We start from the raw sequence: 72089 nt of genomic DNA, 5'->3' as shown, positions 1-72089 counted from the left end.
CTTCTCTACCTACTGAGCCTAAAGGTTTAGCTCTGAAAAAGTTACGTGTAACCTTGGAAAATAATCCAGCAGGTAAACATAAATAATTTGACATCTGAAGGTTTGACAACTGAAGGATGGACATCTGAAGGCTCGACAACTGAAAGATAGACATCTGAAGGCTCGACAACTGAAGGCTCGACAGCTGAAGGTTCGACAGCTGAAGGCACGACAACTGAAAGTTCGACATATGAAGGCTCGACGTCTGAAGGCTTGACAACTGAAAGTTCGACATCTGAAGGCTTGACGTCTGAAGGCTCGACGTCTGAAGGCTCGACAACTGAAGGGTCGACAACTGAAGGGTCGACATCTGAAGGCTTGACAACTGAAGGCTTGACAACTGAAGGCTCGACAACTGAAGGCTCGACACCTGAAGGCTTGACATCTGAAGGCTCGACAACTGAAGGCTCGACAACTGAAGGCTCAAAAATTTAAGGATTTATATCTGAAGGTTTGACAACTGAAGGCTCGACAACTGAAGGATAGACGTCTGAAGGCTCGACGTCTGAAGGCTCAAAGTCTGAAGGCTCAACATCTGAAGGTTCGACAACTGAAGGCTCAGCAACTGAAGGATGGACATCTGAAGGTTCGACAACTGAAGGCTCGACGTCTGAAGGCTCGACGTCTGAAGGCTCGACAACTGAAGGGTCGACAACTGAAGGGTCGACAACTGAAGGGTCGACATCTGAAGGTTCGACAACTGAAGGCTCAAAAATTGAAGGATTTACATCTGAAGGTTTGACAACTGAAGGCTCGACATCTGAAGGCTCGACAACTGAAGGACAGACATCTGAAGGTTCGATGTCTGAAGGCTCGACGTCTGAAGGCTGGACAACTGAAGGCTCAGCATCTGAAGGATGGACATCTGAAGGCTTGACAACTGAAGGTTCGACGTCTGAAGGCTCGACGTCTGAAGGCTCGACAACTGAAGGTTCGACGTCTGATGCTCGACAACTGAAGGTTCGACGTCTGAAGGCTCGACAACTGAAGGTTTGACGTCTGAAGGCTCGACAACTGAGGAACAGACATCTGAAGGCTTGACAACTGAAGGCTCGACATCTGAAGGACAGACATCTGAAGGTTCGATGTCTGAAGGCTCGACGTCTGAAGGCTGGACAACTGAAGGCTCAGCATCTGAAGGATGGACATCTGAAGGCTTGACAACTGAAGGTTCGATGTCTGAAGGTTCGATGTCTGAAGGCTCGACGTCTGAAGGCTCGACGTCTGAAGGCTCAACGTCTGAAGGCTTGACAACTGAAGGCTCGACATCTGAAGGCTCGACAACTGAAGGACAGACATCTGAAGGTTCGATGTCTGAAGGCTCGACGTCTGAAGGCTCGATGTCTGAAGGCTCGACGTCTGAAGGCTCGACAACTGAAGGACAGACATCTGAAGGTTCGATGTCTGAAGGTTCGATGTCTGAAGGCTCGACGTCTGAAGGCTCGATGTCTGAAGGCTCGACAACTGAAGGTTCGACGTCTGAAGGCTCGACAACTGAAGGTTCGACGTCTGAAGGCTCGACAACTGAAGGACAGACATCTGAAGGTTCGATGTCTGAAGGCTCGACGTCTGAAGGCTCGACGTCTGAAGGCTCGACAACTGAAGGGTCGACATCTGAAGGTTCGACAACTGAAGGCTCAAAATTTGAAGGATTTACATCTGAAGGTTTGACATCTGAAGGCTCGACATCTGAAGGCTCGACAACTGAAGGACAGACATCTGAAGGTTCGATGTCTGAAGGCTCGACGTCTGAAGGCTCGACGTCTGAAGGCTCAATGTCTGAAGGCTCGACAACTGAAGGCTCAGCAACTGAAGGATGGACATATGAAGGCTTGACAACTGAAGGTTCGACGTCTGAAGGCTCGACGTCTGAAGGCTCGACAACTGAAGGTTCGACGTCTGAAGGCTCGACAACTGAAGGTTCGACGTCTGAAGGCTCGACAACTGAAGGACAGACATCTGAAGGTTCGATGTCTGAAGGCTCGACGTCTGAAGGCTCGACAACTGAAGGCTCAACAACTGAAGGATGGACAACTGAAGGATGGACAGCTGAAGGATGGACAGCTGAAAGCTCGACAACTTAAGGTTCGACATCTGAAGGCTCGACATCTGAAGGCTCGACAACTGAAGGCTCGACAACTGAAGGATGGACATCTGAAGGCTCGACAACTGAAGGTTCGACAACTGAAGGTTCGACAACTGAAGGCTCGACATCTGAAGGATCTTCAACTGATGGCTTGACAACTGAAACCTCGACAACTGAAGGCTCGACATCTGAAGGCTCGACATCTGAAGGCTCGACAGCTGGAGACTCTGGCTCACTGGAACGGCACAAGCTGGAAGCCCTGGGACAAGCGGAGGGCTACGAGATCCTTGTCGCTGGAATCGGATGTGGCATGGGGAGGCTTCTTGGGTCCGGAATCAACATAAGCACAGAAAAGCATCATCGGTCCATTTTTGACGGAGGCACAGAGAGACAAGACACTATTGGCCCTAACTGAGAGAAATGGCATCTCACGGCATTAACAGCACCAGAAAAAAACCTTGAAACAAAGCTGGCTCTCTTTTTCTGGTTCTTTTTTAGGTGACTTTCTAGACACCACACGATCGCATCGTCGACCTCCTCTTTCTTTATGAAGGACAGCACCCATCCAGCAGACCCGCAGCGTTTAGTGATATCCCTAAAAACCTTTTTACTTAGGGCAGGAATCCATTTCTGCTGGATTTTGTATTGCCGTCCCTCAAATTCAGCCCAGATTTGGTCGACAATGCGATCATGTGTCTCTCTCAGGTAGCTAAGACTCCAATGTTTCTTTGACTTCTTGATTCCTTGAGATATCAACAACTGTACAAAAAGGTGTACCGCGTCTTTTCGCTCTTCCTCGAGTGATTTCCTCATTGCTCTCAGTTCCTGGACGAACCAGATGACAGGATTCACCAGAGATCTAAATTCTAACCCCACCTTGAGCCACTCGTTGGGGTCCTGGTCATCTGAGGGAGATGTCACCATCGATATGATATGCTTTATAAAAAGCATGTTTAATATCTCTGTACACTCATCTTTTATATTCTTCTCAATACCCATGGCCTGGGCGAAGGCCTGAGAAACAATATTATCAAATGTGGCTTTCAAGTCCTGATATGTAAATCCCTGGTTCTCAACCAGGTCTAAAACCACATCTGAAAAGACATCTGTCAGATAATTCAAAAGATGTTTGGTGTTCTCTCTGATGTCCTCATATTCCAAAGTCAAATCGTCCCAATCTTCCTCTGGGATTTGTTGGTAATATTCCTCAATCGCGGGAATTGCAAGGTCATCCACTAAGACATGGAGATCTGCTCTTATTGAATTCATCAGCGCCATTTTCCTAGATTAAACGAGATCCTCTTCTCCTCGAACTGACTTGTAATGAGGTAGAATTTTACCAACAGGAGTTATATATGTGTTACATAACAAAGCGCTTGTGACATCACAAACTATGACGCATCAGCACAGAAATACATGCAGAGCAATGACGTAATCGGCATGCAAGTGTTCTGACGATCTGTGCTACCTCGTCACTTTGTCTTATCTGACCACTTCTTTTTCAGTAATGAGTAATCTAAGGCGTTACTATTCCAAATCCAGCAATCAGATAAAAGTTACTTATCCAAATCATGCGCGTTACTATTTTCTTTAGTAATGTCATTATATTTTCTGTGCGCGTCTTGGGGAGCGACCGCCGTTTCTACGCTACATTTATCAGCTGATCAGTTGATGAGAAACATGAACAATGGAGGGAGGAGGGAGATGCACATTTTGTTGCTGGAAAATCAAGAACTATTTTGAGTTTCTGTCAAGTCCGATTATTATAAGTTACTTTGGGCTTGTTTTTTTTTAACGTCGCTAGCAAACGTAATGAGTCGCGGGTGGCGGTTTTTTGGGCTCGTTCTTGAACATGAAGTTCCTCATTTGGGCTTGGAAACAGTGGCGGAGCTAGACTTTTAAAGTTGGGGGGGCCAAGGGGAGGCCAGGACTACCTCTGGGGGGGCAAAATTTATAATGTGTGCGCGCACATCTATCTAGTCGAGATATATATTATATATATATATATATGATTTTTTTTCTTTGACGGACAACAAAAAAACTGTAGCGCAACCTCTGCTCCAAACTACGAATATTGTCGGCCCGTCTTCGGTTTTTCCTTTTTTTTTTTTTTTCAGAGGATCAGTAAATACTGTAACTTATTGGTGTTTTACCATCACCACCAGGTATGAAGTGCTTTAGCCTTTGAGTTGCCCCACAGCCCAGCACAACTGAAACAACCGGTGTGAAGTAGCGAAGTACTTGTACTTCGTTACTTCACACCACTGCCTACCAGATTGTCAACAGGAATGGCATCCCGGACGGACAGATTGTGGTCTTGATGTACGATGACTTGACACAAAACGAGGCATGAGTTTGCTTTTCTTACTGTTTCTGTACTTCTCCTTTCTTCTAAAGAGTTCAGAAACTGTATGCCTATTATTCATTTCTTAATAAGTTATAAGACTACAAATGAACTTACACTAGGGATTGCTAACTGTTTACATTCGTGGTTCTCAAGCTGTGGTGCATGTACCACTGGTGGTACTTGGGATGGCTGTAGTTGCACTCAGGAGAAATATTATGTGCAATGCAAGAAATTAGCAGTACTGCAGTGAAAGAACAGATTCCAGCAGCTATTTATGTCATGTTCAGATTAATTTTGAAGTTGCAATGTGAATACGATTTCACCATGTTCCAGTTCCATGTCTGCAAAGAGGTGGACTTACTGCTTGACGTGCTCAGTTATTAACGATATGTGCCAATTACAATGCATTTTTCCACATTTTTGCATAGAGCCGTGTGTGTGAAGCATTTAAAGAAATGCAAACGATCACAAGTGCAAATAAAAAGTTGTATTTTTATGACATGTAAGGATTTTATGCATGTCACAATTTTTCCCAGTCAAAATCCCAACTTCGATGGACTTTTTAGTAAATATTTTGAACTTCAAACTCCCAACTACAGTCATATATTTGATGAATTAATATTTAATTTCAAGGCAATAAGAAGCTTCTGATCAAACAAGCAATTCATTTTTCTAAGTATAATTTCAAGGACATAAAATCTGAGGGCGGCGGATGTAGATCCACCTCTGCATAGCAAAAACCACCAACACTTCTCTACCTACTGAGCCTAAAGGTTTAGCTCTGAAAAAGTTACGTGTAACCTTGGAAAATAATCCAGCAGGTAAACATAAATAATGTAGTTGGTGAAATCACTGGGAATCTGAGGTGTGAAAGACCTTGAAGCGGGCTGAGAACACTTTCTGCTTCTACTGCTGGGTTTCCTCAGGCCTGGCGCCCAGGATGAGACGAAACTCCATCTTAACTGTTTAATATTATGATAAATGGAGAGAAAATGTGAAATCAGTGTGACTGGAGCAGGGAGTGAGGAAGTGGGATGTGAAATTAGATGGTGAATGTGTCGCCGGTGACAAACCCAAAGTGAGATGGAGAAAGCTTAATGGGAAAAGTGATATTCCTCCTGGGGGAGTTTTGCTGATGGCAGTGGCGCAACTACACATTATTCAGGTGGATGCGAAAACATAGATCGGCGCCCCCCACCACCCAACCTCCCGAGGGAAGGATCGTCAGGGTGAAGGAGCGACGCTCTCCCCCCCCCCCCCCCCCCGAGGCGACGATACGTGAAGGGTAAAACTCGCTACATTTACCTCGTTATGTGCGCGAGGTGAAGGAGCGTTACACGCGCCGAAGTGTATGGGAAAACAATCATCGGCGCGCCGCCCCCTCCAGACGGGGTTTTGGCGCCCCCTCTGGTGCTGCGCCCCTATGCGTTGCATACCCTGCATACCCACTTTTTGCGCCACTGGATATGGCGACATGTAAAATCAGCAGCGCTTCGCTTTCACAGACGGTGGGGACTTCATCCAACTTTTAGCGTCACTTCGAAGGAAAGCTTAAAGAAAGGTAAGATCTGTGGACGTGAATTATTGTGTGGAGGTGTTGACTGAGGTGTCGCAAATATGGAACAATGCTGTGACCAAAGTCTGCATTGATATGACGATCCGATTCTTCTGGACGGATCTTTACTGATTACATTTATTTCAGCTCTAAGTATTTAATATCTAGGTGTTTTTATGGGAATGTGGATCTTTCAAATCAATTTGAGAAGCAATACTTAATTTTTTTTGTGTCACGTAGTGTGGGGTGCTGGTCTTGGTCTTGGGTAGGTGGTCTTGACTACAACTCTATGTGGCTCCTCGGTTGCCTGTCCTCCCCCACCCACCTTCTTTTCATTCCCTTTCAGTTGGATTTCTTTCAAAATAAAAAGTGAAGTTCATGCTATGTTAGGACAGGAGAAAAGATGTTTCCATCCCTGAAATTATGATGAATAGAATCACATATCTAAGTCTAAACTATGTTACAGAGAGTAAACATAATAAAAACATGCTTTATCTGTGGCATTGTTCATTAAAATGGCACATTACTGATGTATTAAAATTAAGTATGATCAGTTCACTTAATGATATTGTATTATGGATTAGGCATTATTCAGCAAGTACTTTTACTTTTAATACTTAAGTATCTTTAAAAACCAGTACTTTTTTACTTTTACTTAAGTACAAATGTTAATTTGGTAGTTTTACTTTTACTTGAGTACATTTTTGTCTGTGTATTTGTACTTTTACTTAAGTACATTTTTTGAGTACTTTCTCCACCACTGGCCATGTCACAAGAGCGGGTTCGTTCTCTGAATAGTCGAACTTCCCATCTTAAGTAGAACTGATGACACATAAGTAGAACTTTTTGGGAAAATAGGCCTCGTGTTTAGGCCTGTCACGATAAACGATAAATAAGTTAATCACACGATAAGTTAAACCTATCGACCTCGTTTTAATTATCGGCTTTATCATCTCCTGCCTTTTTTCTTTCTGTTGATGACACTGAATGAAAAAAGGCCCAGCTCCGGTGCTCTCCACTGACCCTCCCTTCCTCATTTCCTCGGTGTAATGTCCAGCTGACACTACACCAGTTGTCGGCCGACTGTCGCCCATTTTCAAAACCTGAGAGACACTTTAGCCAACAGAAATCCTAGGTATAACGGTTCATTCGGGTTCGATTGTGCCGTGTGATGTCCAGCCACATGGGCACAAAATAATGGCTACAAGTCCAGTTAACTAATTTCAGAATCAGGTATTAATCAATGCTGTACTAGAATCTACCTGTGATACATGTAGCTAGAGTCAGCATAAGGTTCTGACAGAATGAAAATCATTATAACCTATTTATGTCACGTTAACGAAGAACAGCTGAAAAGTTACCCGGTTTATCAACTGCGGTAGCAATTTGACTCCAACTCCTCTCCTTGTCATTTCTATATTCTTTGCACAAAACGTTGAATAAATATTTATGTTGTTTGCACACATCATCTCCGATGTCCGCTGGACTTCAGGTTGCACCGTGTCAGTTGTTTGGGATTCCCCTCCGTAATTTCCCCTCAGAAAGCGCGGAGGAGAATCTGCGCTTTCTGATTGGCTACCTGACACATTCAACAGGCTGCGTTAAGCTCCCAGTCGGGGAAAACCCCTGATTTAGATCTGAGCGGCCACGACGATCTACCGTAACCCACCATACACTACAGGATGATCTGTTACGAAATCACCAGCGAGAATCTTAGATCGGCCAACGATCTAAGATTGTCATAAGGAGAAAATGGGAGCAAAAAATCGTGTAGTGTGAACTACTGCATTAGGTAGTCGGATGTGCCCATCTTTGTCTATTTAAATCTAGTGATTACTGAAGGGGAATATTGTATACAGACTTCATAATCTGCACTCTTTTGGTTGAATGCAATATTTATTTCCACTTTGGCTTTATGTTATTTAGTTTTTATTCAAGTACGTTTTTTGTTAATGGAGACTGAGAATCCATTTTATTTTTGTTTTTGGTTGTTTTTATTTAGTTTATCAGTTCCAGTGCTATGTGTTCTTTTGAAAATAAAGTGTATCTATCTATGGCAGGAAATTGCATGCATTATTAGTCATTTCCATTAAATCGGTGTCAAAAGTTCTTGAAACAATATAGTCCAGCAAAATTTGTTATCGTGACAGGCCTAATTGTGTTTCTAATTGTTAGGTTGATGGGGCAATTAACTATTCAGATAGGGTTGGTTGGGATAGTTTTACTTTATCTTAAATTAAGTGAATGATTAACAGCATTCCCCACGTCACTTTAGCTTAAAGCCTGAAAGAATAAGCTTCTTGATTACAAGTGAATCTTTCAAGATCTCCAGTCCCCTCTGAACACACTGGCATCACTCCTGAGTCTATGCTGTTAACACAAAGAGCGAAGACAAGGCAGTATTCACTTTGCATCGAGGTAACAAAAGTCAAAATATCTTGACGGCCGGTTATGGCTGAGGGTTGCAGTAGATTAGACTATTTGGGTTAGGCCAGTAATTTAGCAGCAGTTAGTGTTTGTGATTAAGGTGGGCAAGCTGTTCTTTCCAGTTAAAATCGGCTTGTATGAATTGTCATTCTGCAGAGGCTGCAGGCTACAGCTGTGGCAAATATGTAATAATCACATTTTCCCAAATAAGATCCAGCTGCTATGCTGGGAGAAAATTAGGTTAAAATTTATTATCTGAAAAAGAAGGAAAAAAAGCCAGTGAGAATGGCTACTTGTTATTCCATCTCAGCCCAAGTGGACGACCTTCCTGGGAATGTCAGCAGGCGGACGAATGCCAAAATAACTACACGGACGTATGTGACACCCATTCCCAGCTTTGATAGCTGTATTCGTCGTCTTCCTTCTTAAGTGACTGTATTCGTGTCCTGGCCGATCCTTGTGACTTGCGTTAAGAGCGGTTTGCAGAATTGGCTGTAAAGTGGTGCAGAACAGTTGCCAAATTGGATGTTGTGAGATAAAAAGTTGCCAGATTTTAATAAAATAAGCCTGCCGAGGACGTGGAAGAGTTGCAGATGCTTGCATGCGAACTCGGGGGGGGGTAGATGGTATCTTCGTGGGTTTGTGTGCTCTAGTAAAATCTGTAGACTGCGGTGTTAATAAAGAAGGAGCTTCTGTTATTTGTTAAACATCCGTGAGAATGATGACCAAAGACCTTTCTCAAGACATATTTTGCAGATTCGTATCCTAATGATGATGATGAGTATTAATCGGGACGAAGAAACTGGCCAGACGCTGGAAAATGGAAACAGTCAAACAACCAATCGAACAACCAGGAAAGAGCAAGTGCAGTTTACGATCTAAAGCTCCTCAAACAGAAGTTCAGCCTGTTCTGAACTTGCATCTCTCAACGATCGGTAAATGACAATTTGTGAATCTTAAATAAATTAGACTTGGGGATGCGCAGGAAGTATCGGAAGCTCATTCAACAACTGGACTTCATACTGAGGTCATGACAGGATCAGCAGGTGATTTTCCTCTGTTATCGTTGAATTTTCTCTCCTACAACAAGTGCGTTCGTATTTTTTTTTTATGCTATACTGATTAATAATTAACACACGTTTTTGTCAGAAAATCATCATAGTTAAGAAAGTACCAACATTTCCAGCTTTCACTGCTCTTTTTTATATAATTTTAATACTTTAATCCAGTGTGCAGGACTTTTAGAGTGTTAACTATTGAAGTCTGGAGTTTAGTTCTCTCATAGAGAGGAGACGGTTCACAAAAATTACAAGTCATGGTAATGTTCCTTCTTTTTTCTGCAGTCCAGAGATTCCCCTAAAATACCAAAACATACTTTGACAGCTGTCATTTGTAATTCACTTGCTGGACGTTCTGCAACCCTTCAGCCTGTCCTTTATTGTTTTGTTGTTTTTTTTTTTTTGCTTGAAGTGAAGAAGTGAAGTAGCTTCTTCTGATTGCAAAGCAATTGCCTAAAAAACTTTGCATTTGTGGCCAGAGGATTCTGCAGCACAGTCGGTACGAGTTTTGGAGATTTTGTGATTTTAGCTGTGCTATCTCCCAACTTCACCTGCAGGTGGAACCAGATATTTACATACAGTCGAGAAAAATACATTATACCTTATTTTTTGTGTCTTACCTCAAATCTGGCAAAGTTTTTCCTGTCAGACAGTAAGGAGAAAAGCAAAATGTTAGATTTCTTTTTATACAATGCAAGTAAGTAACTCAACTGTATGATTTTGATATGACCTGAATCATTACATAAAGAAACATCTTTTTTTTCTTACAAAATAGACATTTCAACTTTTTTTTTTTTAGAGAAAAGCTTTTTGTATAGAAGTAATTTGTTTCTGAGGGCAACATAATTTTGTTTATTTTTGTCTGGGGCAACATAAAATTTTTTTTTTAAAAAAGAGGGTGAATCATGACCATAAAACATTTTATTTCTTTTTCAAACACTAATATCAAAATAACACATTAAAGGAATTAATGGAATTGAATAATAACTACAGGGTGTACCTTTAAAGTGTGGAAAGCAATTTTGGTCATTAATCACGTGCTGTCCGGTGCCACCTGGTGTTTATTTAGCGTCACTACGCTTTTTTTTTTTTTTTTTTAAGAAAAATGCCAGCAGTTGCTGCCTGCTGAGCAATAATTAAAAAACTTGCACATTTTGGTTGTTTTACAACATTTGCACAGGCCTCACACATAATCCGACATGCACCCACTCCATAGTTAAACACCATTCTGAAAACAAAGCTGTAACTTTCCATTTCCATCAAACTTTCCGGAGGCACACCTATGGATATATTTTAACGCCACATTTGGAAAACTGCTTTCTTGTTTGACACAATTGTAAAGTCAAAAGAAATGAGTCAATATATCAGGAAGAGAACTGTGGAGCTGCACAAGTCTGGTTCTTCCTTGTGAACAATTTCAAGATGCTCAAAGGTGACGCCTTCATCTTTTCCAACAATAATTGACGCTACAGGAATATAAACCTCTCAGGTTTTGTTCTGAAATGTGCAAATTCAGCCCAGAACATCAGCCTAAGAGCTTGTGAAGATGCTGACTAAATCTGGTAAGTCCGTGCCATTATTCCAACTGTAACATTAGAAATAAATACAAAAAAATTTTCCGCACTTTCCCACGCTATTAAAAGGAGCTTACTGATCTCATTCTATGTTGGAAACTGAACCAATTTTGAAACATTTATTCTTGTAGGCAATAAAAAGCTAGAGGGGGGAAATTACTGAAGTAAAACGTGACTTATAGACAAACCCTCGAGTTATAACTTGTCATGGATCTTTTAACCACATCTCACCAATCTGTCAGTAAAACCAGCCTAGTTGTCCAACACGTCAAGTGGAGAGACACGACCAAATGGATTTTTGCATATCTGTCATAACAAAAAAAAAGCTCCAGTGAATTTAGCGAAAGTGTTTGATTTGGTTCCCCCCTTGGCCCGGCTTTGGTTCTGGATCACAGTCTGATCCAGAGAGTCGATGGGCTTTTTTGCGGACTCCATTGATGTCGACTGACATGTATAAAGCAAAGCAAGATATTTCCCTCTGTGTATCGTAATAACTGCTGTCAAGATGTGCACGTTCCATGCTGCCCCTTCCCAGCACTCTAAAACGTTTGCTGCTTAACAATTATTCCACTGTTTATCCCAGTGGGGCTCGAGTGATGAAGAACACGAAACCTTCCTTTTTCCAATAAACATATCCATATTTACTACCATCTTCAGACTCTGGGAATCACGTCTCTGCTTCTCTCTGTGTGCTACGTTCCGAGATCATCTGCATTAGTTGAGACAAATCTAAATAATCTCAATTAGCTCAATTAAAATATTTTTTTACTTTATAGTGTACTTTACTGAGGATGGACCAAGAGATTGCTAAGCTGTTACCATCTTTATTGACATATCAAGAATGCGGAGAGGTCACCAAATCACTCGGCAGACCCTCCCTTTAAAGACCTAGAGGTTCTTTAATCATCTTCCACTGGGGGAGATCAAATTCACTTTGCTTTTATTAAATTAGAGCACAGGCAGCATGCACTGCATGTGAATAAGGCAGGGAGAAACTGACACGAATATGCTGCAAAAAATTATTTCAACATTCCAACATGAAATGTGGCTGAATTTTCCTAATATTTTAGTTAATAACCGCGGTACATAAGTAAGACAAAATTCTCAATAGAGATCAGAGGGGTTTAGTCAAATCAGCTTCTGAAATATTACAAATGATGTTTAATTATAAAATGATAAGTTTAAGTTATGATGTTGGAGAACAACTTTTTGGTAAGTTTTTGTCTCCGTACAATTAACTATAACTAAGTTGAAATATGTTATGATTATAAGTGAAAATGTCCAAAAATCCCATTAAAAGCTGAGAAGAAAGATGTTTTAGGTAGCTGAGAGAATCAGGACAAAGCATCAGATGGAAACATCCTGTGAAGGAGCTTAACGCATCTCTGTGTCAAGCCAGAGTCATCTTTAGAAACAAAAAGGTGAAAGGTTATCAGAACGTTATGTAAGCTAACACATTGATGAGGAAACTCCAGTTGGAGCAAAAATACTGCCCGTGTCAAAAAAAAAAAGAGAAAGTTTCCTGTTCAGTATCCTGAACATCATCTGTTTGTTAGTACTACAGAATTGTAGTACTGATGTAGACCAACCGTGGTCTAATCCATACCTCACAGTCCTCCTAAATTTATTCATCTCTACCGATCCACAAGTTTTCTACGTATTTTCATGTGCGGTCCAGATTTTTGTGGCGATGTTGGCTGTTCCCTTCAGTTGGTAAGACAATACTGCCACCCACAGGGTGGTGCCACACACATATATGGCTGAGTGGGGTAAAATGAGCCATTTTTCCAATTTAGGATCGCTACGTGAAGGCAGTCTTAGTTTGGTCGCTAACTTATATATCTGCAAGATGTTGTACATCTCTTCAAACAATCAGAACGTGCGCAAACATAACTATTTTGATACTATAGCATTTCCATAAAAAAACGTCTCATGACTCAGCTTACCACATGAGGGGGGGGGGGGGGGGGTAGTTTCACTCGAGCCCACAGCAAAATTTATTAGCTGTGGGCACAAATAAATTTAGACTTTATTTGCGCCCACAGCTAAATTGCTCCATTCTTATCTTCGGTTTATGACATAGTGTTGTAATTCATTAATAGTACAATTGGTATCTAAAGCAAATTTTTAAAAAATATCTACTGTGGTCTGAACATACATAGAGATGGTGACAGTGATGGGTCAGCTCATGAACAGAAGAAAAATATATATACGGTATATATATATATATATATATATATATATATATATATATATATACTATAGTTGGTTTAGTTTTGCCAATGAGCATCAGGATGACTGAACCCATATGGTACGCTGATAATCTCAAAACAAAAAAGCATGACATCAACATCCAGCTTGGCTAACAAACATAATTGTCTTTTCATGCCACTCACATATGGACTTTATGACCATGTGCATTCTCACATAGAAAAAATAAACAATACATTTTATATTTATACACGCATGTGACCTGCTTTGTTTATGTTGGATTTTGGAGGAATAAAAGAAACATACTCACGGCTCCATCTGGCACCGGTTAGCTTCTTCTGATTTCACTCCTGACGCCGCTGATGGGAACATGAAGGTTTGCCAACAGTTTGTTCAAAAATACTCAGGTGGACGTTGTGGTTCTGCAACTTAAATCTACCGCATAAGTTCAGAGACTCTTTCCGTCTAAAATGATGAGTTAAAGACGCTGGATGTTGCAACAAAAGCACGCCATGTTAAATTAGTAGGCTTCCTCAAGCCTGGGTGGCCCATGAGCTACCCTTCAGGCAGCAGACGTCGGGACTCTACCAATGTCACTCATTCAAGTTTCTCACAAAAAAAACTAATTTTAATGGGAATCAATAAAACTGGGAACTTTTAGGATTGGATATAAGCATTTAAGTTTGTTTTGTTTTCCCCAAAAGAGGAGAATTTGGGGGGTGGAGGGGCTAACTTTTTGCTGTTTGCATGAGAACAGATGGGTTTTTTAAAAATAACAATTAACCCTTTTGAATGCAGGCCATTATGTGGTTAGAGAGTTCAGAAGAGAGGAAAAGGAAGAGAAAGGTAAGACGGAGTGGGCTGGAAAGGGTGGCAGAAAGGAAGGGGGGGGGAGGTGTTTGGTGAAAGATGTGGGTGAGAAAACAGGGCCAAAGAGGGGGTCATGTTGCAGGAAAAGCAGGAGTGTTGGGACTGGGATAGGAAGTAGAGGGTCCACTTAGGTTTTGTAAATTATAGTTCCTTTAACCTCTAAACACGGTGAGAAACCCCATGGGGCAGCCATGTCTGGGACACATCACGCTGGGAGAAATGCTCCACCCTGATATGTGAGTTTGCCCAGACCCCTTGACCCCCAGCATCAGATATCAAACGCAGATCTCAAACCCACTGAGAGAATTGTGTTTTAAAGATCCCAAACAGATAAGGATTTTACAACAAATAACATTAATGAATGTGCACCATTTGTAAATAACGAAAACCAGGAAGTAGTCTTTGCCGATACGCACCCCCCATTTAAAACCAAAGAGCTGCTGCTTTTCTTCCGTTTGCGTCGCAGATATTTATTGCCAAGCATCTCGAGTAATAACAGAGATGAAAAGTGAATAATGTTTAAAATCTAATTGCATATTGTTTTGTAATAACTGTTGTGTTACACCATATTTCCATTTATTTTCATGTAGGTCCATGTTAGAGCCAATCGAGTCTTGGGAAATATGACAGATCAAAGCAAAACTAACCAAAGTCTCTTCCACAAAGCAGTTAGGCCATAAATTGACAAAGATGAGCCTCTGGTGATCCGTAAATCACATCACTAATATATTGCAGACATGAACTTTTGAAAATCAAACTGGCATCACAGGACCAGGGGAGGCATAAAATGAAACTCAACAGGGTCACTATAGCATGTTAATCATGAAAAAAGTGTCAGAAAACCCCTAAAGGTTTAAGGGCATTTTCTGAAGCAGTTTCTTCAGTATGCTTGAACTATCCAACCATGAAGTCTGTTGAGCTTTCTCGTTGATTTTTTTTGCAAAACTCAGTGTGCTCATGACAAGAAATGATGTGAATTAAATATGTACTGCACAGAGGTACTCTGTGTCTTCTTGCCTTACATCCCCAGCCAGCTGGGTGCACTGGACATCTATAATTGGTACATAACCCACTCGAGTTGTTCACTATTTAAACCAGTGTTTCTCAACCTTTTTCAGCCCAGCGCCCCCCTAGCCTTTATCCAGGTCCCTCACTGCCCCCCACCAAAGAATTTGCAGGCTACTTTGCACTGACCATTATTTTATCATTAATATTAATATCACTATTGGAGATGTTTTGATTTTTATGCTTGTTTCTGTATTTATCAAAAATAAATTCCCAGAGAACAAAAAAGTAATGGGAATAAAAATTATTTTCACAGGCGTCTACGAAAAATTTAATGAACATTCAAGTTAAAATCAGTCGGCCTAACAGCATCCAATCAGAGTGGAAAAAATATTCTTATTCTGTGCCATTTTCTAGTTGTTAAATCTTGCACCAAATGACCAAATAAATGATGAACAACATACCAGTTTAAACTTTGAGCTATTTGCAAATGACTGAGCTCTGCAACATTAAAACATGGATAGAACTGTAACTACATTAATCATAGCTCCTCTTCTCTTCAGTGTTTCTGTCGGTTTCTGGTGGTGCAGCTCTGTGCTGCCTTCAGGAGAATGGGACATCAGAGTATCATCCATAAAATTTCACCCACATGGCATTTAATGTGCAAACCAGAGCTTTCAGTGGAAAAACTAAAGTTCTAGATCCTTTTAATGCCATACAAATATGAGACAGAAACATGGATTATATCTTTATATAGACCTGTATATTGATTATAGATTAATAGTTTTACTGGACAGAAATTACAAAGAACAAATCTGGTTCTTAATCAAATTCTAATGAGTCAAATTGAAAGTGTCATGGAGTCATCAGCCTCATGACATTAATATTGACATGAAACATAATATTGAAGAAATAAATATACCAAATCTAATTAAAAACAAATAAGTGACAAGTTATTTACTGTTATGGTCTGTAATATATATTTATTCTCAGTACTAGATGTGGTCTCAGCAAACCCATGGCACTTCAACAATATTATTTTACCTTTTATCTGGGAATAGTGTCTGTTCTTGCCATACCAGTTTATTCCTCTGTATTTACTTTAGTTTCTTAGTTTATTCTTGCATTTTGTTCTTCATTCATTTCCATTTCCATTCAAATTTCATTTGATTAGTATTATCCTCTCTTGGTTTATTGCTATGTCCACTTTAGTTTCTTTCCTGTTGCTAGATTTATTTTATCGTTTATTGACCATCAGTAATCTTCACTCATCACCTGCTGCACCTCCTAATCGTCATGTGTTTCACATCATGTGTTGATTTTTTCACTGTTCAGCGTCGGATTCTCTGTTTTTATGCCATAATTCACATCTAGTTCTTCGCTCCGTTTTATGTCCCGCTTCTCCTGTTTCAGAGTTTTGCGCAATGTGCTCGTCGTTTTTTTAAGCCCCTAAGGTGCAGGGCGGTCGGGAATCGTATCAATGGGGAAAAGGCAGACTGACATAAACCTTTTAAAACAACGGAAACAATTTCTGCATTCTGATTATTGAAATTTAAAAGTGCTGTGTTGTTCTATCACACCCGTTTCATACCAGACCACTTGCAGCTCCGGTGTTAACGCTATAAAATGAACGCTCTCTATCGTGGTATCACCCATGGAGGGATTTCTTTATTTAAATAGGTTCATTTTTCAGAGGGATACACAGTGAGGGTATCGTGATTTTAGCTACCAGTAGCAGGAGAACGGAGCTGCGCCAAGAAGCTAACAGAAGCTAACAAACACTGAATAGAAGAAGAGCTGCCATCGATACAGTTGCAGCCAAACATGATTTAATGTTACACAATACAGTTTTACCAAGTTGCTCAAAGTCTAAACTGGTATTGTTGTGCATATGAGGTGTAAAGTTTACCTTCGACCAAACGCCTCCCAAAGGCATCCCAGCGCCCCCCTTTTGTAAAAATGTCCGCCAACGCCCCCTGGGGAAGGTATCGCCCATGTTGAGAACCGCTAATTTACGCTGTCAAAAGTCAGCTGATTCAAGACAGGAATCGCCTCAATTTGAAAAGAAGTGTCCTGGCAGGGGAGCCCATCAGCGCTGTCATAGAACATGTGGAAATGAAGAAAAAAAAAACATCTTACTACTGTTTTTTAAAAATTGTTTTTAGCAACTTCCTCCTAGTAGATAATACCTCGTCTAGGTGTACACCTGATTTACTTACAGTAAACTGTGTAAAATATAAAAGCGACACATGTCAATGGTCATAAAATTTACAAAGGGGATGTAAAAAGTCCCAAATCTGAGCACTAATGATCAAACTGAGGAAGGCGTGAATCAAGCGGCACCCGTTGCAGCTGCAGCAGGATTTCATCACCTTCCTCACCTGGAGATCTAGCAAAGCCTTGAGAACCTATCAGATCATGCTTTTAATCAACAAGGATTATTTAGCCCTGCCACCATCTGAAGTCATGATGGTTTGCCTCTGATCCACCTTTAGAGGTGGCCATAAACCTGTGCCAGTTATTACCTGCGAGGTTAGGAAAGGATTGCAGAACGACTTTGACATCATACTACTAAAGTAAAGACAGCAGCAACAGCAGCACAGTCCAAAGGATTAAACAGACACACTAAGTGCATTTGGACAGTCTGTGTGAGGAAATATGAGGGAAATCTACAGGAAATGCCTTATGCTTATTCTCAAGTGAATGTTGCTGAATGCTGTACAGCATGTGCCCTCCCATAATCCTGATCTCTAGAAAGCAATAATCTGATATAAGCTATCGAGGTATTTTCATGTGCTCTCCAGCAACATCTGTCTTCTTAAGCTGCAAGATACATACTTGTTAGTTCAGAGTTTAATGGCCTCACATGAGAGTTTAAGGTTAACCAAAATCAAGTCTTCTCTGGAGATTTCCACTGATCCCAGTGTATTCGCAGCTGATTCAAGCTCGGCTCCAATAGGAAGTGGAGTGCTTCGAGGGAGCTGGAGACAGCAGAAGTTGTCACTAAGCCACAGCGCTGTTGTGGAAACAGTGGCAAAAGGGATCTCTGGCAAGCCGTCTGGTGCCTCAAAATAGAAAGTCCCAGGATAAGAAGAGTTGACGGCTTGTCCAGCATGACGTGAAGGAAACAGTGGATGAGGAGACGACCAACATAAAGAAACATGCAGCAGGGATGAGGTGAGAGAGTACAAAGGTGGCCCAAATGGAGTAACATCTGGTAAGCAGAGTCCCAATGCACTAAGGTCTTTGTCCATGGAGTATCTGGTACCTTAGTAACCCTTTCAACCACACATTTGTGGGGTAAGACTATTTCACCACCCACTGGGTGAGGGACTCTCAAACAAGATTTTCAACTCCTGCTCAAAAAAAGGGGAAAGTCAAATAATGATGGTGCCATCATTAGGTAATGAAAGTGGTTGCTGGGAGTGTCTTTGCAACCATAACAGCAAGAAAGGCCCACTGGCCCCTTAAGAAGCATCCATCCATCTACAGTCCATACTCAGTTGTCCTTGCTGGGTTGTCTCATTGTAACTGGGGTTTTTGTCCAGTGAACATTGGTTGAGAGATAGGACTGGGTACACCCTGGACTGGTTGCCAGTCCATCAAAAGGCATTGCTGAAGAGAGAGAGACTAAAACATCAATGTGGAAATGCCTCAGACCTTCTTAAGGTACACATCTCTTTAAAATATTTGCCTATCAATATTGTCATTCTATCAAAGGCATAATAAAAGCTTGACCTAACAAAATGACTACTTAGAGGAGGCATTCAAGATAAAGCTTGACAAGTACCAAGGTGTTGTTGCCAAGCAAACCAGGGAATCACGCCGGTACCATGTAGGTACTATTGGGTTTCAGTGGCCACTCCTGTCTACAGAGCCTACACCAGGGGTGGGCAATCCTGGTCCTCGAGGGCCAGTGTCCTGCAACTCTTAGATGTCTCCCTGGTCCAACACGTTTGAATGTAACAGCTGAATCACCTCCTAAGTGCAGTGGAGTTCTCCAGAGTCCTGCTAACGACCTCATTATTTGACTCAGGTGTGTTCAAGTTGAGACACATCTAAAAGTTGCAGGAGACTGGCTCTCGAGGCCTGGAGTTGCCCACCCCTGGCCTACACCTTCTTAGGCCTTAGTGGGTCAGTTAGAAGAGCTGTAAGGGCTGCAGTAGAAAGAGCAGAAAGAAGAGACCTCTATCTCTCTCCTCTCTTAGCCCGCAACAACACTTGTGGACAAAGAAAAGTGAACCAGGGCCTGATACTGCTAGGATACGATGCAGGCCTTGATGCTTCAAAGATGCAGCATTTCAGTGCACATGATGCATCTTTCACCATTTACAGCTTTTTGTTTATGCATTACTGCAAAAACCACAAGGCTATAGCTGGATTTTTTTTCCCACAGATCATCATTAGTTTGGCTCAACTGAGAAGTCTTTCTAGCGATTCTGGGTTAAGTCTTTCCACATGTCCGTGGCATCATTTATAGCTCTCCCTCTGCTTATATTGGTTGCGCCATTGAGACAACAAACACAATACAAAACATTCAAGGATTCATCCATGTTTCCAGACACACTTTGTCTAAATTCACAACGACTCTGGAGCTCATCTCGACAGAGAAGAAGAGCACACTGGGCAGGTCTTCAGTCCAAAACAGATGATGCAAACGTAAAACTAAAAATGCTTTTTTTGCAAATTTTACCAGTTATTTGCACTGTGCGTATATCAAATAATCCTCTCTCCTGCAGCTTATGTTCCACAATTTTCTTTTGGCAAATCTCCGTTGTGCAACTCTGTTTTTGGCAATCGGTCTAAAAACTCAGCCTTCTCAATCAGCATGCCAGTAAACAATTTCATGCAGTTGTCCCAGCAGACCGAGAAGAACAATACATTTCTTCGATAAACCTTCAGACGATCACACGGCGTGTCCGTACTGTCTGTCTGTTGAGCTGGATGTAGGGTTGCTCCCCAAAATAAGACCTTTGGCTCGCCAGAAGCTGAAAATAATCAAAGTTTGATTAGCTGTTAAACAGGAGCCTTTCCAAGTAGACCAACTTTTTACATCAAATCATCACAAGAAAAAGTTTTATGAGTCGTTATTTAGAATCACAACATGTTTATGCTGTTAGCCAAGAGATGAGTTTCATGTCCCCATTGTACAAAGACATGTATTACACACAACTTCATCTTTTAATCCTACAAGACAGAACCACTTTTGCTAAGCCTGCTTCTACATAGTCATTTAACATCATTACGTCTCTCTGGGACTGTTCAGGGCAAGGAAACCTTAAATGGATCATTTGGATTATATTAAAGCAATGGGTTTTTGGAGCTGTTATCGGCAGTGAAATGGCAATTGGTGTTTAAGCAATTAAACATTGCTGCTTAAACACCAAAGTCTGCTTAACTACCAGCTACTGACCACATCAACCCCTTTATAACCACAGCGTACCCGTCTTCTGGTGGTTACGTCTCTCAGGATAACGACTTGCTTTAAATCGAGGCAAGTCAGCTACAAAACACATCTGACTCGCTATAAACTTCCAAACACGCCAAGCTTATTTGATCTTTTTTAGAAAATGTCATTTATAACATTGACCTGGATAGCATTTAAATGAGAACCCGTGTAAACACAGTTTGAATAAAAAAACAAAAGATTGCACCTTTTTTTTTTGCTTCCACAGCTTAGTGAATTGCTACGAAAATAATTTCACAAAACCTTATGTCAAAACAGCCAAACTAACTGCGTGAGCATATCCAGGAAGAGTGACTTTCAAATGCAAAAGTAGTTTAAAACGTTCACAATTTAAAGTAGTAAATAATTTCTTTATGTATGTAAATATAGCCTCCAATCAAATTTCTCCATAAATATTTTTAAAAAACTGTATGTCCTTAAACAACACATGTCTCTGAACTTTCTGGGCAGATTTTCACCAGACACATTGCCCAACCTCTTCTATTGAGAAGCAGAAAGAAAACAGACAGTATTTGTTGTTATAATTAAAATCAAGTTGTATTTTTTTTAGTGTCATATACCACCATTGTGAAAATCTGTTTTGTTTCTCCACTTTGCTTTACGATTGCACCTCTCCAACGGTTAGCATGACTCATTGTTGAGACTTTCTCTCTGTTTCGCCATAATGAGTTTGTTCAGAAAATTGCCTCCTGTGATTGCTGCTTATTACTTATTCGTTGCATTTTGCGCAATATTTAGAGATGGGAAACATTTTGTTTTGTACTTTTTTGTGTTATTTACTTATTGATCTACTTTTTAATTACCTTACATCACATAGATCTCCAATAGAACACGAACTATCGCTGCTTTTAAAGTGCAGACTTAAAGTGATTACATTTGAGTGAAAAAAAAAAAAATTCTGAGAAAATAAATGTCCAAAATTAACGTTTTATCTTCAGAGCTAAAACTTTCCAGTGCTTGTGTTCCATCTCATGAAAAAAGATTTGTCCCTGGTGGAGAACTGTGAAGCGAACTGAACTGTATGTCATCCAACTTGTGCAAACATCAGGACTGAGTTCTTCTTCGAAATTGTAATTTTTTAGGTTTGAGTTATAGGTGGATGCTTTAGGTGCAGCTTCTGTAATCTCTGGGGGGGAAAAAGAAAAGAAAAAGTGGCATCCAGCTGAGAGGCAGCAGCATGGTAAGAGTTACTCAGCTGCTGGAGACAGTTTGCCTGTAGGGAGTCATTAGCCTGCTAGCAGCAACGCTGAGCAATGCCGTAATGCGTTTGGCAGAGTCGGCCCAGCGATGGGGCCGAATGCTGACGCACCAAGAAGAAAGTCTGGTCGTTTCTGTCGGGTTGCAGCTCAGCAACGATTTGGTACTCTTTGTTGCATGCATGACAAACAGTTATTTCCGAGAAACACACTCGACCATCGAGGACAAACAATGCAAAACTGCTGTGAACAGTTAACTCTTTAGAGATTATCCAATTTTCCATTTGACTCTTGCCATTTCTCTAATTCTGTAACTGATTCCAGTTTTTTGTCCTCTTTCTGCCCCTGCTTTCTAAATCACCTTTGCTGTTAGCCGTAATGATCCCATTCGATCATTACAGCTAACACAAACATTGAGCAAAAAGTTTGGGTTTTTCAGTGCAGGAGTATATTAGTAATTAAATTTATTTCAACACTTTAAAAAGACACAGGGGTTCACAATAGGAGATGGGAACACTGCAAAAAAAAAATCCTGCACAAAATGAAAGTTAGCAAAACTTTCATTTTAGTATACCATGATTAGTTATGCAAGACAGAAACATGTTTTTTAAATGTCAATATCTTTTATTACACCTTTAAATAATACCAAACCTCGTTTGTTTAATATATAATTTCTCCATAAGGCATTTTCAGACAAAGAATAAAGTATTTAGCAGAAAAAATGAAGACGAAACTGATCAGTCTGTTTCACCTTTATTAATTATTGTAGGCTCCATTGATTTTTATTTATTGACGTAGAAAGACCAAGAATTATTTTGCTGTGTGATAAATGTAACAAAACTGAACATCTCCATTTTAGTTTTGCAGTGTAGAAATGTAATCTGATGATTTGATATGTACTTGACAATATTTTAGAGATTTGTTTTGTAATAAAGCACAGGATCATCTTAAATAAATATGATGCTTGTCTATTCAAATACAAATAATAATAATAAAAAACAATAACTTATTCCAACAAATTGCATTTTTACCGTTGTTATTGCAGAAAAAAACTCACTCTCCCAGCTCAAAAATTTCACATTGTTTGGTCAGATATACAAGTATCTGTGGAAACAGTTCAAAGTACAGCAAATACTTTCCTTTTCTTACAAAAATATGAATGAAAACAAAAACTAAATTCTTTGGTATGTAAGCAAAAAAAAAAAAATAAAATAGGGCAAAAATGTCTACATACAAAAAGGCATTGAAATACAAAGTAAAAATACTGCTACAGCAAAGAAATGACACACGGCAGAAAAAAAAAATTAAAATCCAGCTCTTCCAGTTCTCTTGAGTTCTTTATGTGGAACTCTGTAGAAAAACATGGACAGTTTTATACTTATTATCACAAACATAAATTCCTAGAATCCATCCTATTGCATCAGTTTTTGGACAGCATCGTGACACCTTGACGCAACGCAGAGAGGTATTTTCTTTTTTTATCTTGGTTATGTCAAGCATCACACTGGAGGACAGGAGAGACGCAAAAAAAAGTGCATAAAATTTAAACTCCTATCAGCTCCTAATCCACAGCAAACAGTGGACTTGTTTCGTCCCGAAACGATGTTCCCTTCCATCAAGTGCCCTTATTTACATTCCTATGATCAGGTAGTTCTTTCCCCGACATTAACAACTTCTTCTTTCACCTACACTCCATTTCTTGCACAGAGTCCAGCGGCGCAAGCAGGCGTGGCCACGTTCTGTTTAGCTCAACATGGAAAGGGAGCAAAAGTCGGTGGAAAGCAAAAAAAAAAAAAAATCACAGTCCTCGGATTGGAACCGGTCCTCTCATCATCTTGGTGGTCATCAGTCAACTAGGTTGTAATAAATATATTATCAGTAGGACTGCTACGAACCATTTTCTTTTTGTAACGCACAGTCCTAATTTATACTTTTAAAGAACATTTGCAAACAACAGACATTGTTTTAGCAAAAAAAAAAAAAAAAAAGTCACAGCAGCAGCAATACAAAGTTTTTCGCTTGTGGTCATATGTTCATCTGATCAAGTTAAAAATATATCATACAATGATTCATCTTGTAAACACTGAGAAGTCCTGCAGTCATGTCATATGGGATCATTTCCAAACATTACTCAGTACACCGATTTACATTCAACATCCATGCTAATTCTAAAGTCACTAAAAACGAGTCATCGGTCATTGCTAAATTTAGGCGTACTGATGAAAGAGGGATGTTTGCAGTAACTGTGATGGATGATATGTCTTACTTCAGAGTACATTCAAATGCAAAAACAGCAAGTACTCTGTTTCTCTTGGCACCAAAATAAAGGCACGTTACCTTAGTCTGTTGTCGCTTTCTGATGTTTATGGTGTCTGCTAAAATTAGCAAGTGAAGAGTGTTTCATGGGCCGCTGCATGATACACGGAATCCCTCCACTATTCCTGCAGCACAGTGCTATGAGCAGCATTGATACTTCACAGTACGATAGTTGTGGATTGATCCTTGCAGGTTGGCTGGTACCTCTCAGAGTTTAATGCACTTCAGACAGTCCCTGACCCCTTAAAAGCAGGTGCAGTTCACAGGTTTGGCTCTGGATGCGTCCCATATGACATGAGTGCAGCTGAAAAGCAGCTCTCCATTTTAAAGCCCTTTGTGCTCTGTAAACTGGTACTGTAACTGTTAAAAAAAACACTGAGAAGGCACACCAGTACATCACCCTGAAAGCAACCAATACACTGAAACAAAACCGAACCAGTGCAGTGGTTCGTTTTAGGAAAACTAATTCATTTTGTGTGTACAGGTTGGGGGGAAATAGGTATGCAACATAGAAACAAATTCTCTGTAAGACGGCAATTAAAAACATGAGAACAGAAGCTGCAAAAGAAAAAAAATGAGAGAAAAAGTAACCAATCAGTTTTCACTTTTCAGATTTCTACGCCCAACCACTGCACAAGACTCCACTGCTGAAGGAAAAAGCCTGTTGAGATTTATGACTCTGCAGCAGAACACTTGGACGTGTCAATAAAACACTGGGAGTGTATACTAGCAGCGAGGTTTGGAGGTAGGATCATCACGGTAGGAGATCCAGTGCAGGTGGCACTGGAGTTCCTGATAAGAATCTAAAGATGATGATGAAAGGATGGATTTCTCATGAAGACCAGCATTCACACAGCCAAGGAAACTCTCATCTGCTTCCCAAGAAAGACGATAAAAATGCTTTAATGGTCCAGTTAATCTCTTGACTTGAATCCAATTGAAACAGAACCGCCTAATAAATACTGAATGCATTTCAGTAAATTAGTTAATTGCTTCCCTGTGTCATTTCAATAGGCCCCAGTAAAATATATATTTGGTGAGAAAAACATTTTCATGTTAAATGCCTATTCCCCCACTGCGTGTTGATGTGGTAAAAAGAAAGAGAGAAAAAAACAAGAACAACGACTTGAGTGCATTAGTAACACTAGTTTCTCAGAGGTGGTGCCTCTTGCAATAGTCTTTGTGCAGTCGCTTGATAGTGGAGGCAAACTGGCAGTTGCATGGCTCCCTTTCAACACAGAAACACACGGAACATTCTCAATTTGTGGGGTGCAGATATTTCTTGGTGACAGTGACTCTCTGGGAGAAAAGTCTTCTTCCTGGTCAAGTTTAAACCCCAAGAGAAAAGCTACGAATCCACAGTTTCTCTGGCTAAGTTACTTACATTAGACAGATGCCCAGTGGATACGACAAAAGTAAGAGGTAGCTAATATTACAAAGCCTAGCACTCTTTTAAGCCAACTTTGATAACAACGGCAAACTTTGCCACTCTTGGTTCTCGAAGATGCCCAGTTAGCCTTCACTACTCCAAGGTTAGGGATTTAATGGTTACAGATAATCCCCCCCCTTTTTTTTTGTCCATTGTGGTAGAACTCAATTTTGCCACCGGAGTTGTTCTGCATAGACAATCTTTGTAAACAGGGATATAAAAAAAAAACTGAAGATATTTCAGTGATTAGTGGTGTGTTTTTGTCTTTGGGTCATACGTCCAGCACCATGTCATAATGAGTTTCCTTCTTCCTCTTTCCACATTTGTTTATAAGAACGGTGTATAGTGTGAGCAGTATCACCCAGTAGCTGGCATAGACTACTGCCCCGACGATGAGCACAATCTCCTCAGATTGAGGGAAGGGTTTTTTGGTCTGTTGGACTATTGTGTAAATAAGCCCAATAAAAAGGATGGTGAACCAGATAGTTATTGGAACTAGACCAATAAAGTTCACCACTATTGTTTTCCTCCCAGAGGTCCCCCAGCCTGACTTGTTAATAGTAGCGATTGCAAACATTTTGGCTGGCAACAGGCTTGACATATACAGTACTGAATAAAAAGACATGAACACCATGACAATGTTGCCTCTGAGGCAGCTCGCGAATGATGACTTGATCAATGCCACCGCCTGCACGATGAGCAGGAACAACAAAATATTCCAGAGTCGTCCTTGGAAGAAGAGCTGGATTGCAGTGGCGATGAGGAAAAACGGGAAGAATCCTGTGATCACCGCCTCGTACGTCATCCACAGGTGATGCTTGTGGAACCACATGGAGTTGTAAAGCCATTCCCTAAAGTAAGACTTACTCCATCGAGTCTGTTGATTTAGCCAGCGCAAATACGTAATGGGTGTCTCCGTAAGGCACTTCGACCGTGCAGTGTATTTGGTCGCATACCCAAGGCTGAGTACTCGGTTCGTAAGGTGGCGATCATCCCCAAAGCTGCAGTGGGATCCCATGAAGGTCTGATTGTACCAATCTTCAAGAAACTCATGCAGCAAAGAATTCCTGTACATCCCCAGAGGTCCGCTGATGCACTGAACACAGCCGAAGTATGACTGGCAAGCCCGCTCAATGTTGAAGGCCATCCAGTAGCGAACGCTGCTCAGGAAGGAGATCCACGATTCGTATTTATTCAAGATCTACAGAAAAGATTAGAGGGCAGAGGGAGAGATATTAAGCTTAAACATAGCATTTGCTTAGTTTTGTTGGTGTCAAACACTGAAGTTCAAGAGAACATAGTTTTGTTACCCTACCTGTACGTCTCCTCCAACACCTCCGACCATTGGGTCCTCCTCTAAAACCTTCACCATCTCCACTGACGACGCTGGGTCCAGCATGGTGTCCGAGTCGCACACCTGAGAAAAAAAACAAAGTGGGTCAGCTGTGTTTATACATCAAAGATAAGACACCATCTTCATTACCTTACTTAAGAGAAATAGTACAGCCAAAGGTTTTACAACGACCACCAGAGATCTGCTTTCAACTATAATTGCCTCTCCTGTTCAGTCTTTTACAGATGCTCACTCCATTTTCTTCTATAAAAGGTTGCTTTCCTGATAAAGAAAATCAGTTGATGGGGGAAAAAAAGAGGAAAGAAACCTGCCGCCAAATCCCCATTAACAAAGGAATCTGTTACAGACCGATCTTGATGGTAGTGGGAGTGCAGGGATTTCTTACTAATTCCTAAACGCTGGAGAGTACCGACATGATCCTTTAAGATCTCTGTTTAACAAGTGTTGTTTGTAAGGCACAAGTCTGTTGCAGGTGTCGGGTTTGTTTACTTCCAAATGCCACATTTTTTTTGTATCTAGTAATTGATTTGCATATGTATTTTACCTCAATTTCTACTCACAATATTGACAGATGTGAAAACACTCAGCTGAGACTCACTACAAGATTTACAAATGTGTTTCTTTTATAATAATTAAGTTTTAATCAAGCTAAACTTGCTAGTGAGTCACAGAATAGCCATGCCAATCACTTGTCTTACCCAGGTTCAGGGTGTGATTTAGAACATCGGCGATGTGATGTAACCCTGAACCCCATGAAACCGATCTGGTATTACACTTAAGCATCAGCTGCTGCTGCCCTTTTTTATGCCTCACTTCACAACACGATGCATCCAGTCACAGTCTGGCTAAAAGAAACACAAAAGGCTCTTTGTGGAGCTCGTGTTTGGCTTTTTGCAGCCCCCCCCCTTTTCTCCCTTCTCCTGCCACATGTCTTTCTGCTCTCTTTCCTCCTCGTGCTCAATGTATGCTTCTGTCAACTGCATATCCCTGGTCTAATTTACACCTCTCCCCTCTTCATTTGCCACCTAATGTTTGGTATAGTGGAGTTAATCTGCTGAACTGCTACCTGTTATCCTGCTTAAATGGCTAAGCATTACCTGTACGTAGTCCACGCTCCTTCCCAGTGCCTTGAAGGCTGTGTACATGACCTCTCTTTTGCCTCCCCACTTCTGCATGATGCAGACACATTTATTGCCAAGCACAGTCCTGGAGACTTGCTGGAGGCTCTCGGCGTAGCTCTCGTCAGTCTCCTCCGGACCTTTGACGTGGTAATTGCTCCGCCACACATACGACACTGACTTGTCCCATCCCATGACTTCCTTGAAGATCTCCATCATGTACATGTCGTCGTCAGAGTTCCCATCGATCACCATGATAACTTTGATCCCCGGGTACGTCAGCCTCTTCACAGACACCAGGCACTTTCTAAGGTAGTTTGGATCCTCCTGATAAGCAGCAATGCACAACGCCAAGGACTTGCTCAGTTTGATCGGTGTCTCCAAGGAGCGCCGCATGTTCCTGTGCTCCAGGAGTGCAAAGAGGCTCTGGATGATCAGGTGGATGACCAAAATAGCACCATACAAGCCAAAGGACAAATAGTTGTGGGCTGTGGTGAAGAACTGATAGCCCATGATGTAGGCTGTGGAGATTCCCACCAGGAGGGACACGCCGAACATGGTGGTCCCAAATATCCTCAGGTAGCTCAGGACTCTCTGACACTTCATCTGCGGGCAAGAAGACAGGAAGGTGTTTATTTAGGGTGACGGGAGGGATGATGAATGAAAAGAGGACAAAAAAAATCAACGTTAAAATTACAACAGCTGCTTTTTCAGTAAAATACATCCTATGTAAGCGAATAAAAATGTTGAAGCTGTGAATGTGGGTCAGAATGTTTAGATGGTGAAGAATGAAAACGAGTTAGTTCATTTTAACCTGGGCGAGTGGAAGTTAGAACTGGTTCTTGTTAAGGGAGAACAAGCACAGCTACACACTGGATAAAACACAAGAATTCAGTAAATACAATTCATAATGCTCACCATAAACGGTTTGTTGCAGGTTAGTTCACTTGTGTGGTCGCTTTTTAAGGTTTTGACAAGAACAAGCAGCTAATACCTGGTTGTTTTGTTGATTTATGCTCAAATATTTCAGACTATCTGTAACTCCATATGCCCTCCACCTTTCTATAAAACATACAAACTCAGGTAAAGGGGGGAGTCGTTTTTCTTTTTCCCTCTACTCTCTCCGGCTTGCTGCCCCTCCCCACAATCCTTGCCTAAATGTCACACAGTCGAGAGTGGGTAATTGTTCCATGTCTGTTTTAATGTGGGTGGGTGCACATTACAAGTTTTCTTGACCTAATTGACCAGCAAACTGGATGCTGCATCTGTAACGTTTAAAGAGAAAATTGTCGAGTTAGACTTTGAATACAGAAAGGGCTCAAAGCAGTATGCAGGATAACTGTTTGTTTTTATGAATGTTTGTCCTGCTTTTTTTCCCCCTGTCCAATCCTTTTGCAGAAGAAAAAAAAACAAACAAAAAAACTCAAAACAAAACAAAGAAAACAATCTTCAGCTCAAACTCCTGAGGTCTGCTTGAAGCCCTCATTACGTTGCTACCAACATCTGTTTGGCAGACCAACGGAGACCCACTCTGCGTGGCCTCGGCTCGGCTCAAGGCAGAGCGGACCACCCTCTGATGTCATCTGTTTGTATCTCCGTGGGAAGAAGGAGACAAGATGTCTTAAATTTCCTAATGCTCCGTTAGTGCCTCTTCCCTTCTGTGATTCCTTATAAACATTATTATAGGAAAATTAGTTCCTTCGGTAACCTTTAGGTCTAATGCTACCGAGTCAGTGACTCAGTAGGGTGCCTCTTTAGGTGCGCTAGATGAAGGCGCTTTTCCATATGTGCATACAGCGAGTCTAATAGAAAAAACATGAAGTGAAATCATACTGGCAGCTCCCGTGTAAGGACATGTACAGCGCTTAGCAAAAAGCATTCATGTTCCCGAAGCTTTTTTTTTTCATGTGTCAGAAGCCACACAGGCACGGATGTGAGTCGATCTAAACCTTTGGTGTACAACTCCGGTCCTTGTTTAGGAGTGTTGAATCAAGGTGACATCTAAAACATGCGTAATCCTTTAAAAGCTAACTCTGAACCTCGCTCTGGCTCAGGTTGTATGTTTAGGATCATTGTTCTGCTGGAAGGTCAACCTTGACTGCAGCACATGCGTAGATTTTTTTGTTTATTGTTATCCTGACTGCTTAAAAAGAAGGGCAGGAGTATCAGGTTCATAAAGTGTAGACAGAATGATCTCACCATTAAATATCTTCAGTATAAATACTCTGGCTACAGCTGACAAGCCCGACACTCCGACTATCCCACGATAGAATCCAATTCAGTCTGAAGTCTTTCTTCTAGGATTGCCCTGCATTTAACTCTATCTTCAGCTTATCTGCCCCAGCTGAAGAAGAACATTCCCCTTTTTATCTTTTTATTTTGAAATCCAAATAAAGTCAAAGATTGTGTTTTTACATGAGAAAATCCCAGAGGTGCGAATGTCTTTTGAGGTTCTGTGCCATGCTTAAATTGCCTTTATGATTTAATGTAATGTATTTTGCATCAGGCTCATTGAATTCACAATTGGAGGAGTTAAAAAAAAGACTATAAAAGTGTTCAAGTTGTGATTACTTTGTGAAGCACCTTAAATGTGGCAAAACACGATCATCAAATCAACGATGCACAAAGTCAAGTGCTGTTTGTGTTTTGGCAAGAATCACAAACCGCGCCTAAGCTCGCAAGACAGATGGCGGGAGGGGAAGGAGAACAAAAGCGAAAGACACAGAAGAAAGTAGGTAACAGAAGTAGATAAACAGAGAAGTGTAACAACAGGGAGATAACTCTAGTTCAGACTGACACGCACCCCTACATAAAGCGCAGCGCGGCTGCTCTGGCACGTGGCGAGGCTCTTAACGTCAACCACTCTTTTACGAGGCCCCCGATACTCACCCATGCAAAACACAAAACGGTCATTTTAAAGAGGCCGTTACACCAAAAGAAGGAAGAAAGTCAGTCAGTCTGTCTGTGAGAATCTACATTTTCAGCTCCCGCTTTTGGATGTGGGCGAGCGCATGTACTGGTTTACAGCAACATCGGGGAGAGTGGAGTGAACCCTGTGACCTCGTCTCCGTGAATCAGCTTCGAAAAAACTCAGGAGAAAATTTGTCTCGATGTGTATAGTTGAAGATACACATTATAAATCCTTGGTATGCATATATGTTTAAAGTATAAGGACAGGAGTTGTGCTGCATCTTTGCAACCAACAAAATGAACATCAGAAAGCCTTGATCTTCCTGACGTTACATCTGCTGCCCTGGGTGTGTGTTATCTCGCAAAGGTCAAACTAACAATTAGCTCAGAGCCGAAAGATTAACTGCAGACTGCAGGGAGTCCCTGAGAGATAAAACGTCCGATGGAGCGCTGTCCGTGACCGCGGAGGTTGTCATCGGCATGGCGATGATGCTGTCTCTTCGGGACACATCTTTGCGTGTCAGACAACGTGACGTTTATCTGTTCAAGCTGTGGGTGTCGTTGTCACGGGATGATATCAACCCAAGCTTTTTGTTTGTTTTTGTGTCTCCAGACATGGGAGAATCACCGAAGGTCCCCAACACACTGTCTCATTTCTCTGTGAAAAGTGGTTCGCGTGACAAATTCAACCGTGAATATACAAAAAAATTTGATATTTTGGGAGTCTATTTGCTATTTACTATTGGTCTACACTGCTTTAATTAAAGGTTTTGGTTCTTTATTTGTGTGTTAGTGTTCTTTTTGGTGTAAAGTTTAGTTGTTGGTAAAGGGCAGCTCGGGTTAGCCGCTCCCTGTTGTCACTGCCTTTTAATGTCCGCAGTTGACCTTGTCCACAACTCCTCACTTAACAGCTATCATCTGTCCTCATAACAGCCCCCTACTGTCATTTGTTAATCATTGCTCCCTCTTTATATAACAAACAGCACAGAGATATTGTTTTGAATTAAATATAGGAAGACGCTGTCCTTTGAAGCAGGTATCCTGGAGGTTTTAGATGTTTCTTCTAGTTTATTGCACCTGATTTAAAAAATATATATATGTTGGTAGGCTAGTGCAGAACTTAATTCAAAGTGGTTTTGACATTTTTAGAAGATAGTGTTGGGAAAGAAAATGTGATTAAATTGTAATAATAAAGTTGAGTATTTTGAATTTTCTGCTTGGCTAAAAAGTAAATTGAACGTTAACTCAGCAGCAATATCGTAACATATCATTTTCCTGCCAATTCTAACAATCGTAGAAGTTGGAGTGGTCAGCTTGTAGGACACAGAATAGGAATACCATGTTTCACAGGCAATTTTGGTTGGCACAGCTACTCAGAAACCCCCAATGATCACATAGCAAATGAAATGCAAATTGTTGGATCAACAAAATTTTTTTCTTAAATATCACAGTTGCCAAAATTGACATATCCTAAAAATGTCTTTGCACTAACATTGATAAATATATTCTTTGAGTTCTACTGGAGTCTTTTCATATTCAGTGTGCTAAGATACAGCCACAAAAATTCAAACTCAAATTCTTTTCGCTGAGCTGTAGGTGACATTAACTCATCATTTCAGATAACATCTGTTTGTCTACTTGGTTGGAGGTACAAAAGTATTCATAACCCCTGGAATGTTTGTTATGTCAAGTTTGAATGAATTTGATATAATTTACCAACACAGAACAGCAATGAAGTCAAAGAAGGCTTTAAAGTTTAGTTTTTTCTTCTTTTTACAAATAATCTTCCTAAATAAAATCTAGTGGATCAAATTGTCTTTAAAAGGCACAAAATTAGAAAATGGACCCCAGGTATGTAGTGGACACTGAGCAGGTTTAAAGTGGGACTAGATTACACAACCTGTTGAACATCAGGTTCAACAGGTTGAACCTGATGTTCAACCTGTTGAACATCAGGTTCAACAGGTTGAACCTGTTGCTTTTGGTTGCTTTTGCAACCAAAAGCAAAAGTAAGTTTTTTGAAATTTGTGGCCTACATGCAGGTCGCTAACACACAATTGCTAAATACATATGCAAGACACACTTTATAGTTTTTTTTTTTTTCAATCCCAGAAATTATGCACCAATGTGTTGGTCTATCACATAAAATCTCTAAACCATTGTTTAAGCCTGTGGTTGTGATGTGACTAATTTTTTAAAAATTGGGGCGTGAAAACATTTGGATGGAACTCTGAGTGATTCATCAAAGCTAACACGTTCACCATATGCTCAAACACCATTATGCTACAAAAAGGAGACTGCTGTGTACGCACAGAAAGCCATCACATCTTTGCTGGCTGAGGGTTTCAATAACAAATGTTATCGAAGCAAGATCTGTACAATATGTTACATGAACACACGAAGAGATGTGTCTGCTGCTGTAGAAAGGAGGAGACGGTTCAGCTGAACTCACAGGAGAGCAGTGCAGTTTCTTTCAGCAGGGTTCCAGGTCAAGGCCTGTGACGGAACGTAAAACATAACAAGGCTCACCAGAGTTTCTGCATGTTTCTCCATGCGGGTCCTGCTGCACACGCATCGGAGTGTATGTGTCATTTCTGTACGGTCTGGTCAGGGTATAAATCTGAGGCACCTTGAGTCAACAGAGACACGTCGCTGGTCTCAGGGAAGCTGAAACAGCTTCAAACTCAGATTTTTTTTTTTCTTCAAAAAAGGTTCTCAAATCAACAGCTCAGAACTTTTTACAAATATAACTTTTGCCAGGTTACATTTTTAGCCACGGGGTGGAGAAAGTAATTTAATTGTCTTAAAGTGATCAGACACAGGCTGACGTGTAAGTCAAAAATAGCTATAAACGAATAAAAAGATTTATTCGATTGGTTGTATCAAATGTTTTGATCAACAAACAAAATATTGTACAATTTCATATTACGCTCTTTATCATGTTAGCAGAGGCAACCAGATGAGCTCATACATGTTTGAAACCTCAAGCGTATCGCTGTTTTTGCCAATACAAAAACCATGTGTGCAAAGACGTCTGGATGTTTTGATGTGAGCACTAAGTTGTCAGAATGAATGTGTCTGGCCTGGACTGCAAAAGACCAGGGTGTAGTTAAAGAGGACTGAGCATGGATACGGTCCCCATGACTGTTGTGGTGCATGAAAGGCTGAGAAGTCCTTGAGCAAAAACGCAAGACGGAGCGCAATTATCAGGAGCGTTGTCTGGATCACACGCTGCGGAGTGGTTTGCTTCTCTTTGTTTACAAGATCAAAAATCAGCAATAGTCACAGTAAAAATCACGAAAGAAATAATAGTCAAACGAGAACGGCGACCTGAAACCGGACCAAGTGCAATGGTTCAAGTGAACCACAGTTTACAGTTGGTCCCAAAAATGGTCAAATTGAGCAAATTTGTCAGTATTAACCCTGAAATCATCACCAAAAAAAAACCTCTGCAGCATTCCTGCATCCAGCTTATTCGCAGAGTTGTTGCAAAGGGACACTTGTATCGACTCAAATCCCCTTTTTCCAACAACGTTGACATAAAGTAATAGACATGTTTATACAGAAATATGTATGTAAGATACAGGCAAAAGATGCAATGTAATTCCTACCTAATTCCAATCAGATTTAGTTTTACAAGCATCAGTTAGGCTGTAGAAAATCCCTAAAGGTATTGTGTTTTAAAATGAAAGAAATGTTAAAGTCACTCAGGTTAGTTTGATGTAAGGGATGTATTACTATATATGCTGATGATACACAGCTCTACATTACAGAGTCACTAAGTTGACTATGAACCTATTCAAAGTGCTGAATAGATGCATAGAGCAATCAATGTATGAATGTGCCACAACTTCAGCTGAACAGAAAAAAAATGGAGTAATTATTTTTGGAACGAAAGACAAATGATCAAGAGTCAACACACAGCTTCAGCTTCTACAGCTACAAATGACTAACCAGACCCAAAATCTGGGTCAGATGATGGACCTGAATCTTCAGAGACACATAAAGACGATTACAAAGTCGGCCTCCTACCACCTGAAAAATATTTCCAGGATTAAAGGTCTAATGTCCCAACAAGATCTTGACAAATTCATCCATGCTTTTTTCTTTAGTTGAACAGATTACTGTTCAGTTTTTGTCAGAGGTCTGCCTGAAACGTTGATCAGACAACTGCATCAGACCCAGAATGCTGCTCACTAAAACCAGGAAGACGGAGCACATCAGCCCAGTTCTTATGTTCTTACACTGGCTCCCATTAGCTCAGAGAATAACTTTGCTGTTGTTAGTTTTTAAATCGTTGATTGGCTTTGCAACAAAATACATTAAAGCTGCTGTTGTATCAACCTTTCAGACCTCTCAGGTCTTCTGGTTCTATTTCTGCTCTGCATCCCCAGAACCAGAACCAAAAACAAAGAAGCAGCATTCAGCTTCTATGCACCACATATCTGGAGCAATCTTCCAGAAAACTGCAAAAAGCTGAAACACTGAGTTAATTTAAATTAAGACTTAAACCCCATTTGTTTAGAGTTGTCTTCGATTTATAATCACTGGAACATTATAAACTGTAATCTGTTTTGTTTTCCTTTACTTTGCCAGTTTTTGTCACTTCGTTTTATTTTCCTGTTGCTTAAAATGTCCCAAACAAATCAATTGCTTTGCCTTGTTGGAAAACTGTTTCTGTCTAAGAAATGGCTACTGTTCTAAAGAGCTGCTGTACAACATGCTTTTGCATTGATACTGACCCTACAACCTGCTTGTAAGAAGACTCACACTATGGGTGCCAACGCGCCCAAAGACCCAGCTTAAAATTGGTACTTCATCGGTGCTACAATGAAAGTTCTGCATTACTATGTAGATTGTTCAACTGTGAATGGACATCTCCGAATGAACTAAAAGGTCAAGTGGGTTTTCAAAGACAGAGCCAGACAGAAGCAGACCCCCCACACTACATCATCCATCCCATTCTTCTTCTCCTGCCCCATTCATAAACCCCCTCTGTGGTCACAGTTTGCGTCTGTTGGTGGAATCTTTGTCATTACAAGAGCCAGAACTAAATGTTACCACCTCCCACTGAGTGGCAATGCCACTGCATGATGGAGATGAGATGTAGAAAGCTCATCATAAAAAATCCCCCTGCTTTATGCTAATCACTGCCCTCCTCATTCCAGAGTTGTTCTCTGAGCCTCCGTGCCTGTGGACAAAAAAATATAAGAAGTTGACTTTTAGTTCTTTTTTTTTTGGCTCAAAAATACTTTTAAGTCCTTGTTAGCATACCTAACTTTGTTCTCTGCCAGCTGTGGCAACGTAGTTCCACCGCTGTGGCAGATTCTGAGAAGCCAGATGTTCAGATGTGGTGCAGCCAAGAATCTTTTCTACTATAGCGAGATCTTTGTCCGGACAGCTGTTTGCTATTCATTCCTACTGTACATCTGATATGGGACTAAGTGTTTTAATTCTTAAAAGTCCTAGTAATATGACTCCAGTGAGCTCTGCTCCTCTTGCGTCTGAAGCCAATGAAAAGTTTCCCACAAAAAGTCTCCAAAAAAATTTACAATTTAAGTGTCTTCAGAGGTCAAACAAAGACACCAGTCTGCTATCAATGGTGCTCTAAAATAGATTAACCCCACCACCATAGACTGGGAGACTCCTGTCATGGCAACTCAAATAACAACGGCTAATTCAGGCAAACAGATAATGGACGAAATTAAAACCTGTGAGGGGACGAGCAGAAAGACAGTTGGGGAGGTTTGAAGACTGACAGAAACTGTTGCTTTTCCACAAATGTCCGCTTTCCGAGACCTTTTTGTGAACTAAGTCCATCGCGTACTAAAAATCTTTTACTGTACCGTATGGGGCAGTGCTTCATTGTGCACGACGAAGCTTTGTTTTTCACCAATTTGCTCATGGCTCGTTGGGTTTGGTTGCTCCTCCAAGATGCTGTGATCCCACTCCTGAGTCGTCGCATTGTTTTTATCCAAAACTGTAAGCGAGCCCACCGCCTTTCGACAAGAGCCAGTCCAATGCAGGAAGGGTCTCAGGATGTGTCTCTTGAAACATGACGGATGACTCTTGGTAGTTTCAACCTCTCCCTCTGTTAAGAGCAATCAGAAGTGGGCTTCTTCTGAGAAAACACACTAACGCCTGTCTTCTGCAGTCCGATCCTGGCGCTTCCCCGAAAAACTCCAGTTTGTCTTGATCTTGTTCTGAAAGACAAAGGCTTCTTTGCTGCTCTTCTTGACAGAAACTCTTCTACCTGCCTGCTGCCATTAGGCAGCAACAGTGCAGAGCTTCCAACAAGCTCTGCACTGTTGGAAGCTGATTTCACTGTTGGAAGCAGTGAAATCATCTTCTTGTGATGACCTTGAAGATGCTGTATCTTCCTGGACGCCCTTAGTCTGCCTTCTCTCTCTTGTGCATTTGTTTGTGCACCCTTCCCTTTTAAGCTAATGGCTGATCTCTTTAATTCAATCATAGTGACGGCTTGATCAGCTGTGTTGTGCTCATCAACGCTTTCACTGACAGGATGGTTTAAAAGCTGCATGTGGCTTCACCAAAAAAAAGAAGAAAAAAAAAACACACAAGTTAACGAGGCTTTTGTGCTTATGTTGATTTCATTATCTTTGAAATGTATTATCCAATTCCTATTCACAGCAATCTAAGAGTTGTAATTGTAAAGTTGAAAGGGTAAAGTCGAGAAACGTTTTTGGCCATGCAGGCAAAATTAGGATTTAAAAAAAAATAAAAATGTAGGAAGTTGTTTCTGGATTGCCTTCATTTTATATATATATTTCTTATGCAAATAAGAAATACGGCGTAAAACCTTGAAAATTGCAAGTGCTAAAAGAGACCAACAAATTTTGATGTCTAGCAATGAACTAACATTTCCAGCTTTAAATGTGCACTGGCATTAACCCTCCCCATGATACTCTGCATGGCTCAGTGTGACGTAGTGGGAATTTAAATCCAACACTCGCTCACGTCCAAATTTTCACTTTTACTGGCTGGCGGACTTTTTGCCGATGAGAACCTGGAAACAAAAAAAACATGGCAGGAGGACACATGAGGTGCTGCTGGTAGAAGGGAGGGGGGGGCTATACATATAAGCATTTCTGTCCTCCAACTTCAGTAGTCATACCCTGGCAGTCGAAAGCCCAGAGGCTTATGAGCGCTGAAGGACCCTTGCTGAGAGCAGAAATGTCGCGTGAGGCTTGTTGTAAGCCCTAATGGAGGGCAGCCATGGAATGCCTTCCTGTGTTAGGCAGTAAAGTGCTGAGTGCTGCGAGCGCCTGAAAACTGATGAGTCTGCGCTTTTGCATGACTCTATACCAAGCACAAAACTGTTACTTTTCTATGTTTGTTTTTTGATGTTACCTTCACCAGACAACCTACATGTCTAATTTAGGCTAAATTATGCCACAGGAAAGCACCGGAGTGGGATAGCACCTCCTGACTGCACTCTGCATGGGAACTGCCTCCGGGGGAGGGGGCGAGATTAGGATCTCTGCATATTTCTGTTTGTGTCCACTCACAAATCGAGAAAAGTAAAGAAGAGAGTATTTGTTATTCCTCTGCTTTTGGCATGTGCATCTCAAAAAAGTGATAGGAATTGTTATTAAAACTGGGTAAAAAAAGTGAATTCCTCATTACAAATCCGGCATCATTTAGTGCTGACGGTGCATATTTGAGGAATTAAACAGCATCAAGAAACAATATCCCTGGTCAGTAAGAAGCGAATTCTATGTGTGGGATGGATTTCTTTTCTTTTTTTGTGCATCATGAATAAATGTCAGGAATGCTCAGGCATCCAACAAACAGATGGGCATTCCTCGTGTGGGTTATACAGTACAGGAGCCAAAAGTGGTAGGCTATCTGGACGCTGAGAGATCCCAGTAGGTGGAGAGAGGAAGCGAATAGGTCAAAGTGTGACAGATGTCCATTTAGATGAGCACAGATGTTCATAATTATACCGGTGTGGTTGTCGTAAGCTGGGAACTCCCCTGGTGTCAAGAACAAATACAGACCCACAATAACAATAAAATTATGTCATCTGTATTGATGACATTAGGTTCTGTTTATAATTTATAAACAGTAAATGCATTCCCTGCAGTAGATGACTTTCTTGACATCTTCATTTAGTGTAAATGCAGATTAGTTGGACTCTGACGTTTAAAAAAACCCAAAAACGACTGGTCCTAATTCATGACATTATTTTAATGCTATTGTTTTAACCTTTAAACTGTTGTCAGATTAGCATTGGGAGATTATTTACATATAAAATGAATGTAGGAGATAATACACAACCAATAATCTTCCTGCCTGAAGCACAGTGAGAACAGACCTTTCCATTTTCCACTAAGCTGTCTGATTTAAAAAGTAAACATAAGCGTAGCATGCAAATGTAATGTAGCAGTTTAAGCTAACAGTTTGCCAGTAGATTTGTTTTTAATCCATAGCTCATGTTTTTGCATTTCAAAGTCAATAGTGCAAATAGTGCATTTGAAGTGTATACATTTTGCTCAACTAATAAGGGCTGCTTGAGCTGGCTGACAACATTCGGTTACAAAAGCATTAAAAGTCGCCTCCAAACTTTTAATAACCACAGAGAAGGCAGTGAGTTTGTAAGCCCTGAAGGTAGACAGCAGCTGGCAAACTCTTCAGCTCTAGTTCAAAATAAAAAAATCCCAAACCTGCTGCTTCTTGATTTAGCAAATATTTTCTAAAACACAGATAGAGATTTCTGAAACAAAAATACCGGGTTTCCCCTAAAATATCAGTAAAATCTCATCTCCTTGTCATGAACGCGACTATTTTGTGAACTGGACGTATTGCCACACCCCCATTTTTAACCTCACAAAAAGCTTGACGGTATCCCTTTAAGACCATGCCGCAGTCTCTGTGAGTGTTTATAACCCACGCGGGACATCAAATTACGCGCTTCTACGTTTAATTCCTTGATGGAACCTTCCCATTGGCTGAGAAAATATACTAAGGAATGACGCAGCACTCCCCATAAATTGTATTTACTCTTAGCCGGTTTTTTTTTCTGAAGACGTAGAAATACTTTTCGAGCCAGGTGAAAAACATTTTTTTTTAAATAAAAATTTAAATGAGTATAATAATTACAATGAATGAATGATATTAGTTCTCAAACTTCAATCAATATATTATAACAGGTAGCGGTGGATAAACTCGAACCAGCTCACTAAGCGTTCAGAGACCATGTATTTGACAAACCTTTATATCAGACACGAACTAACCTTTAAATTATTTAAACAGACAAGATATCAGGGAAGCTGGTATGTTCACACAACTAATTAAGCTGATAAAAACTTCTCTCTTTTTTTTTTGGTCGTTTTCTGTTTGACATTTATCAGTCATTCGGCATCAGGGTCTCTCCACCGCAGTGACCGCCTACCTTGTCGCAGCTGCTGTCCGCTAGTTGGTGAGCAGAGGGGATGCGGTCACCTCCGTCAGCTCTGGTCGAGGTCCACCAGGGAAGAAAGTGGCAAAAAAGTTTGAGCGGCAGTGATTCTCATGAATCCGCTCAATATTGTCCTCATAAATAATAATAATCGTATTATTATTATTATTATTAATTTAAAAAAAAATCAAAAGCAATCCTTGTCCTCGGGAAAAGGAGACACTGCTTGTCTTTTAACTAATCAGTCGGGAGCCACATGCATCTTTGGTGTGTACGAATTCAAACATCTTGTCAGTCAGCTTTGGCATTGTTTATATGTAAAAAAAAAGTTTAAGTCAAATCAAAGCTGTAAAAAAAATATATATACATAAATAATCTTCATCAGGTTTGGATAGGTTCAGTCATATTTCAAGAAAAGTTTATAAAAGTTCACCAAGAAAGAGAAAAAAGTAAGAAAACTTCATAAAAAAAAGAAAAAAAAAGAAGAAGAAGTAACTTTTTGGTAATTAAATCTCTGCAGCCAGCTTCAGCTCTCTTGGGGAGCATCAAGGTAAGTATTTTAGTCTCCTCAAGCATCCAGGTTACACAGAGTGGCCAAAGTCTCTCTCAGCCGCTGTTTCAGCTGTCTAATTCCTTCCAGACGGGATGCGTGTGTATGTGTGTCTGTGTGTGGAGCCTCCTTTATGACTGCTGTGGCTCGAAAACTTCTTTTTTTTTTTTACCGGGCTGAAACAGATTGGCGTGTTGTTTTAATGTGAGGGGGGGAAGGTTTTTTTTGTGGGGGGTGGGGGGGGTAAGGAGGAGCATGGGTTGAATAAAAAGGCGGCAGAATAAGAAAGAGGACCCTTCGAAACGCACTCAGATTCCCATAGGTGGCGACACAATAGATGCATGCAACCCATTCAGCCCCCCTCCACACACACACACACACACACACACCTTTCAACATTTTTAATTACAATGCTTAAAACAAATAGCGGATGATTGGCAAAGAGGCAGTGGAGGAGTCTGAAGTACATAAAACTAGTTTATAAAGTAGGAGGCTCTGGAAGAAGAACCAGATCACAACTGAGTTGTATAGAAATAACGCACGTGGAATGTTGGAATCTCAGTCATCTCATTGATTCTCTGTATGCAGTTCACACGTTTCACCAGCACGGGGCGCTGTTCTATACAGAACGCAGCGCAGGAGAGCCTGTCTGTACTACAGTAGCGCTGTCTGTTTCTCAGTCTGAGAGGTTATCGCTGAAGAACAATACGGTGAACTCTTTTATTGTACATAGAACATGTAGAAGTTTCACATATAAATAAGTCTGATTTTGTAAAACCAGACAAAAAATAACACTTTCCCGTTCTCTTTAGTTTCACTCCATCATCCCAGTGATAACATGGATTTCTAAGGTGACGGATATGAAGTGGATCAGAGCAAGGGAACACCCCAATGTACATGCACACGCTGCAAAATCAAAAAGTTAGCTTTTGAATTTCACTTTATACACCAGAAAACACTTGACTTCTAATTTAAGCAATTACTTTGCAGATCTCCAGTGAAGTAAAACTTATACGTCTAGATTCCAAGTACTCAGCAGCATGATAATTAAAGTGCACATTTAAGTAAAAGCCAACTGAACTTCTCTTGGTTCTTGAGGATGTTTCACATCCCATCCACTATGGAGCAACAGGTTTTTCTATAAGATGTAATCAGAAAAATCACACTAATAAGGTATAAGTTTGAACCAGAATAAATTCTCAAATAGACTCTGGTCTGGACTTTGACTGGGCCATTCATTCCAACTAACAATCATGCTTTGATCTAAAGCTTTCCATTGTAGCTTCTTTGCTCTTTTTTGAGGTCGTTGTTCTGAAGGAACCCTTCTACTAGGGTTGTTGGGGTAAAAGAGACAAAATATGAGAGCGGACTACATTTTTCATATTATTAATTATAAAAAAAAAGAAAGAAAAAATGCTGAAATCCTTGTATTCTTTTCCTTCACAGTTATGCCCTACTTTGCCTTGCCTTGTCTGTCACATACAAACCAACAACAACAACAACAACAAAAAACGTATAAGAGGAGTAGGAATACTTTTTCTTTTTTTTGCAAATTATTCTTCCCAAACCTTTCTGGTTGAATTATTTGTGCAGTGTAATTGCAGTTTTTCTAAATACATTTACAGCAACATTTATTCCAGAACGTTGTCTTTATTGATTCTGATGACCATCTCTGTCAGAAAACTGCAGAGGCTCCTGGAAGCCAGCTGCAGCATCTGAACATGTTTAACACTGCAGCATGGTTGTTCTGATGGTCCCTGTTTTAACGTTCGTGCTCATGTAAGTACATTCCTCGCTGCTTCTTAGGTTGAAAGCAAAAGTGCTGTCGGTTTCAACAAAAGTCCAACCACAGCATTTCCATAGAAAATCAGGACAAGATCCCCTTGGATGCATACAAATGCTCCGCTGTCAGCTGCTATGAAGGCAAGGAGAAGCAGAGTGCTGGTGACTATATTGAGCAATCATCAAGGAGGGTAACGTTTACTGTTTGTGCCTTTGTTCACAAATCTTTCATGCTGGCAGATAATGATTTATTTCATTTATTGTGCCTTGTCCATTTGAGCAGCATTTTTGTGCAGTTTAAGTTCGAAGGGGGTAGTTTGACATTTTTTATTTTTGGATTTTTGATGTGGTTTTGTGGAGCAACTATGTGATGTCGGTACCTTATCTGCAGAAGATAGAGTCGGAGTAAAACACTCAGATAAATTCCTTTATGTCTCATCGGTAGCTGCGTTTCCATTAATGGCACAAATTGGAATAACGAAAATAAATTTGCTGAATGGAAACACCTCAATTTTGACAAATACATTTTCCTATGAAACGTTTTTGCGCTACAATGAGGCAGTTTTTCAGTTGTATCAACATCTGGACGTCACTGCTGGTGGAAAAGACGAAGAAAACGACGGGAATGGTGGGAGGATGATGGCGAGGCATGTTTATTATTCACGCGTGATTTTAACTAATCTTTTCTTAATTAATGGAAACCCTGCAATTAAATATTAATTAGTGACATTAGCAGAATATTTACAAAGTTTTGTGCACATTTGTAGTGGAAGGGCAGCTTCTGCTGCACAGCACAGCTTTCGTTGCTTTTTTTCTTGGATGAGCGTTGGATATGAAAGTGAGATTTAGGAGACGGAACAACTAGCAATTCAATGAGCATGCACTTCCATGCAGCAACATGAAGGCTGTTAATTTGAGAAAATAGTGACAATGTAAGCAATGGGGCCATGAATAAGTAACACTTTAGCAAAATGGCTTTAATGCTTGCACCCAAACTGCAAGAAAAATATTGAATTCAAGTTCTTTGCTGACAGAAATTAATTTGTAAACGTAGCCTTGTCTGGGAATTGCTTTGGTTTGACTACCATCTATCCATCCATCATCTATTGCCGGTACTTGCTTATCCTCACTGGGTCGTGGTTTGGCTGGTGTCGCTCTCCAGTGGCCACTGGCTGAGAACCGGGTTACACCCTGAACAGGCTGCCAGTCCAACACCGGGCAATACAGAAGGGCTCCAAGGTAAGAGAAGAAGAAGAAAAAAACATGCTTGGTTTGAGTTGATTATGTGAACTTCTCTAACTGGGAAAACTCTCCAAGCAAAAGGAATGACCTGTCAATTAGTGTAATGACTGAAGGGACCATTTAACATCTGGATGTTATGGGCAAAACAAAAATCAAGCTGTAACAATGGTTGCCTGGTAACTGTTTAGGGCGTCCAAGTCTCCATAACAGGCATTTGATGCAGGATGCATGCCAACCTGTTGGAACATAGATCAACATACTTGATGTGTGTTGATGGTTTTGACAATGGCTCTTGACAAAATGTAAAGGCTGCTATTGGAGTTCACAACTGTTGACTATAAGGTGTGTTTGTGACGTTTCTTTGAAACACTTTGAACTGATCTCTTTGAGATACAAGGAGGTTATATCTGGTGGGATTTGGTTCGCCATTTTGCTTACAATATCCCTGATCTAAAGCGCATAGAAAACCTGTGATGTGATCTGAAGGAAAGAGAGGAGGACAAAAGATTCTAGGTGACCTAGAGGGAATGGGTAGTTAGGAGAGGACAAAGATCGCTGCATCTGAAGCTCTGTTAAAGAGGAAGACTTACTTTGGCCTAGCCAAAGTCGGAATAGTCTACGTGTGGTCACGTGGTTGCGGCACGTTCGCTTTCACACACACCCTTCAAGGTCTACAAGACACCCTGTGTGGTTTCCTGTGAAACCCCTAACACCGCAGTATATGCCATGGTGTTTTGGTTTACAACAGTACAGTAAACACAGCAGCAATCATGAGGAACAACCATTACTTGTTCACAAGTTTTGAGGAGTTAATGATTGCCGAGATGAAAAATCTCATCTTATTTTCCATGTTATTAGAAGCCAAAAAAAAAGAACTGAAGGCGTCGGTGGGACATTTGCCCGTTGCACGGGGGAGTTCAGTGTTTTGGTCCAACAGTTACAGCAGATGGATAGTGAGATGCACTTCGTGTACTTTTGACAACATCGATGTCCAAGCGATTTTCCACATAAACAAACACGCCCACGAAATTATGACCAATCGCAAAATAGCGTAGCATGTAGCGGGGAGCAAAAAGTTCTTCAGGGAGGGTTGTGACAAGAAGCGCCGGACGACATGAGGTTGAGAGGAGAATGACAGAATTTTTGTTACGTAACTGCAATGAAAGCCGATTTTGGCATATCGATCTGACTATCATTGGTAATTAATTGGGTTTATGTCAGCAAAATGGGCCACTGGTGATTTTATTGAAAACAAACATTTCTTACCACAGTTTTTTTTTTTTTTTACTTGTTGAATAAAAATACTAGGATCAAAGGTGGATTTTCATTGAAACATTTTATAGCAGACATGCTGTTGTAATAAACAATCCATTTAATTTCAGTCATTCGACACATCTTTTACCAACGGAGCCATTAAACATGGCACCTTACCATTTTGGCTAAATGCCTATCTGAAAGACTGGATGTTATTTTTACTTCATGTAAACACTTTCACTGCTGTGTGTAGTGTCCGTATTACATTAAATAATTTATAGCAGAACGCAAATATATCCCTTGGTTGGTTTTGACTAAGAATGTTAACATTTTTATGAGTTGTGGGGTTGGCAGGGAGAAATCAGGGTTCCGTCTAGTTAATTTAGCATGTGAAGTAATGGGCGTTTCGAGGTGTGGGTTTCAGGGTGTGCAAATCTCAGTCAGAAAGCCACCAAAGCTTGGCCTCTGACTGGATGTCGACATTAGGACTTGTGGATGCAGGGGTTATGTTAGAGACATCGGATTTTAGACGCACACATACACACAAAGGACTAGGCTGGGTGGGATACAGAGACATCCGACACACACACACACACAAACGAAGATCTGCAGATCTACAGATCTACACACACAGTAGATCTGCAGGCTCTTCCCTGGGTTTAAAGAATGTTACTCGAAGGAGGTCAGGTTGAATTGGTACCATGTGTTCCTTTTCTTAAATTCATCACAACCTTCTATCAGTGATGTCTTTACATGTCTCTGGGGTGTTGTTTGTCAAACTGTCATTTGACCAAATTTAGGGAAATTGGGAAAATCTCGCTTGCCCTCCTCCCTTGGAAACGCAATCATTCGTCAGGATGGAATAATATTTAGGGAAAGCAGAGATCTTCAGCTGAGTTTGTCTCATTAAACAGCAATTATGTTATTTCACTCATTGATGGATGCAATCAGACGCAGAACAATAAAGTAGATGTGATACTTTCAAATCCAATTATTATTTAAACATGCGTATAAATCCTGCAGTTCCAAACTGAATAGAGCCAATTTAAGCTGATGGACTAACAGAGAGAAACTAAATCATCCGTGCTGACAAATGCAGCCGATTACAAATGTATGTTCTGGTTGAAATTGTATACTTACTCTCACCATGGGAATGAATCATAATAATTTGGGTTTTTTGGTGATTCATTTGAGCAGTTTTTTCAGGGTGGAGCTATTATACCACCGACAAGATTGATGTATTTCTTAAGCAAGAATTGACGCGAATTTGAATTTATTTTTAATTCCATACAGACTCTAAAATTAATTACTGTTAGGATCTGTGTGTGTTTGATGTGTTAAGAGCTTGCCTTATTGTTCACTCCTCTGTGTGCTTAATTTAATAGTTTATTCTTATTTTTGTTATTTGGATCCAGTTTCCTCAGATCAGTGCTTTCCTTTCTGCTAATTTTAGTTTCAGGAATCCCCTTCACTTGATTTCATTTGTCTGAACCTCCTCTGTTCCCTTCAACCCACCAGGAACAGGTGTGACTTTTCACCTGGTTGCCTCAGCGTTTGCCCAGGTCATTTTCCACCTCTCCCTCTGAGTACGTATAATTCTCCGGTTTGATTGCTCTTCACTGAGCTCCTTCGGTGTTCTGACTCATGTGCCCTGTCGCAAGAACAGTTAGTTTCACCAGCTGTTTATAAAAGATAGGTTTTATGGTTACCCTGAGGTCATGTCTGCACTTTGGTTCCACCTTAAACTAGCAAGCATAACACATACACCCTCACTAATATTTGATCAAATGTTTTTTGGGAAAGTTGCTCAGGCTTTTGCCAGCCACCAAAAAGGCGCTGGCATCATTCTGGCTGGACATTCAAACCTTCTCTCCCCCGTTCAAATCTGTTGACGCTCATCGTATTTGAGTGGTTTCCTGGGACGGTGATGCTCAGCCCATAAATTTTGCAACATGGAGAAGGTCAGGCCATTTTAGACGCGTGACGGTCGAAAATAAAGTTGACGAATCTCAAGCTAGACTTCCAAAACCTTTACGCTATTGTTATTGTGGCCAAAAAGCTTCATCGTTGAGTGTAAAACCTTTTACCAAAGAAAAAAACAAAACAAAATTTATTTTTATGCGAGGGTGAGAGATTGTTGAAACTTGAACACAACTTGGTTTTCCAACAAGAAAATAATCCCACCTACTCATCAAAGCTTTGGTTGGAAGTTAAACTTCCTGAAAGGCCTCCTTAGTGCTCTGACCTCAACCCAATTGGAGTTTTATGGACTATGCTTAAAAGCCAGGTAGCAGGAAAACAAACCAATTTAAATAATATCCAGTGACTTTGCCAAGATAAATGTGCCAACATCCTGCCAAAATGAAGCCAGGACTTCGCTAATGACTACCAAAACCTTGTGGTTGGGGTGTAACTTTTTAATGGATATTTAACCATATAAAAATGGGTGCATATTTTTGTGCCTGCATGTATAACCCGTGCGAGTTCAAGAAGAACCACGATGATTCCCTAACTTATGCACACAGTGATTTCTCTCCTGGTTTAACTAACCAGATTCAGTGTGACATTCACACCAACAGCGAGTAGATGTAAACGATGGACCAGAACTGAATTTCTATGAGCTGTGGGAGAACAGAGACGGAACCAATTATGCTAGAGTTCATGGAAATCATAATCCAAATCTTATTATTATGCTTCAGTCTTGTGTGGCAATATTTATATTGTGTCACTTCTTAAAAATCTTGAGAAAGTAATTACTTGGACTTGGACTTGATTCTCAATTCTGACCATAGCCCATGGTGACACTGGAGAAGAAAGACTCTTTTATCAGGAAGAGACTCAATAATGGTGTGCAGCTGCCTCATTTACTTGGTGTGTGTGTGTGTGCGCGCGCGTGTGTGTGGGGGTGTGCGTGTGTGTGTGTGTGCAGGGGGGAAGGAGTAGAAGGAAGGGGTTACTTTATGTTCAAGAACATAACAAACCCAAATAGTCATTAAAATGAACTTGTACATATACGGTCATCACATAAGCCGGCAAATACTTTATGTTGAATTGTCAAGTCCAGACAAGACCTAAAGCTGTTAAGTAATAGAAAAAGATCAAGATGTGTAGGAAATTCTGAAAGGCAAGCTTCCCCACTGAAAATGCCTGAGGGCAGTTTAACAGGACATTTCCATATCTAAATAAATGAAAGGGCATAGCTGTAAAACCACAATTTTCATGCAAATCAGGACTCTAAAACAACTGGTACGATCCGACGGTATGTGTCTGTATACAAAAAGACTCAAACGTGCCTGTGGAGACGTTCTTAATGGAGATGATTCTGCAGTGAATGTACAAGGTTTCTTGACACCAGCCTCATTCAGCGCTTTGGCTTCCAAGTCTGCTCTCAGGCTCTTGTACCACAGTGGGTGGCCTTTGCCAAATCCCCAGTCTCCTATCACCAGTTGAACAGCTGCCTTTTCTCCTCTTTAGCCTTTTTTTTCTCTCTCAGTCCTGTCTCTGCATTTGGAACAGTTTTGACTAATTCAGAAAGGTTGTTGTTGAGGTTTTATTGCCATTTATTGCTTCTTTTTTTCGTTGTACATGGTATTGAGTTAAACTAAGTCATTTTAAGAGTTAAAATTAAGCCTATTTCACCTCTGTGATGAATGTTTCCTCAAGCTGCTGCTGCTGCCCCATTTCCCTTCTTGTTCATGTAAGTCCATGATGAGTTCCAAAATTATCATTCCGGAATGATAACTGTGTAAAAATGTATGTTACACAGCTGTAAGCATGAAAAAATTAGGCACATTTTCTTTGTCTTCAAAAGTAAGGATATAATGGTGAATGGTTTAGGTCACCAACTTGGTGCCTCCAGGCATCAGGAAGCCTCTGAGGATCATTAAAGTATCCCACAGAGCTGTTCCCAAAATTAAAAGAATCATTAATTGGTTAAAGGATCGACTGACCACCTGAGCACGAAAGTTCAACACATTATAAGTACACAAATAATTATTTGTCGAATTATTCATAAAAAAGTTTGGGCCGCCATCAGCAGGAGATTCTCCAAACAATCGATGGCCGAGTGTTTTCACTGGTGCTGACAGAGCATCTGCATAGTTTGGAATGGGAGTATTATCAGGTTATTTCCACGATATTTGAGTCGTACTAGCTTCATTTCTGTTGCAGTGTGGCATATGTGCACCGTATGAGACCGTATCATACAAGAGAACAATGATATTACTTGTTGCACATTTAAAAAGTTAATAAAGCAACAGACTCGGCTCATTTTTAGCAAGAAGAAGATTTACGTGTACAAGCTCTGCTATGGACTGACGCTTGTATATTTTCCCAGTGCCTACTGTTGATTCTCTCCAGGTGCTCCAGTTTCCTCTCAGAGTCCAACAACAGGCATGTTGGGTTAATTGGTGATTATACACTGACCTTACATGTGAGTATGTCTATATACATTACCTCACCTGAGGTAATGTATATAGTAATAATGCTAACATAATGCATATGTTAGCATTATAATGGACTGCTGACCTGTCCAGGGTATATCCCAACCTCCTGCCTATAGTGACAACCAGAATAGACTCCAGACCCCCTCCAGACTCCTTTATTTAAGAGCATGTGGGTTGTGTGTAGTCTTTAATGTGTGCTTTGGATTGTCAGACCCTTCCCCCACTGTTGGTCTCTCCTATGTGGTAAATCCCACCCCTACTTATTGTTTTCTTTACCTCATCAGAAGTTTACTGGGGACTGAAGGATGATGCAATAGTTGACGAGGAGCAAGTGCGTGTGTGTGTGTGTTTTTTTTTTTTTAATGGAAATGTATTTGTTTTAAATGGAACTAGATCACATTCCTTATGTTTACGAGCCCAGAGTCTGTAAGTTATACAGCCGCCCATTTCATTTGCAGCGCAATTCAAACTGGGTTTCAACACAATAAATAAACCAGCGCTGCTGTCATGTCACGAATGTAGTTTTACTAAACCTGCTAAGCTTGTGTTTCTACCCCTTGAATTCTCCCCACTGTATTTTACAATGTTATGAACACAAACTTCAGGGAGGACTGTATCTATTGGATTACGTCTAAATGCAATTGGTTGCACTGAATTCTATTTGGGGGGCAACTGCACATTTTCCAGTTCGACAGCTACAAACCACAAAGTGTTTTATTGGATTTTATTTGATAGACAAACACAAAATAGTGCATAATTGTGAAATTGAAGGAAAATGATTCATGATTTTCAAATGTTTCATTTTAGAAATGGAAACCTGAAAAGTATTCTAGGTGTTTGTGTTTAGCCCCCTTGACTCAGATTGCTCTCAATAAAACCCAATGCAACCAAATGACATGAAGAGTAACTGGATTAGTCAATACAACCTGTGTGTAATTTAATATCACTATGAATCCAACTGGACCTGAGGGCGTCAGATATTTTTAACAGGGTCGTATTACCGTATGTATTTTCAAGGCACATAGTGCCATTTTAAAGCACAATCAAGCAACTATTACCGTGTTTACAAACATTCTTTAGGAGCGTTAGACTGAGAAGTATGTCATGTGATAATCTCAGCAGACTCTCAGTTCCACCACGTGTTTGCCAACTGCTGCTGCCACTAGTCTGAAGGAGGCGAGTGGGGAAGGCGAGGAGGAGAGGTGCTCGGCTGGAGACTGCAGCTCCGAGTAGGAGTTCGTGGAAATAGGCGGCACTTCAGAGGGGCATTTAGGCACCTTTGTGTGGTTGCCATGGGAGATTATCAAACATGAATGAAATAATCAGGATGGACAGAGCTAATAGCAGGACACTCCTGGATGAAAATCTGTAAAATTACTTGGCTGTACTAGATTTTATTTAGTTGTTTCGGAGTCAAGAATACAAATGTGCACCGTACCTTTCAGATTTGTACTCGTACACTGCAACCCATGTATCTTTTTCCTTTGACAGGTGTGCATTACTTTGTGTTGCTCTATCATCAGTATCTATCATTATCTGCATATTGTTAAAAAAAAAAAAAACTAAACAGAAACAAACTACAAACCACAAAGAATTCTACTTCCTGTTGTCCTCTTGGTGGTTTTCACCAGTAGTCCCATCTGGTTGTTGATCATATGACTCAAGTGATGTGGGAAACGTGTTTCCATTGCAGTTTCATGACATACATCTATTTTGATGCAGCTGAAAAACCATCTCATGCTAGAGCAACAACTGTTATCAAAAAACTTTTTTTTTTTTTTTTTTTAAATTGGCGTGTTTCCATTAAGCAAATTTACTTCTGTGATTTCAATTCGCACAATTCTCTTGCTAATGAAACGCATATACAGAAGTCCCTGCATTTAGGCGTTCCAGACTCCATGTGCCGCAGCTCGACGTCTCTCCATCTGTGCTGCTTTCCACATCCCTGATTGATCCTTCAGCAGTGAATCCTCTTCATCCCCCTGAACCCACTAACAGGCACATTAATCTCTCCCACCACACAGTAAGTTGAGGTGGAACAGTGGTGGTAATGGATAGAGGTAACCTTTGATCCCAAGAGGAAAGCATCTTCCTAACCTTCCTTCTCCTCCTCACTCTGGGTAAAGGCTCAGAGTTTTCACTAACGCCATGATAACCCACTGAGCTGCTATCATCTGCGGACAGAACCTGCGGTGGGACACACACACACCCATATGTGCGTGTCACTGTGACCGCCTAGGAGAGAAAGGACACAGAGAGCAGGAGATTGGCGCAATCAGCGCCGGTGGCGCTGGTGCTGGTGTGCTCTGTGACGGCATGTTCATTAAAGGGGCCGAGCTAGATGAGTGTGTCAAAGATGTTGTTTTGAGAGGCAAAAAGGGGAGAGAGAGAGAGAGAGAGAGAGGGGAAATGGGGACTGGATGGGGAATACCCCACCCATTTGGTTGTTTTTGCTGAGGTTGCCATGGCGATTTTCAAAACCAGAGCAGATCATTTTGAATTAGAGGAGCAGTTTTCGAGCTTTAGAGGATAACTCTTGCCTCCGTCTGCTCTCTTCTTCCACCCTTCCCTCCGTTCTGTACATTTCTTTCTGTTCCCCTCTCCTGTATCGGCCTCTGCTCCCGTCAGCCTGACGTCTCAGGGCAGTGCTGCGTGTTATTTGAGGTCACACAGACCTCAGGGCCACAACCTGGGAGAATTACAGTTGACATGCACTCAATCATCCCCCCCCCACCTCACAATACAATGAGCTGCATTTACCAACAGCTCCATATGTTCGCAACATGGCAACAAAGGGAGAATATAATATTTCATGTAAGAAAAGCACTCCAAGTACCCCAATTTTTATGTCAAGTTTGGCCTGTGCTTTGAGGCTGAGAGCAGAGTTTCTGCTAAATGCAAATGTGAACCTCGATTAATACCGATAGACATGAAACGCGGTGGCTTGCGAAAGCATCGTTCCGTTTCAACTTGTTTCACATTTCGTCAGGGTTTTGATGTTACGGGAACAGATTTCACTGGGAGTTTAGGCCAACACAACGTGGTGTGAAATTGTGAAGTCGAAGAGAAATTACTGTTTTGTAAATTTGTGGTACGTCTCTTTGAGTTTTGCACATCTAAAATCTAAAAGCCTCTAGATGTGCTTTTACATACATCCATCCAGACTGGATGGATGTTATAACAACATGGGTGTTAGTTTCCACCACATAGGGTTTTGCAATTCTTTTGGTCTTCAAACAGCTTTCCTTCGACAATAACTTTCTTTTTGTCACTCCTCCATACAGACCAGATTAACGGAGAGCGTGACTGACGGTTGTATTAACAGATTCTCCCACCTGAGCTGCTTATCTCTGCAGCTCCTTTAGAGTTTCTTGGCTGTTTGTCGTAGTCTTTTTCATTATTTTTAGGTAAAATGTGAGATGTTCAAAGCTTATATACTGCTTTAAGTTCTCCACAATTTTACCCCTGACTTACTTGATATCTTGTTCTCTAGTTCACTCTAACAAACCTTTGAGGCATTCATAGAGCGGCTGAAATGTCTATGGTGTGAGTAAATGTCACACATGTGGTTTCGATGCACTAATTGGGTGACTTTTGTGAGAAATTGGCTGCTGTTAGCAGTCAGTAGCCTTGGAGTAAAAATGGGTGAAGATTAATAATTGGTCTTGTCCTCACAAACGTGCATTACTTTGCATTATTTTGCATTGGGATGTAAGATAAAATCCTGATAAAATACACTGCGACAAAATTGAAAAAAAAAAAGAGAAAAAAAAAAACCTCAAGTGGCCTGAATACGTCTGAAAAACACAGTGTATGCGTCATGGCATGTGTCGGTGCTTAGAAACACAAAACCTGGAAATGAATCTTAAAAAGCAACTTCGCCTCAATTTGCTGGGAGAATTTATTAGTTTAGTTTTGGTTTCATGCGCCCCCTGCTACCTTGTGCAAACACTCTCTGTTTTTACGTTCTCCTGTTGGAAGGCAGAAGGCGCTGCAGCTTTCTCATCACACTTGGATGTTTCTGTGTGTTGTCATTTGGGTAAAATGTGACACTTCCTTCACCTCAGGGTTCCCTGTGCACGTAACCTGCTCTAATAAATCCCTTCTAGAGTGTTTTCATATCCGTTTAGGGATTATTTACATAATTTCTCATGAACGCTGTTGTAAATTAGAAGGCCTGCCGTTGTATTTCACATCCCATGCTACACATTGACTATTACAAGGTCATCCATCTATTTATTCGGAACCAAAAGCTATAACACAGGATTAATGGCTTGCTACTGTCTATTACATGTAGTTTCTCAGTTAGAGGCCAAAATTATTTGTAGCAGACAAATATTCCTTGCGCGGGGGTCGTATTGCTGGGGAGATTTGACGCTTTATGACACAACTCAAAGAGCGAGCCAAATAAATGAAGTTAGTGACCATCCTCTGGGTTTTCAGTACAACCCGGCGTTACGAATCGAGATTGATGGATTACTGCAGCGAAGCGCTGCATCATTATGTCATTACGGTCTCCCGGTCTGGTCCTCTGTGGGCCATCCGTCTGTTTGTCGACCGCGCTACTTCACAACTCTGATGTCAAGACGCTGCAGTCTTCTTCGACTAACATTTTAAAGCCGCTTCTAAAGACGTTTTGAAAGCAACCGGAGAACCTTGAACAAGCGTTTCCAGAAATGACGAGGTTATTCGTTGTTGTTTAGACAACGAATAAACAACATCTTAGTGATCAAATCTTTCTTCCACAAAGTTTCATAGCACCGCAGTGAGAGCAATAACTCTCTCGGATGGCCATAATGTTCAGTAACGGTAATCTTTAGATTATGTTTTTATATGAAGGTGAGATAAGAGGCATCTGTGTTTATGGACGACAGATGGATGGGTGGATGGAAGTTCACATCGGTTCTGAAAATATTCAGAAAACTGTGAACTATGAGGAAAAATCAATGAAGGTGCCCTCCAAGACTCAGCTCTTGGCCCACCTTTCTTTTAAGTTTATTAAAAATCTGCCATGTTTGTGTTTTCAGATGTCTGTCGATGACACAGGTCTACTGTAAAAGCAGCTGATAAGAGCATTGCTCCCTACATCTGTCAGAGTTGCTGGTATAAGTCATCGACGCCAATTATTCAAATCTAAAGATGACCGGATGACTTATTGATCCAGAATCAGATGTAAATTTGCGGGATGAGGTTGGATTCTCGTTTAAAACTGTAAACGTGTGTCAAGATGATAAGCAGAGCTGAGCAAACATTCAGAATCGTTATTAGACTACAGCTACCATTCCATGCCACCAATGTTTCAGACATTTTTTTTGACAATTTAAGTTCCCGTGTAGCTACTTGGTTATAAAAAGCACCTGCAACAATCAAACCACCGAGGAAGGGATAAAATGAGGTTGGTACAGGAAACCAAAGCAAACGTCCATCTGGGGGCAGACTTTGTAAAATTAACTCCAGCTGTAAATGCTGGAATTTAAGCCACTTATTAATACTTAACATTTTCACTGTACATAAATACAGAAACCTCTCAGTCCTTAAAATAGAAAAAAATAAAGATTTTATTGTGCCGATATGTGACACGGAACCAGCAACATTATTTAAATCCCATTATTAGTTTAGCGTAGTGGTGTGAAAGTAAACAGATGAAGTCCTGTTGAAGGGAGGCAGCCTTATAAACAGCTGCCCACAGGAGACTTTCAGTCACTTTTATCACTAAATTGGGAAAAGAGGCATCATTAGCTCTTAAATAATTGGGGGATCTTAAGTAAAAACAGAGGTTCTTATAAAGGTTTCAGCTACTGAACTCAAAATAGAGAAAACAAACTTCTTATTCAGCTTTTTCCTCTGAGGGTTGCCACAGTGAATCATCTGTCTGTATTTAATCATCTGCCTCCAAACAATGTTATCAGTATTTTTGGCTTAAGTTTTTTAGTTATTTTTGAAATTCTCCAGTCAGTATTTAAGCAGGTTAACCTGCAACAGTCTTTTTTTCTACGTCTGCCCTAAGAAAGGAGCATGTGCTGCTCCTGCCTGCCGTGGGGGATGGAGCCCAGAGCAGGAGAAAAGAGCAAATGAGGACGGCGCACAAATGGTTTGTATATGTTAATGAGGAGATCGGTTGTGAGCCTCTGGGTTGTCCTTTTGATAGACCGGTGACTTGTCCAGGATGAATCCTGCCTCTCACCCAATGAGCACCAGGCATTCTGCCCACACACCCCACAAGGTTAGGATCAGGTTGGGTAGTAGTGAACAGTTTTTGTAAAATAAAACCTACATATTGTTCCTATTGCTCATTAAGCTGACTTTTTGCAGGTCTGTCCTTGATTGATATCTTTCTAAAACAGAAACCTCTGGCTGGTTCTTCACCTTGCTCTCTGTGGTCGTGTCCCAGGTTGTCTCTGATTTGAAGGGCCCAGATAAGATCTCAGAGTGCTGTGATTTGTGTGTGTGAGGTAGTATTCAGACAGGAAATGGGGCAGGGAGAGCAGGGGGTGGGAAACATGAGGCAAAGGTCCCAAGGTTGGGGATTAAATCTTGGAAGGCTGAGCCAAGGACCGATAGCCTCTGATTGTGTAGAATAATGATGAACCAGTGTCATTCTACTGCATTTACATGGGTTTGATTGTAACTGATTATTGGATGGAACCTCAGTATTGACTAGATGACTCAGATCAGTAAATCCAGCTTGGGCTTTTAAAATGAAATGCTATCCAGAGAAGCTGCAGTAAATAAAGTACTGTATTTGACAATATTTGAGACATTTTATGGTATAACAAATGGGGTTATAATCATGCCATCAGGAATATCTTAGGTATTATCATTTAATTAGCATTTAAGGAGCCCTCTACGGAACATGGGGGATTTTCTTTTTTCTTTTGTGATACCTGACAAAACTTTGTAATAGGTTTAGCGTTCTCTCGCAACAATGTGCCAATCTGTTATTGCGGCATAATTGAATTCTGAAAGTATTTCTTACGGCAGCTACTGTACGTTTTGCTATAATGTAAGGTTTTCGTGAGGTTTTTCCATACATATCTCATATATCTCATTTGTGAGGTATCTGAAGTTTTGTCTTTTTCTTTAGAATAGAAATGCACCACAAAAATATGTGCAAAATGCAAACGCAAAGCAGGTTAAACATGGGATAAGATATAAACAGAAACTGTCTGTAAGAGATTTTTTGTTTATTACCCTGTGACTTATTTTCTCGGGCTAAAAAAGTCTGACAGTTTTTCATTGTGTCTTTTTTGTGTCGGTAGTGTGAGTGGTCAATAAAGAGCCATTTTAATGTGCAGTCCCTTCTTAACCTTACATAAACATTCAGTGATGAAATTGATTTTCAATCAGGTTTTTGCATCAAAGAGTTAACATATTTTCACCGTGTATATATTTGCAATTTTAAATTGACATTTGTGACTGTATACAAAATAGACTAAGGTGTATGTGCTTACTGCTAGGGAATGCAATACTTTTACAAGGTAAAACAAAAGTTTTTCAAGGTAACGCAAAATAATTGCTTCCCCATGTCCTCTAAGGGGCTTCGTAGCATTTCATATCAACCCGAATTGGAAGTTTTGAGTTAAAATTAAAAAAAAAAAGTCAGCTCAAATGCCCCTAAAGTCACATTCCCTGCCTAAAATGTCCAAAGTATTTGGTAAACGTGTTAAAATATATAAAATCCAATATGGTGTAATTTAACAATGGTGCGATCCGGCACGGCTGCCTTGTGACTAAATGGTGAACACTGAGGGATGAATAACAGTTTTGCACCTCTGTGCAACTTGTATTTACGCTGTTGGTTGCATGTACAGTTTGAAACGCTTCCCACTAGCTTTCAGGCTTGAAAAGGATGAATGGTTGTGCTGCATGTGAAGCCGATCTCAACCCAGCCGTTTGGAAGTCCTCTTAGGCAGGAAGACCGGGGATTTGGTGCCTGTTGACAGATGTGGGGGTGGATTTGACTCTGGAGGTGGGTGGTTTGTGTCAAAGCAACATTTGTTGGTCATTACAAGAATGCCTTTTGGTTCAACACTGACATAGCTGCACAGGTCTAAATGATCGCAACTTTTACTGCAACTGATGTCTGCTCCGGTGCTTCAAAGAGCGCCTGTCACTAAAGAAATGGCTCTGCTTGTGGCACTCAGGGGCCTTTATCTGAAATCTTGATGAAGGCTGGAAGTTAATAATAGGCTAATCTACCTGTGTGTTTAGCGTGCCTCGAAAGCGGCTGGTATCAGATGACCGGCTGTGGAGACATCGGTCACCAACAAAGAAATTTTTCGGGGATTTAAATGACTTAAGCACTTTTTCTGAAAATTTGGTACAAAATGAACAAACAGTAACTTCATAAATAGATGATTTAAAACAGAAACGGCGTGTACGATCTTAGTTCTCTTTCCATACGTTACTCTGGGGGTCAGGTCCTGGCCTTGAGTTCAGTATCAAGTCTTCAGCTGGAAACGACTTCCAGACTCCGCTTTGGAAAGCAAATCACTGCTTGTCAAATGAACCTGGCAGCAGTTTCCACTAACGGCAGCGCCACTGGAAGCTGATATTAAAAGGAAACAGGCCTCCGTGAGTGCTGCTTCCTCTAATGGACGACACACAAAAAAATGGGTATCCATTAATTAGTCAGACTACGGATGTGAGGACAGAAGTATTTTTTTTTAAAAGGTACTGATTTAATGTTAAAATAATTACTTCCATTAAAGTGAACATCATGCATCATTTGCTACATTTTAGTATTATAATTTTTTAAACCACGTTCAAAAAATTTATGTTTTTTTTCGAGCCTCACTCAGAAAAAAATCCAGAGTGAGGTTATTACACTAAATGCATGCACTTTCTGTTGATTTATTTTCCATACATGAGGCTAAATCATACAGGAATTTTCTTTCAATTGAATTTCACTCAGTTTTATAGCAACGCATCTGATGCAAAAAAAAAATAAAAAATAAAAATCTGAACTCCTTCCTTGCGCTTTCTGACATTCAAAAGATTCAATGGACATTTTAACACACTTTCTTTAATCGTTTGTTACGCCAATAAGTAATGAAAGGGATCTCCTGTCTGGAAGGAAAACAACTTAAAAACTTGCCACAATCGTCTTTGGCAGAGGCATCTGAAGCGATTCTAACATCTGGTCACAAAGTGACTTGTTGGCTCAGACATGAGATGATTTTTCTAGGGAGAAAGTACAGTTTGGTTCGACCAACATCTTCTTCCTTTTAAAAAGCAAATATTGATTTAGTTAGTCAAACAATCATTAATTTTATGAATGGATAGAGTGCAGCATTGTGTATTAGAGAACAGACCTTTCTATTGTGCAGACTCAAAGCATAAAAGGGCTTTATGCTTGTATTGTTGTATTTACACATTTAAGACATTTAAGACTTTATTGCTGTTACTTTCAGGGTTTCTTATGGCTATTTTGGTTTAACTTTTGCATTCTCACGAACACTGGTTGGAATTGTCCATCATTACCTAAACCCACTTCTCCTTGTAGCTTCAGGTGGAGTTGATACCTGTCTCCAGAAGTCTTTATTTTTATTTTTTTTGACAGGCGGGCTGCACCCTGGACAGAAGGCTGGTCTATCAAAGGGCAGAGACACACAACCATATGCCTTTACACTACCATCTAAGGGAAATTTAGAATAACCAAGCTAGAATACCTGGAGAGAACCCACAATTAATATAATTTCTTCTTAAACAAGCAACTATGTCAAGTTTTTTTTTTTGCTTTTAATTTAGTTTTATTTTGAAATCCAGATGAACATTTGACCAAACTGTATCTACATCAGTATGAGGCCAAACCTCCACTAACTTCTGCATGTTAAACAACCTCCATGTTTATCCGGAGGCAAATACTTCCTAATGCAGAACACACATGCCATAAAACAAACATGGGAGCCACCAGAATGCGTCATTTCATCTCGAGTTGACAGTCGATGCTCTTTCTTGGGCAAGCACAGTTATTACCGTAACACGATTCATACGTAAACCAAAGCGCAGCTCTTCCTTTGATTCCGACATAGTCAGCGGACAGACATAATCGCCTGCGTGGCCCCTAGCCTCAGGGGTCAGAGTGCATAGTGTCAGGCCACAATTGACCCTTCAGGCCTATGATCACAGAACCAGTTTGGAAGTTGTGTGTGAAAGAGCTGCCAAATTAAGGGGTCTGGACCCTGGATAACCTCAAGAGCCAAAACGTGAAGGTCTGAAAAGACCATCCTCTACCATCGTTCTTTTAGCCTTGAAGAGTTTGGACTTCTCTAAGCACTTGGGTTTGCTCTTAGGAATTTCTTTTTAGGATTAGGTATTATTATCAAAACATTTCGCAGTGGCCTGATGGCAGACTGCTGATTTTTTTTCTGCTCAAAGGACCAATGTGTACGTCCCACAGCAACTTTCTGCTCCAACATGTCGGAGCTTAATCACTCTCACTAAATGGTAAACCCCACTTCCTCCTTTTGCACTACAAAGGGAATCCCATGTGTTTTAGTGCCGCAGTTTCAAACACGCAGCCTTCAAGGGAGCCTGTTAAGTACATGATAAGAACCTAAACGGCCTCCACTGCGTGACAGTCGCTGTCTTACAAAAAGGATGTAGAAAAGGTGTTTGAATGATGTTTTCTCCAGCCTTCATGTTAAAGCCAAAGCTTTAGCGCCTTGTAAAACAAGAACAAAAGAAAAAAAAAAAGGTACATCTCTATTTCTTTTCTACCTCTATACCAGCAGGCCTGGTCGAGCGATAACGTAAAGAAGAATCTGAACAATGCAGTTGGGGTGCGCGTATAATTCATCCAAAGGTCGGAGTGGACAAAAAGCGGCTGTCCAGGAGGAGATGAACTGATGCAGCCGCAGTCGTCAGTCCCAACCCCCACACTAACCTTACTGCCTGAGCTGCTGGTTTCTTCCTCAGTGGTTTCCAGGATCCCTCTCATTCACAGTCAACTGATCTCTCACACTAACTCTTTCTGATCTGAAGGCTTAAGTCTTTCTTTCCCTACTTTCTGTGTGTCCGACTTCCCCCTGTGGTTTGCTGCTGTTTTGTCTTCATTCTTCCACAAGAGCGAAGAATGAAACTGAGTCTATGAGGTTTTCAAATACTGAATAAATATAAATAAATAAATAAATAAATAAATAAATAAATAAATAAATGTATCCCACATATTTTTCTGGGCCACACAAGGACAAGAACTGACCGATCTGAAACGGCTACGAAAAGATGTCCAAGAAAACCAAGTGTTTAGAGGCCAGTGTGAGGTCAGACTTTCATGATGTCAACTATTAGGGTTTAATGCTGCTGCTGTTTTTTTTAGTGGTTTCATTCGGACTGTCCTGTTCTAACCTCTCATTTGATTCGCTTAGCTGTCCCCAAGTTTTCAGGACACCAAAGCTGCAACTTATCAACACAAATTGCCACTTATTCATCAATCACTCTTTCCAAGTGCTTCCGCTCCTTTAATCTCTGTGCTAATCTTTGTCGGATCCTCCTGTTTAAACCTTGGCATGTCATGTTCCTGTTGTCGCCCTGTTCTATTTATGTTGCAGTCCTCTTTCCTGTTGTCTGTTGTATTGTTGTTAATTTGTTCCCAAGTCAAAATTACCACCATAAAATTGCAGAAAATCCCTTTAAAATCCTACCAAATCTATTGTTATTCTGAGTGAATAGTGTTTGTTGAAATGGTAGCTTAAGGCATGGATTTAGATAGAGTCCAGTCATAATTAAAAACATAAAAGTCTTCCCTAAAAGGCAAATACAGCTGCCTTTAGAAATAACTGGAAATGAGTCCTTTACACGACTGTGTTTTAAATTTCACATTCCTTTCTGCGGAATTATTTTAATGAACGTCCCGTTTAGTGTCACGTCGCAGCATCCCAACCAGACTTTGACTATGCAGCTCCACAACCTTGATTTTGGTCTCTCTTTTAGAGAGCAATTTGAAGGTGAATCTCCTGGTGTGGATCGTCCTGCTGATTTATCCAAGTGTGCTTAAGAATTAAAGTCACAAACAGATGCAATAAAATTTTCCTTTATAATTTTTCTGGTTGAAAGGAGAACTAGTCCTAGTTTTATTTATAACGACAATTTGTTCAGGTCCTGAGGCACAACCAGACCACCACCATGTTCCAACAACCTCCAAATTGTTGGACTTTTGTCTTCTCAGGCTACAGAAAGTTTTTTGAAAGTCTTTGATCATCCAGATGTTTATCAGCAGTTATGAGCCAGGTCTGGTCCTTTTTGGGTTTTTTTTTTTTTGGTAGTAGTGGTTTTTGTGTTGAAACTCTTGAGACCAGTTATGCCCACACTATCCTGGAGTTGCATAATGAACAAATGACCTTGACTAATGCAAGTGACGCCTCAGGACCAATTGGCCTGCATATTTTAGGTCCTGTCACACACACCTCCACCGATCAGGGCTGATCAACAAGCTTCTGCTGGCATACTGAGGAAGTGATTCAAACATCTGAGTCAGAGGCATGTCTAAAGCTCAAAGGACATTGGACTCATTGGTTGAGAAATACTTCTTTAGATAATGTCCTAAATTATGAACTTCTGGATAAATTGCACTCTTGGACTAATTATGGTAGGTTGGAGAATATCCTGCGTTTATCAGTGTGGATGATGGCTCTCACTGTGGTTCACTGGAACCTTGAAGCCTTAGAAATCACTATCTAATCTTATTTTTTTTTACTTTTTACATAGTCATGTGTTAGCTCTTTGAGACTTTGCATCCCACTTCATTTTGTTAATCAGATTCCATTTAGGTGATTTCTGAATGTTTACGATCTTTTCCTTATGAAGACGAGACGTGGCTAGTAGTTTAGTCACAGCTAATTCATGCCTTTAACAAATGAGGTATTCACATGGTGCCAAGTTTGGATCATTTTCTTTTTCTTCTGTTAAACAAAATCACGATTTGAAATGAAAACGTCGTTTTGTATTTATTCACATCGTCTTTGTCCATTAGTAAAAACGTATTGGACAAAAAGAAAAAAGAAAAAAAAAACACTAATGGAATCCATCAAGAAGCAAATGGGCTAATCCGCAACGTAACCCGATCACTTAGAGAAATACACCGGGGTGGTCGGCACTGCATAAAGCCGCAAAGTTTGACGTGTTTTCTCATGTGTCAAATGACGCCGAGGAGCCACCTCGTGTGATGTCAGTCGGTGCTGAGCACACATTTCGTTTGAACCCATCTGGTGTCCTATTGCAGTCCAGCCTCATTAACCGTGTTTTGATTTTCTCCTCTTCCCCTTTCAAATCCGAGCTGATTAAGATTTCGTTTGCTCTGCTGCCTCCCATCTGTAAAAGAAACAAAAAACAAAAACAACATCACCCGGGGTCTCCGTAAACAAAATGCTTGTTTGCAGATGGAGTGAGGAAGTGATATCAGATGTCGATTTACTTAGTGGCACAAAATAGAAGGCGGCCCCCAGGAGTTGATAGGTTCACACTCAAAAATATTCCTTACAAAGAACAAAGCACACAACTCACAAAACAGAAATGCAAACCTGACAGGAGGGTGAAAGAGACAGACTGTCAGAGATGGAGAGACCGTTTGCAGAGCCTTGCAAAATTATTCATACCCCTTGAACTTTTTCACACTTAGTCACATCACAACCACAGACCATAATGTATTTCATTCCAAGTTTATGCGATGCACCGGATCAGAGTAATGTGAAACTGAAGTGAGTCACACTGTCATTTTTTCCCCGCTATGATTCCAGCCAACCATATGGAATTGTATGTCTCTGCTCTAGCTTCGGACATCTAGAGATTAAAGGTTTTCTTTAATAATAAATAAAACTCAGGCTCAGTCAGACTGGATAAATAGCAGCCATGGATACCATTCTCCAAGTCTCGCCACAAGTACTTAATTGACTCAATTTAACACTTAATTCAAGGAAATGAAAGGTGAAAATAAAATCTCCTGTTATTACCCAACATACACATGTAAAGAACATGGAGATCCTAAAAGGTGCTGTACAGATGATAGTTTTATAGTCTTAGTTAGTCCAGCAATTGCGGTTGAAAAAAAAAAAAACAGTTTCAGCACATCCTGGACAGTAAAATCTGTCAGAGACCGACAGAAAGCAGGATGGACAATCAGCCAGAGCTTGGTAGAAATGGAGCCAAGACAAATGTTTCAGGGGCGTTGCTGGGATCTCAGGTGCTGCAGATGAAGCCTTGAATGCAGGCCTGTTTTCACTCAAGTGGAAAGCTCTAATGAAAAAGCACACTGCCTAATAATCTTAGAAGGATTTGCCGTGAATTCAGCATCCAAAACAATGATGTTTAAAAAGCATGATAAACCAGTTGATAAAGTGATGTCATGCTATATGACTGATCCTAATTATGTTGAAACTTGGTTGTTTTATATTCATAAGAAATATAAAACAACCAAGTTGACCTGATGACAAACTTGAGAGTTTGTCATCAGGTCAACATTTGATTTAGTTTTTGTTGTTGTTGTTGTTTTTTGTTTTTTACGATGTATTGGTCATGGAGGTTTTACATTGTGTGGTGTACACAGTGTCTATTTGTCCATCTGCTTTGTCTTTTGCCTTTTGTTATTGACTGATATTGTGTATTATTAGCATAAAAGAAATGCTAAAAATATATAAAATCTATATAAAAGGAAAGAAAACAAATCCATCATTCAGGTTGCTTTCTGTTTGTGCTTGGAAAGCAGAATGTTGGTGTTCCAATTCAGAGAAATCGACTGGAATGCTCCCTACGGTTCTTCACCAACAAACCGGCTTCAAAGTCCAATATGACTCAGCAGCAACAGCAGCTAACTTTGACTCAGTGACCAAGGTCCCCTGACCATCTCCTTTTGTGTGCAACTCCAAAAATACAAGAATAAAAATAGACAATGAGAATTATGTAAAGTTTGCAGTTAATCCTCTGATCTTTAAGTTCTATCATTTACAAAGCAATTTGTAAATTTTAGTAGAAATTACTTAAGTCCTTTCTGCAAAACCAACAACAACAGTCTTACTTGTTTTGCAGCAAGACGGTCCTGGGTTCAGATCCCGGCTTGGCATCTCTCTGTACAGAGTTCTCATGTTCTTCCTGTGCGTGTGTGATTTTCTCCAGGTACTCTGACTTCCTCCCACAGTCCAGAACCATGATTGTTAGGTCATTGGTGTCTCCAAACTGTCCTAGATGACAGATTACTTAAATCCAGATAAAATATAACTATGTCATTTTGTTGTTGATAATTATTAAATTAATAAGAAAAAAAGACTTTTCAAATGCATTAGGTCTTTGGAGAGAGCTTTGCTGGTTGGCTGCTGTTGTCATGATAATCGATTTAACTTGCACGTCTGACAGTTTCAGTGTTAATAAATAAATAAGCGATTATGATTTTATTGACGCTGTACAATCTGTGAACATGTGCCTTCCTGTAGCTGCGTTTGCATGCGTGAAGTGCTGAGAAACGCCTCAGTGTTTGCCGTAGCGAAAAACAAAAACATGTTTTTGTCAACCAGCAGCTCACTGAGGAAGAACTGGTAACGAGACGGCGGCGTGGGAGGGGCTTTCCTCTGCAGCGAAAAGCAAAGTGGTCACCAGCAATATAAATCCTGAGGTAACACATGAGAGTGGTTTAAACATGCACAAACATCAAACTCACCAGGGATTACACAAAGCTCGCATCTATTACATTCTGTTGATTTGTTACTTTATGCAGTATTTTAGATGTTTTAATCTCCGCACTGAAATAATTGCATGTTTCTTTTAGTTTTGTAGTAAAAGTGGCTTTCACCAGTTGGTCTGAGCGTGTATTTGGGGAACCGTGACTGAATTCCTTGATGGGTGACAAACGCTGCTCATCCAGGGATTCACTCCCTGGACATTGTTTACATTTTTGTATCAAAATCTTAAACAAAATCATTTACCTTGAGCTTTTTAGGTCAAATCTTTCTCTCTTTTTGTTTGTCAGCTCATTTCTATGAATTTTGTTGCGTTCTTTTTTGCTCAGCAATCACTGTGGCAAACTGGTCACCTCCCATTTCTGTCCATCACCCTTTAGCTTGTAAAGTGGCTTTATATCCGCAGCTCCAAACAGACCAATCAAACAAACCCACAACGGCCACAATGAAAATAATCCATTTTTTCCCGTTTTCTTGCTTCCTCTCTTTTTCCCCCACCATCTTGGTGCTTTCTACAAAGCCACAATTAAAATAAATTCTTCTGCCTTTTATTTATTTTTAGGAAGACCAGACCACCTCTGCATGTACACTGCAGGTCACGTTATACTTGTTAAATTATAATAACCTAAGCTTCTCCTTAACACACATCTAAATTTATTCAAAAATATTAAACGTGTGGCTCTAGACAACAAGACCATCTCAGCTTGCACAAATCTTGACTTTAGCCCACAGCGTTATCCCAGGGGGCGGGGGGATGGAGTTTTTTTCCGATTGATTTCTGAGAAGGTGACTGATTGTAGATGCCTGGAGGTGTGCTGAACGTGTTGGCACACATGCACTCAGGTTTATTGCATTGGAGAGGAAAGTAGAACAATGGTGCATTTGCACATGGGTGTGCTAAAGCCAAACATGTGAAGAAGGTTTCAACGCGCGTTAATGATCCAGGAGTCCCCGGATACTGTTAACTTACTCATTCTGGCGTTCGGAGGGTGAAACGACTGAGCGGTTGCCGTGGTTACGCAAATGTTTCCTTTTCACACATAACTGATGACCACTAAAGTATTAAGTGGTGAATAAAAAGTTGGGACACGATGTCCCTGTTTTCATTTGATATGCTGAATCAAGCGTTGGAGAAAAGTGTAAAATAATAGTTATGTCCATATTAATATATGTAGAAACATATGCACATAGTTTATAGATGCAAGCTTACAGAGAGGATCTGTCCAATAGAAAAACAAAACATTGCAAACATTATGGTATTTACTGTATATGATGAGCATCTTATGATTTCTTTTGCTAAAGCCTCATGGAGGGAACAGTTCCTCACTGATTGGAAAAAAGTTTGAGGCATGTACATTTTGGATTCGTTCACGCTGAGCTTAAATGCAGTAGCTATATTTCCCTGCTGTACTGCCAGATCAATGGCCTTCAACTTAAAAGCATCATCTTTTCCTTCATGTGGTTTTCATGATGAGGGGGTATGAGTTTGAAAACATTTCTCCGTCATGCCTGCTGCTAGCATGTGCTTGTCCTAAATAAAAATTAGCGCTTTCTTCTTTGATTTCCAATTCCGACTTCCAATGATTCGCTTCCTGCTAAAGAGCCCCCTGGTGGTTGAAGAAAAATCCACAGAAAAGTTGCACCGGGCTATAAGCCACATGGTTCAAAGCGTGGGGAAAAAGTAGCGGCTTGGAGTCCGAAAATACGATAATCGGAAGTGAACTTGAAGTATACTCATGATTAGTCTGACTTAAAGTATGCTTAAGTATTCTAAAATTTTACATACTTAGTATATTTATTTTTTACCAGGGTTTGTGGAGTCTGTTGTTGATTGTGACACACTGATGGTTCAAATCATTATTCCAAAAAATGTAAAATGAACACCACAGTTTCAATAAAAGATAAAGTGTCTCTAACCTTCATTCTTTGATAGAGCTTCTCCAATCTCTGTTCACACCAGAGGTTTGCACTGGACTTTTTTCTTTGCCTGATATTTTCACTGACGGGGTCAAATAATTCAATCATATTTTATTATTACCCGTCAGTTTTTAAAATAATAATAGTGACATAGTGACGACCAAAAAACAATGATTGCATCAAAACCGGCAGAGCAGGAAGCAGATGATGTTTGACACAGAGTTGTGACTAAGTTTTTTTAGGGACCTAAGATTATATTTACATTTATAGATTTTTGATAAATTAATATTTAATGTAAAGGCTAAAAGAAGCTACTAGATGAGCAAGTGATTAGTCTGTATGATCAAAAGGACAAAATTACATTTTAGAGACAACATCATCATGTTTCAAATTGTACAACACAATTACACTAGAGTTATGTGGAATCTGCTCCCACTGCAATGCAAATCAGATACAACGGAAAACAGACATAATTTTGAACCACTATGTAAATTGTAGTTGTGTAATTTGAAACCCTCCATTGTAAAGGAAGAGAAATATATTCAAATTCAGGTGGAAACATGAAAATGGATCTTATCTACATGATCTTAGAGAGAGAAACATCCTGATAGAGGAGAGAAGCTACATCAACCCAAACTGACTCTTATTTTACTTAGCAGAGGAGGAGGCATCAGGCAACATCCTCTGGTCTGAACACAGTTGAGTGAAGAAAAAGTCATTTTAGTGTATTTGTTCTCAAATATGCTGTGGATTCTGTTCTTCATCTGTCTGAGTGGTAAGCTGCTTATTTACTTTATAATTTTGATGTTACAAATATTAAAACAGCTCCAAGAGTTCAGTGTTAATGACTTCCTACTTTAGTACACAGCAAAATTAAATCATACTTCATAAAATGGATTTAATTTTAGGGCTGGAAGCTGAAGTTTATAGATATTAATGATTGTATTAAAGATGAAAGTGGCTCTGACTACCGACAAAGTGAACTACAAAAAACTGGATGTTTCCCATTTTTCTTTGTTATGATCCATTTAATGTTTATTCATGAAATTAATTTATTGTTGATATGTTAGAAAACAAAATCATGTGAAGATCAACACTATGAAGTTAAATTCTCAGTAATTTCAGTAATTTGAAAGCTTCACCCACAGAAAACTGCAACACACCAAATACAAATCTGATGAACCAGAGCAAACCAGTCTACAACCTACATTTATGATAAAATAACACCATACACTGCTGACAGAGCCTTTTATTAATCAACATGTTCTCACACCAACCAGCAGACTAACTCCTGGAGGTCTGTAGACCTGCAGGGTGTTTACAACATTACCTGTATCTGTCAGTAAGTTGGACTATGGAACTAAATCTACTAACATATCAGGTGCCAAGATCTACATTGGGAACTCTCGTCACATCTTTATCTTCTTGGCAACCTGAACATGGGGATAAATGTTAAGTTACATTTTTTGTTTTCAGTTTTTAGTTTTTATTGCTGTTGAAGAATTGTCTTTGTCATGTTAGCAGTAGGTTTCATTTTCTCTTGCTTATCCAGGGTCCAAAACATCACAGCTTTCCTAACAAACCAGACCGATGTCTATGAGTTTCCTTCATCAGTGTCGGGGCGATACGTCACTGTGATCAGACCAGGAAATACATTTATGGTTCTCTGTGAATTGAAAATCACTGGAACAAAAATGGGTATGTGACCCATGATTATTAGCACTCACCATGAAAAGATACATAACAAAATTGATCATTATTTCAGTTTTCAGGGAAACTGACAGTGTTGTAGTACTCCAGATCGGTCTTGGTCTCGAGACCATGGTCTCGATCTCGACCGCATTTGGTCTCGTCTCGGTCTCGGGTGCTGAGGACTCGATATTTTATTTCAAGACCGGTCGAGACCGCAACTGTGAAAATATCACTGAACATGCAGCATACTATCCAGTTTATTTGTTAACATCTTTGTTTTCAGTGGATGCAAAACGCACCGATAAAAATCCAACCAATAAGGTGACTTGCCAATTACGTGTTTATGTTTCTCCTCTCCCATCCCCTTCCCCCCCCCACCTTTCACTCGCACGCGGCGCTCCAAGACATGCGCAGTGGTTTTCTCTCAGCGGCAGAAGATCTGTCTAATCGTCAGTAATAGAATAGCGCTGCATAAATTATAAAGAAATCCGATGGCCACAGCTAACTCAGCAGCGCTTCGCTTTCACAGACGGTGGGGACTACGTCTAACTTTTTTTGTCACTTAAAAAAGTAGCTCAAAGAAAGGTATGCTCCGTTGACGTGATGTTAGTAAAGCTAGCTGTATAGAAACACATAAGCATTGTAATGAAAAAAAGTTGTCACTCACTGCTCTGAATTATTGTGCGGAGGTGTTGACTGACTTGTCGCACATATGAGACAACGCTGTGTCCAAAAGTCTGCAATGTAGTGATGAGACATTCAGGAGCAGTACGATTCTTCTACACGGCTCTTTACTTATTAGATAGGACTGGAGTGTCACTGAGAGCCTATCAGATTACCATACGCTGTCAGAATAGCATACATCAGTGCCATTGCAGGGGGGGCACGGGAAGCCGTCTGGATGAAAAAGAAAAACAAAAAACATGAACGCTGTATGCGCTAGGTTTTTACCTTAGAACGGCCAAGTCTCTGTTATTCCTGTCAATTTGATACAGTAGGGGCTTCCACACTTCCCTTATCTGCGTCCTCTGTCACTTTTATCAGCAGTTAAAACTGTTTAATCCGTTGTTAACATGTGGTAATCTGTTTTTCCGAGCCGCCTTTAAACGCAACATGAGCGCTACGACGCTGGTGCAGCAGTGAAGGAGACCTCCTGCTGTGCGGAGCTGCACAGGTGTGTTAGAATCATGGCAGCAAACCAGCAAAACGCAAAGAACTTTTCACAGTTTTCCCCCCAAACTAACAGACTGTTTAGTAAAGCTATCTGATGCAGGTAAAATTAGCTAAAAGATGACTAGCTAGCTAATATCAATACATCACCTTAAGCTTGTTAACAAGTAGCTTATAGGCTAAGTTGTCTATGTTCAGCTACATAGATTCATTTTGCCCCCCCAAAAGTTGATCCCCCCACCCCCTGTTCGTCTGGAGCCGGGCTGAGTGTAACAGGGAGCCTCTAAGAATCCACCCCCCACCCCCTTCACTCACACATCGTTCAACCAGATAGCTATTTGTAAGCCATGGGGGGCCAGAAACAGTTTGGAAACCACTGGGGGCGCCCAGGAGGAAAAGTTTGGGAACCACTGATGTAAGGGGAATGACGTGAAAGAAGTACAAAGTTTCCAACCTAATAATAAAGAAACATTGATCTAAAAAGAGTTGTACTTTCAGTTCTACTCTGTTGTGGAAATTAACGCAAATATTCTATGAAAACTTTAAAAAACTGCTAAAAAACTACATTTATATTGTGTCTTTGTTTAAAAACATTAATAGGTTCTTGATCAATTTAGCCAGCATTATTAAGGAGCAAGGAAATCAAGGTTTCCAGAAAGATGGAAAAAAAAAAGAAAAAAGAATCCCAAAGCCCTGCGGGAGAAACTGTTTAGTTTGATGAAACCAAATATGACGATCCCCCCCTCAAAAACACATCGTTCAACCACACAGCTATTTGTAGGGAGTGGGGGGGCAGAAAATGTTTGGAAACCACTGGGGGGGCGCAGGACAAAACGTTTGGGAACCACTGGCATACATGTATCTACTTCTTGCTTGTTGCTCCTTGGTCGGTGTTCATAGTTGAGCGTCAGGGCTTTGCCTCAATTGCTATGTTCAATGGTGCAGACGGTGGTGGTTTCTGACATGAGCAACATGGGTAAACACCCAGGGTGTTATCTTTTTAGGGATGGCACGAGACCACCACAGATCGTAGCACAGAGATGGAAGCAAAGCAGAACAAAGAGTTTGTTAAATTTAACATTGGTTAAATTTATTAAGTATTTAATATCTATGTGTTTTTATGGGAATATGGATCTTTGAGATCAATTTGAGAAGTAATTTTGATCATATTTCACATTTCATCATATCATGTAGAGTGCGGCGCTGGTCTTGGTCTTGACTCGGTTTAGACTTCCCTCGGTCTTGGTCTTGACTTGGTCTCGGACCCTAAAAGTCTTGGTCTGGTCTCGGGTTAGGTGGTCTTGAACACAACACTGGAAACTGACAAACCTTTAATGCAAACATACTGCACTACCATGAGATTTGAATATCCTGCTGCAACACGGCAACTTATTGTTTTTTCAGATATTCACATTGTGGGTTGCATGTCTGTCATATTCAGAAATGTAGCAGATGCGTTTTAGAGAAAGTTTTATTTGCCCGACTGGGGACAACTCTTTCCTCTGTTCAGGCTAGTTGAAGGCAAAATAGTGAGCTGTCATCACTAAACGGCGGCGTCCCCTGCTAAAGGACGGCGGAGTCCTCTATGAAATAGTTAAATTCCGCAAAGGACGGCGGAGTCCTCTATTGTTAGTTAAATTCCGCAAAGGAAGTTAAACCCTGAGAATCCTAGGCACTGTCAGGTACAATAAAAGCAGTTAAAGTCCGCGGGAGGGCAGACTCCCCTAACTCTAAGTTAGTTAAATTCTGTGTGGGACGGCGGCGTCCCCTGCTAAAGGACGGCGGAGTCCTCTATGAAATAGTTAAATTCCGCAAAGGACGGCGGAGTCCTCTATAGTTAGTTAAATTCCGCAAAGGACGGCGGAGTCCTCTATAGTTAGTTAAATTCCGCAAAGGACGGCGGAGTCCTCTATAGTTAGTTAAATTCCGCAAAGGACAACGGGAGTTTGTTTTTTTTAATTTTTATTTATTTTTTAAATTTCTCTCTTT

At 40.5% G+C, this 72089-nt stretch overlaps 1 protein-coding gene across 1 annotated transcript; it reads right to left on the bottom strand.

The window, feature by feature from the left end:
• Positions 1 to 22572: 22572 nt before the first annotated feature.
• On the bottom strand, positions 22573 to 41104 carry has2 (hyaluronan synthase 2). The gene is made up of 4 exons (XM_008432015.2): positions 40378 to 41104; positions 28032 to 28658; positions 26896 to 26997; positions 22573 to 26781 (listed from the first exon to the last, which is right to left on the bottom strand). Exons 2-4 carry the CDS (start codon positions 28656 to 28658, stop codon positions 25852 to 25854), a joined length of 1659 nt encoding a protein of 552 aa, XP_008430237.1. The 5' UTR covers positions 40378 to 41104; the 3' UTR covers positions 22573 to 25851.
• Between the last annotated feature and the right edge of the window lie 30985 nt (positions 41105 to 72089).

This window comes from Poecilia reticulata, chromosome 16, assembly GCF_904066995.2.
Source record: "Poecilia reticulata chromosome 16, P_reticulata-male-v2, whole genome shotgun sequence".
In the NCBI taxonomy this organism is placed as follows: domain Eukaryota; kingdom Metazoa; phylum Chordata; class Actinopteri; order Cyprinodontiformes; family Poeciliidae; genus Poecilia; species Poecilia reticulata.
This window is presented reverse-complemented; position numbering and strand designations above follow the sequence as displayed.

Coding starts and splice junctions, on each gene's coding strand:
- has2 (XM_008432015.2), bottom strand. CDS start 28,658: ATGAAGTGTCAGAGAGTCCTGAGCTACCTGAGGATATTTGGGACCACC. Junction 26,998..28,031: donor GGAGCGTGGACTACGTACAG/GTAATGCTTAGC, acceptor TTTTTTTCTCAG/GTGTGCGACTCGGACACCAT. Junction 26,782..26,895: donor GTGTTGGAGGAGACGTACAG/GTAGGGTAACAA, acceptor TCTTTTCTGTAG/ATCTTGAATAAATACGAATC.